We start from the raw sequence: 72,089 nt of genomic DNA on the forward strand, positions 1-72,089 counted from the left end.
CGAAAACATGCATGAGAAACCCAGAAGGTGGTACACCGTGTGATCGGGAAAGGTTTCTAAAACGCACCTCATTTCTCATCTCCTTCTGCTCGGGTTCGCCAATCCAGCCGCTTTACTAGCAATCTCCCTCCTTGGAGAATCAGCACCTGTAACCTCCCGTTCCGTACAGCTTGCAATTTGTCCTGAGGATGAACGGGAAGAGGGGGAGCCAATGAGAGACTAGCTCTAGGTGTTGGGACAGGCACAGGTCACTCTATTTTCCCATCAGGAAGAAGAATTAACCACAGGCTCAGCCTGCCGCCCGGAACCAGAATAGGGCCTGAGGCAATCCTGCGCTTTTGTGGCCAGCTCCCAAAAAAGCGAGTTTAAAAATGGAGCTCAGGGGCACTGCAATTCACAAACCTGCAGAGTTATAAATGATAACTCTCGTCCACAAATATATTGAGGGAAGGCAACGAAGAGGATCTGAAAGCAAGGCAGAATTGCAGGAAACAGATTTCAGGAGGTCGATTCGAATCGCCTTTAAAGCACATGAAAAGCGGCAAAACGTCGACAATGATGCCCTTGGCCAAAAAGGGCGTATGCGTTTTTTCCTGAATATATTCAGGAAAAAACGCATACGCCCTTTTTGCCCAACCAAGCAACCTGGAAAGGCAAATCAGCGCTACAAAGAAGTCTCGCTTCCCATCGGTCAAAAGGGCCATGCGGAAAAAAGTGTCAAAACCAGAAATGCAGGACAGGCCATGGAGAAATGGGAGCCTTGCTACGCTGATGGGCGGGATGTAAATTGCCAACAGCCACTCTGGAGAAGTGTACGGTGTGTCCTGAAACATCGAAAAAACACAGCTTAGAGCGCATAGGGCACTTCCACTCATGGGCGTATAAATTGGGAAAACTAAAAATCAGCAAGACACAGGCACCCCAAAGTTTAGGGCTGCTCTGTTGACAAGAACCTCCACTTCATGACACCTCAAATATCCCAGGAAAGAGAAAAATGGATAAAGAAGTGGTGGTCCTTATGTACAATGGAATATCACTCAGCCATGAAATCAATGTCATAAGGCTAGTAGCAGCATGATGAGTGGCTTTAGCTACGACGATTCTAAGTGAAATAAGTCACACAGAAAAAGACACTTATCATAAACTATCACTTATAGAGGGAATGTAAAAACCGCTACACTTGAACTGAATTACAAAACAGAACAGAGTCACACGTTTAGAAAACACACTATGGCTGCTTGACGGGAAAGGTGGGGTGGGGTGATGCATAAAACAAGGGTTTCAAATGAGCTCAGATACCGTTCCATAAACCCAATATGTAATAGAAAGACCTACTCCTTGCTCAGTGAACTGGACTCAACACCCCCTATTCACCGCACAAGAATATATCTGACTAGTAAGAATCTTAAAACCTATGTATTGCTATCTCTCTGGAAGTGAGTCAAGTGGGTGTAAAGCGGCAGAAACACAGCCGTGAAAAGCAGCTAAACCCCATTATAAAAATGAATTACTTTTAAAAACCCGTGAAACAAAGACAGTGAAAGAGAGAGAAATTCTTACAAAATTCGTTCAGGGGCTGTGATGCAACCTGGATTGACCATATCTAGACCCACAGCTGGATGAGACATAAGGGTGGACACTCTCGGGGCTGAGAGGTTTGGTGAGGTTGGGGGAGCAAACGCAGAGCCTTTAAAGTAATACTGCCTGTTACCCATCCCATGGGTCCCAAATCTCCAGGTTCAAGGGCATCTTCCTACCTCGAAAACATGCATGAGAAACCCAAAAGGTGGTACACCGTGTGATCGGGAAAGGTTTCTAAAACGCACCTCATTTCTCATCTCCTTGTGCTCGGGTTCGCCATTCCAGCCGCTTTACTAGCAATCTCCCTCCTTGGAGAATCAGCACCTGTAACCTCCCGTTCCGTACAGCTTGCAATTTGTCCTGAGGATGAACGGGAAGAGGGGGAGCCAATGAGAGACTAGCTGTAGGTGTTGGGACAGGCACAGGTCACTCTATTTTCCCATCAGGAAGAAGAATTAACCACAGGCTCAGCCTGCCGCCCGGAAGCAGAATAGGGCCTGAGGCAATCCTGCACTTTTGCGGCCAGCTCCCAAAAAAGCGAGTTGAAAAATGGAGCTCAGGGGCACTGCAATTCACAAACCTGCAGAGTTATAAATGATAACTCTCGTCCACAAATATATTGAGGGAAGGCAACGAAGAGGATTTGAAAGCAAGGCAGAATTGCAGGAAACTGATTTCAGGAGGTCGATTCGAATCGCCTTTAAAGCACATGAAAAGCGGCAAAACGTCGACAATGATGCCCTTGGCCAAAAAGGGCGTATGCGTTTTTTCCTGAATATATTCAGGAAAAAACGCATACGCCCTTTTTGGCCAACCAAGCAACCTGGAAAGGCAAATCAGCGCTACAAAGAAGTCTCGCTTCCCATCGGTCAAAAGGGCCATGCGGAAAAAAGTGTCAAAACCAGAAATGCAGGACAGGCCATGGAGAAATGGGAGCCTTGCTACGCTGATGGGCGGGATGTAAACTGCCAACAGCCACTCTGGAGAAGTGTACGGTGTGTCTTGACACATCGAAAAAACACAGCTTAGAGCGCATAGGGCACTTCCACCCATGGGCATATAAATTGGGAAAACTAAAAATCAGCAAAACACAGGCACCTCAAAGTTTAGGGCTGCTCTGTTGACAAGAACCTCCACTTCATGACACCTTAAATATCCCAGGAAAGAGAAAAATGGATAAAGAAGTGGTGGTCCTTATGTACAATGTAATATCACTCAGCCATGAAATCAATGTCATAAGGCTAGTAGCAGCATGATGAGTGGCTTTAGCTATGACGATTCTAAGTGAAATAAGTCACACAGAAAAAGACACTTATCATAAGCTATCACTTATAGAGGGAATGTAAAAACCGCTACACTTGGACTGAATTACAAAACAGAACAGAGTCACAAGTTTACAAAACACACTATGGCTGCTTAACGGGAAAGGTGGGGTGGGGTGATGCATAAAACAAGGGTTTCAAATGAGCTCAGATACCGTTCCATAAACCCAATATGTAATAGAAAGACCTACTCCTTGCTCAGTGAACTGGACTCAACACCCCCTATTCACCGCACAAGAATATATCTGACTAGTAAGAATCTTAAAACCTATGTATTGATATCTCTCTGGAAGTGAGTCAAGTGGGTGTAAAGCGGCAGAAACAAAGTGGTGAAAAGCGGTTAAACACCATTATAAAAATAAATTACTTTTAAAAACCCGTGAAACAAAGACAGTGAAAGAGAGAGAAATTCTTACAAAATTCGTTCAGGGGCTGTGATGCAACCTGGATTGACCATATCTAGACCCACAGCTGGATGAGACATAAGGGTGGACACTCTCGGGGCTGAGAGGTTTGGTGAGGTTGGGGGAGCAAACGCAGAGCCTTTAAAGTAATACTGCTTGTTACCCATCCCATGGGTCCCAAATCTCCAGGTTCAAGGGCATCTTCCTACCTCGAAAACATGCATGAGAAACCCAGAAGGTGGTACACCGTGTGATCGGGAAAGGTTTCTAAAACGCACCTCATTTCTCATCTCCTTGTGCTCGGGTTCGCCATTCCAGCCGCTTTACTAGCAATCTCCCTCCTTGGAGAATCAGCACCTGTAACCTCCCGTTCCGTACAGCTTGCAATTTGTCCTGAGGATGAACGGGAAGAGGGGGAGCCAATGAGAGACTAGCTCTAGGTGTTGGGACAGGCACAGGTCACTCTATTTTCCCATCAGGAAGAAGAATTAACCACAGGCTCAGCCTGCCGCCCGGAAGCAGAATAGGGCCTGAGGCAATCCTGCGCTTTTGCGGCCAGCTCCCAAAAAAGCGAGTTGAAAAATGGAGCTCAGGGGCACTGCAATTCACAAACCTGCAGAGTTATAAATGATAACTCTCGTCCACAAATATATTGAGGGAAGGCAACGAAGAGGATTTGAAAGCAAGGCAGAATTGCAGGAAACTGATTTCAGGAGGTCGATTCGAATCGCCTTTAAAGCACATGAAAAGCGGCAAAACGTCGACAATGATGCCCTTGGCCAAAAAGGGCGTATGCGTTTTTTCCTGAATATATTCAGGAAAAAACGCATACGCCCTTTTTGGCCAACCAAGCAACCTGGAAAGGCAAATCAGCGCTACAAAGAAGTCTCGCTTCCCATCGGTCAAAAGGGCCATGCGGAAAAAAATGTCAAAACCAGAAATGCAGGACAGGCCATGGAGAAATGGGAGCCTTGCTACGCTGATGGGCGGGATGTAAATTGCCAAAAGCCACTCTGGAGAAGTGTACGGTGTGTCCTGAAACATCGAAAAAACACAGCTTAGAGCGCATAGGGCACTTCCACTCATGGGCATATAAATTGGGAAAACTAAAAATCAGCAAGACACAGGCACCCCAAAGTTTAGGGCTGCTCTATTGACAAGAACCTCCACTTCGTGACACCTCAAATATCCCAGGAAAGAGAAAAATGGATAAAGAAGTGGTGGTCCTTATGTACAGTGGAATATCACTCAGCCATGAAATCAATGTCATAAGGCTAGTAGCAGCATGATGAGTGGCTTTAGCTATGACGATTCTAAGTGAAATAAGTCACACAGAAAAAGACACTTATCATAAGCTATCACTTATAGAGGGAATGTAAAAACCGCTACACTTGGACTGAATTACAAAACAGAACAGAGTCACACGTTTACAAAACACACTATGGCTGCTTAACGGGAAAGGTGGGGTGGGGTGATGCATAAAACAAGGGTTTCAAATGAGCTCAGATACCGTTCCATAAACCCAATATGTAATAGAAAGACCTACTCCTTGCTCAGTGAACTGGACTCAACACCCCCTATTCACCGCACAAGAATATATCTGACTAGTAAGAATCTTAAAACCTATGTATTGCTATCTCTCTGGAAGTGAGTCAAGTGGGTGTAAAGCGGCAGAAACACAGCCGTGAAAAGCAGCTAAACCCCATTATAAAATGAATTACTTTTAAAAACCCGTGAAACAAAGACAGTGAAAGAGAGAGAAATTCTTACAAAATTCGTTCAGGGTCTGTGATGCAACCTGGATTGACCATATCTAGACCCACAGCTGGATGAGACATAAGGGTGGACACTCTCGGGGCTGAGAGGTTTGGTGAGGTTGGGGGAGCAAACGCAGAGCCTTTAAAGTAATACTGCCTGTTACCCATCCCATGGGTCCCAAATCTCCAGGTTCAAGGGCATCTTCCTACCTCGAAAACATGCATGAGAAACCCAGAAGGTGGTACACCGTGTGATCGGGAAAGTTTTCTAAAACGCACCTCATTTCTCATCTCCTTGTGCTCGGGTTCGCCATTCCAGCCGCTTTACTAGCAATCTCCCTCCTTGGAGAATCAGCACCTGTAACCTCCCGTTCCGTACAGCTTGCAATTTGTCCTGAGGATGAACGGGAAGAGGGGGAGCCAATGAGAGACTAGCTGTAGGTGTTGGGACAGGCACAGGTCACTCTATTTTCCCATCAGGAAGAAGAATTAACCACAGGCTCAGCCTGCCGCCCGGAAGCAGAATAGGGCCTGAGGCAATCCTGCACTTTTGCGGCCAGCTCCCAAAAAAGCGAGTTGAAAAATGGAGCTCAGGGGCACTGCAATTCACAAACCTGCAGAGTTATAAATGATAACTCTCGTCCACAAATATATTGAGGGAAGGCAACGAAGAGGATCTGAAAGCAAGGCAGAATTGCAGGAAACAGATTTCAGGAGGTCGATTCGAATCGCCTTTAAAGCACATGAAAAGCGGCAAAACGTCGACAATGATGCCCTTGGCCAAAAAGGGCGTATGCGTTTTTTCCTGAATATATTCAGGAAAAAACGCATACGCCCTTTTTGCCCAACCAAGCAACCTGGAAAGGCAAATCAGCGCTACAAAGAAGTCTCGCTTCCCATCGGTCAAAAGGGCCATGCGGAAAAAAGTGTCAAAACCAGAAATGCAGGACAGGCCATGGAGAAATGGGAGCCTTGCTACGCTGATGGGCGGGATGCAAATTGCCAACAGCCACTCTGGAGAAGTGTACGGTGTGTCCTGAAACATCGAAAAAACACAGCTTAGAGCGCATAGGGCACTTCCACTCATGGGCATATAAATTGGGAAAACTAAAAATCAGCAAGACACAGGCACCCCAAAGTTTAGGGCTGCTCTATTGACAAGAATCTCCACTTCCTGACACCTCAAATATCCCAGGAAAGAGAAAAATGGATAAAGAATTGGTGGTCCTTATGTACAGTGGAATATCACTCAGCCATGAAATCAATGTCATAAGGCTAGTAGCAGCATGATGAGTGGCTTTAGCTATGACGATTCTAAGTGAAATAAGTCACACAGAAAAAGACACTTATCATAAGCTATCACTTATACAGGGAATGTAAAAACCTCTACACTTGGACTGAATTACAAAACAGAACAGAGTCACAAGTTTACAAAACACACTATGGCTGCTTAACGGGAAAGGTGGGGTGGGGTGATGCATAAAACAAGGGTTTCAAATGAGCTCAGATACCGTTCCATAAACCCAATATGTAATAGAAAGACCTACTCCTTGCTCAGTGAACTGGACTCAACACCCCCTATTCACCGCACAAGAATATATCTGACTAGTAAGAATCTTAAAACCTATGTATTGCTATCTCTCTGGAAGTGAGTCAAGTGGGTGTAAAGCGGCAGAAACACAGCCGTGAAAAGCAGCTAAACCCCATTATAAAAATGAATTACTTTTAAAAACCCGTGAAACAAAGACAGTGAAAGAGAGAGAAATTCTTACAAAATTCGTTCAGGGGCTGTGATGCAACCTGGATTGACCATATCTAGACCCACAGCTGGATGAGACATAAGGGTGGACACTCTCGGGGCTGAGAGGTTTGGTGAGGTTGGGGGAGCAAACGCAGAGCCTTTAAAGTAATACTGCCTGTTACCCATCCCATGGGTCCCAAATCTCCAGGTTCAAGGGCATCTTCCTACCTCGAAAACATGCATGAGAAACCCAGAAGGTGGTACACCGTGTGATCGGGAAAGGTTTCTAAAACGCACCTCATTTCTCATCTCCTTGTGCTCGGGTTCGCCAATCCAGCCGCTTTACTAGCAATCTCCCTCCTTGGAGAATCAGCACCTGTAACCTCCCGTTCCGTACAGCTTGCAATTTGTCCTGAGGATGAACGGGAAGAGGGGGAGCCAATGAGAGACTAGCTCTAGGTGTTGGGACAGGCACAGGTCACTCTATTTTCCCATCAGGAAGAAGAATTAACCACAGGCTCAGCCTGCCGCCCGGAACCAGAATAGGGCCTGAGGCAATCCTGCGCTTTTGTGGCCAGCTCCCAAAAAAGCGAGTTGAAAAATGGAGCTCAGGGGCACTGCAATTCACAAACCTGCAGAGTTATAAATGATAACTCTCGTCCACAAATATATTGAGGGAAGGCAACGAAGAGGATCTGAAAGCAAGGCAGAATTGCAGGAAACAGATTTCAGGAGGTCGATTCGAATCGCCTTTAAAGCACATGAAAAGCGGCAAAACGTCGACAATGATGCCCTTGGCCAAAAAGGGCGTATGCGTTTTTTCCTGAATATATTCAGGAAAAAACGCATACGCCCTTTTTGCCCAACCAAGCAACCTGGAAAGGCAAATCAGCGCTACAAAGAAGTCTCGCTTCCCATCGGTCAAAAGGGCCATGCGGAAAAAAGTGTCAAAACCAGAAATGCAGGACAGGCCATGGAGAAATGGGAGCCTTGCTACGCTGATGGGCGGGATGTAAATTGCCAACAGCCACTCTGGAGAAGTGTACGGTGTGTCCTGAAACATCGAAAAAACACAGCTTAGAGCGCATAGGGCACTTCCACTCATGGGCGTATAAATTGGGAAAACTAAAAATCAGCAAGACACAGGCACCCCAAAGTTTAGGGCTGCTCTGTTGACAAGAACCTCCACTTCATGACACCTCAAATATCCCAGGAAAGAGAAAAATGGATAAAGAAGTGGTGGTCCTTATGTACAATGGAATATCACTCAGCCATGAAATCAATGTCATAAGGCTAGTAGCAGCATGATGAGTGGCTTTAGCTACGACGATTCTAAGTGAAATAAGTCACACAGAAAAAGACACTTATCATAAACTATCACTTATAGAGGGAATGTAAAAACCGCTACACTTGAACTGAATTACAAAACAGAACAGAGTCACACGTTTAGAAAACACACTATGGCTGCTTGACGGGAAAGGTGGGGTGGGGTGATGCATAAAACAAGGGTTTCAAATGAGCTCAGATACCGTTCCATAAACCCAATATGTAATAGAAAGACCTACTCCTTGCTCAGTGAACTGGACTCAACACCCCCTATTCACCGCACAAGAATATATCTGACTAGTAAGAATCTTAAAACCTATGTATTGCTATCTCTCTGGAAGTGAGTCAAGTGGGTGTAAAGCGGCAGAAACACAGCCGTGAAAAGCAGCTAAACCCCATTATAAAAATGAATTACTTTTAAAAACCCGTGAAACAAAGACAGTGAAAGAGAGAGAAATTCTTACAAAATTCGTTCAGGGGCTGTGATGCAACCTGGATTGACCATATCTAGACCCACAGCTGGATGAGACATAAGGGTGGACACTCTCGGGGCTGAGAGGTTTGGTGAGGTTGGGGGAGCAAACGCAGAGCCTTTAAAGTAATACTGCCTGTTACCCATCCCATGGGTCCCAAATCTCCAGGTTCAAGGGCATCTTCCTACCTCGAAAACATGCATGAGAAACCCAGAAGGTGGTACACCGTGTGATCGGGAAAGGTTTCTAAAACGCACCTCATTTCTCATCTCCTTGTGCTCGGGTTCGCCATTCCAGCCGCTTTACTAGCAATCTCCCTCCTTGGAGAATCAGCACCTGTAACCTCCCGTTCCGTACAGCTTGCAATTTGTCCTGAGGATGAACGGGAAGAGGGGGAGCCAATGAGAGACTAGCTGTAGGTGTTGGGACAGGCACAGGTCACTCTATTTTCCCATCAGGAAGAAGAATTAACCACAGGCTCAGCCTGCCGCCCGGAAGCAGAATAGGGCCTGAGGCAATCCTGCACTTTTGCGGCCAGCTCCCAAAAAAGCGAGTTGAAAAATGGAGCTCAGGGGCACTGCAATTCACAAACCTGCAGAGTTATAAATGATAACTCTCGTCCACAAATATATTGAGGGAAGGCAACGAAGAGGATTTGAAAGCAAGGCAGAATTGCAGGAAACTGATTTCAGGAGGTCGATTCGAATCGCCTTTAAAGCACATGAAAAGCGGCAAAACGTCGACAATGATGCCCTTGGCCAAAAAGGGCGTATGCGTTTTTTCCTGAATATATTCAGGAAAAAACGCATACGCCCTTTTTGGCCAACCAAGCAACCTGGAAAGGCAAATCAGCGCTACAAAGAAGTCTCGCTTCCCATCGGTCAAAAGGGCCATGCGGAAAAAAGTGTCAAAACCAGAAATGCAGGACAGGCCATGGAGAAATGGGAGCCTTGCTACGCTGATGGGCGGGATGTAAACTGCCAACAGCCACTCTGGAGAAGTGTACGGTGTGTCTTGACACATCGAAAAAACACAGCTTAGAGCGCATAGGGCACTTCCACCCATGGGCATATAAATTGGGAAAACTAAAAATCAGCAAAACACAGGCACCTCAAAGTTTAGGGCTGCTCTGTTGACAAGAACCTCCACTTCATGACACCTTAAATATCCCAGGAAAGAGAAAAATGGATAAAGAAGTGGTGGTCCTTATGTACAATGTAATATCACTCAGCCATGAAATCAATGTCATAAGGCTAGTAGCAGCATGATGAGTGGCTTTAGCTATGACGATTCTAAGTGAAATAAGTCACACAGAAAAAGACACTTATCATAAGCTATCACTTATAGAGGGAATGTAAAAACCGCTACACTTGGACTGAATTACAAAACAGAACAGAGTCACAAGTTTACAAAACACACTATGGCTGCTTAACGGGAAAGGTGGGGTGGGGTGATGCATAAAACAAGGGTTTCAAATGAGCTCAGATACCGTTCCATAAACCCAATATGTAATAGAAAGACCTACTCCTTGCTCAGTGAACTGGACTCAACACCCCCTATTCACCGCACAAGAATATATCTGACTAGTAAGAATCTTAAAACCTATGTATTGATATCTCTCTGGAAGTGAGTCAAGTGGGTGTAAAGCGGCAGAAACAAAGTGGTGAAAAGCGGTTAAACACCATTATAAAAATAAATTACTTTTAAAAACCCGTGAAACAAAGACAGTGAAAGAGAGAGAAATTCTTACAAAATTCGTTCAGGGGCTGTGATGCAACCTGGATTGACCATATCTAGACCCACAGCTGGATGAGACATAAGGGTGGACACTCTCGGGGCTGAGAGGTTTGGTGAGGTTGGGGGAGCAAACGCAGAGCCTTTAAAGTAATACTGCTTGTTACCCATCCCATGGGTCCCAAATCTCCAGGTTCAAGGGCATCTTCCTACCTCGAAAACATGCATGAGAAACCCAGAAGGTGGTACACCGTGTGATCGGGAAAGGTTTCTAAAACGCACCTCATTTCTCATCTCCTTGTGCTCGGGTTCGCCATTCCAGCCGCTTTACTAGCAATCTCCCTCCTTGGAGAATCAGCACCTGTAACCTCCCGTTCCGTACAGCTTGCAATTTGTCCTGAGGATGAACGGGAAGAGGGGGAGCCAATGAGAGACTAGCTCTAGGTGTTGGGACAGGCACAGGTCACTCTATTTTCCCATCAGGAAGAAGAATTAACCACAGGCTCAGCCTGCCGCCCGGAAGCAGAATAGGGCCTGAGGCAATCCTGCGCTTTTGCGGCCAGCTCCCAAAAAAGCGAGTTGAAAAATGGAGCTCAGGGGCACTGCAATTCACAAACCTGCAGAGTTATAAATGATAACTCTCGTCCACAAATATATTGAGGGAAGGCAACGAAGAGGATTTGAAAGCAAGGCAGAATTGCAGGAAACTGATTTCAGGAGGTAGATTCGAATCGCCTTTAAAGCACATGAAAAGCGGCAAAACGTCGACAATGATGCCCTTGGCCAAAAAGGGCGTATGCGTTTTTTCCTGAATATATTCAGGAAAAAACGCATACGCCCTTTTTGGCCAACCAAGCAACCTGGAAAGGCAAATCAGCGCTACAAAGAAGTCTCGCTTCCCATCGGTCAAAAGGGCCATGCGGAAAAAAATGTCAAAACCAGAAATGCAGGACAGGCCATGGAGAAATGGGAGCCTTGCTACGCTGATGGGCGGGATGTAAATTGCCAAAAGCCACTCTGGAGAAGTGTACGGTGTGTCCTGAAACATCGAAAAAACACAGCTTAGAGCGCATAGGGCACTTCCACTCATGGGCATATAAATTGGGAAAACTAAAAATCAGCAAGACACAGGCACCCCAAAGTTTAGGGCTGCTCTATTGACAAGAACCTCCACTTCGTGACACCTCAAATATCCCAGGAAAGAGAAAAATGGATAAAGAAGTGGTGGTCCTTATGTACAGTGGAATATCACTCAGCCATGAAATCAAAGTCATAAGGCTAGTAGCAGCATGATGAGTGGCTTTAGCTATGACGATTCTAAGTGAAATAAGTCACACAGAAAAAGACACTTATCATAAGCTATCACTTATAGAGGGAATGTAAAAACCTCTACACTTGGACTGAATTACAAAACAGAACAGAGTCACACGTTTACAAAACACACTATGGCTGCTTAACGGGAAAGGTGGGGTGGGGTGATGCATAAAACAAGGGTTTCAAATGAGCTCAGATACCGTTCCATAAACCCAATATGTAATAGAAAGACCTACTCCTTGCTCAGTGAACTGGACTCAACACCCCCTATTCACCGCACAAGAATATATCTGACTAGTAAGAATCTTAAAACCTATGTATTGATATCTCTCTGGAAGTGAGTCAAGTGGGTGTAAAGCGGCAGAAACACAGCCGTGAAAAGCAGCTAAACCCCATTATAAAAATGAATTACTTTTAAAAACCCGTGAAACAAAGACAGTGAAAGAGAGAGAAATACTTACAAGATTCGTTCAGGGGCTGTGATGCAACCTGGATTGACCATATCTAGACCCACAGCTGGATGAGACATAAGGGTGGACACTCTCGGGGCTGAGAGGTTTGGTGAGGTTGGGGGAGCAAACGCAGAGCCTTTAAAGTAATACTGCTTGTTACCCATCCCATGGGTCCCAAATCTCCAGGTTCAAGGGCATCTTCCTACCTCGAAAACATGCATGAGAAACCCAGAAGGTGGTACACCGTGTGATCGGGAAAGGTTTCTAAAACGCACCTCATTTCTCATCTCCTTGTGCTCGGGTTCGCCATTCCAGCTGCTTTACTAGCAATCTCCCTCCTTGGAGAATCAGCACCTGTAACCTCCCGTTCCGTACAGCTTGCAATTTGTCCTGAGGATGAACGGGAAGAGGGGGAGCCAATGAGAGACTAGCTCTAGGTGTTGGGACAGGCACAGGTCACTCTATTTTCCCATCAGGAAGAAGAATTAACCACAGGCTCAGCCTGCCGCCCGGAAGCAGAATAGGGCCTGAGGCAATCCTGCGCTTTTGCGGCCAGCTCCCAAAAAAGCGAGTTGAAAAATGGAGCTCAGGGGCACTGCAATTCACAAACCTGCAGAGTTATAAATGATAACTCTCGTCCACAAATATATTGAGGGAAGGCAACGAAGAGGATCTGAAAGCAAGGCAGAATTGCAGGAAACAGATTTCAGGAGGTAGATTCGAATCGCATTTAAAGCACATGAAAAGCGGCAAAACGTCGACAATGATGCCCTTGGCCAAAAAGGGCGTATGCGTTTTTTCCTGAATATATTCAGGAAAAAACGCATACGCCCTTTTTGGCCAACCAAGCAACCTGGAAAGGCAAATCAGCGCTACAAAGAAGTCTCGCTTCCCATCGGTCAAAAGGGCCATGCGGAAAAAGTGTCAAAACCAGAAATGCAGGACAGGCCATGGAGAAATGGGAGCCTTGCTACGCTGATGGGCGGGATGTAAATTGCCAACAGCCACTCTGGAGAAGTGTACGGTGTGTCCTGAAACATCGCAAAAACACAGCTTACACCGCATAGGGCACTTCCACTCATGGGCGTATAAATTGGGAAAACTAAAAATCAGCAAGACACAGGCACCCCAAAGTTTAGGGCAGCTCTGTTGACAAGAACCTCCACTTCATGTCACCTCAAATATCCCAGGAAAGAGAAAAATGGATAAAGAAGTGGTGGTCCTTATGTACAGTGGAATATCACTCAGCCATGAAATCAATGTCATAAGGCTAGTAGCAGCATGATGAGTGGCTTTAGCTACGACGATTCTAAGTGAAATAAGTCACACAGAAAAAGACACTTATCATAAGCTATCACTTATAGAGGGAATGTAAAAACCGCTACACTTGAACTGAATTACAAAACAGAACAGAGTCACAAGTTTACAAAACACACTATGGCTGCTTAACGGGAAAGGTGGGGTGGGGTGATGCATAAAACAAGGGTTTCAAATGAGCTCAGATACCGTTCCATAAACCCAATATGTAATAGAAAGACCTATTCCTTGCTCAGTGAACTGGACTCAACACCCCCTATTCACCGCACAAGAATATATCTGACTAGTAAGAATCTTAAAACCTATGTATTGCTATCTCTCTGGAAGTGAGTCAAGTGGGTGTAAAGCGGCAGAAACACAGCCGTGAAAAGCAGCTAAACCCCATTATAAAAATGAATTACTTTTAAAAACCCGTGAAACAAAGACAGTGAAAGAGAGAGAAATTCTTACAAAACTCGTTCAGGGGCTGTGATGCAACCTGGATTGACCATATCTAGACCCACAGCTGGATGAGACATAAGGGTGGACACTCTCGGGGCTGAGAGGTTTGGTGAGGTTGGGGGAGCAAACGCAGAGCCTTTAAAGTAATACTGCCTGTTACCCATCCCATGGGTCCCAAATCTCCAGGTTCAAGGGCATCTTCCTACCTCGAAAACATGCATGAGAAACCCAGAAGGTGGTACACCGTGTGATCGGGAAAGTTTTCTAAAACGCACCTCATTTCTCATCTCCTTGTGCTCGGGTTCGCCATTCCAGCTGCTTTACTAGCAATCTCCCTCCTTGGAGAATCAGCACCTGTAACCTCCCGTTCCGTACAGCTTGCAATTTGTCCTGAGGATGAACGGGAAGAGGGGGAGCCAATGAGAGACTAGCTGTAGGTGTTGGGACAGGCACAGGTCACTCTATTTTCCCATCAGGAAGAAGAATTAACCACAGGCTCAGCCTGCCGCCCGGAACCAGAATAGGGCCTGAGGCAATCCTGCGCTTTTGTGGCCAGCTCCCAAAAAAGCGAGTTGAAAAATGGAGCTCAGGGGCACTGCAATTCACAAACCTGCAGAGTTATAAATGATAACTCTCGTCCACAAATATATTGAGGGAAGGCAACGAAGAGGATCTGAAAGCAAGGCAGAATTGCAGGAAACAGATTTCAGGAGGTCGATTCGAATCGCCTTTAAAGCACATGAAAAGCGGCAAAACGTCGACAATGATGCCCTTGGCCAAAAAGGGCGTATGCGTTTTTTCCTGAATATATTCAGGAAAAAACGCATACGCCCTTTTTGCCCAACCAAGCAACCTGGAAAGGCAAATCAGCGCTACAAAGAAGTCTCGCTTCCCATCGGTCAAAAGGGCCATGCGGAAAAAAGTGTCAAAACCAGAAATGCAGGACAGGCCATGGAGAAATGGGAGCCTTGCTACGCTTATGGGCGGGATGTAAATTGCCAACAGCCACTCTGGAGAAGTGTACGGTGTGTCCTGAAACATCGAAAAAACACAGCTTAGAGCGCATAGGGCACTTCCACTCATGGGCGTATAAATTGGGAAAACTAAAAATCAGCAAGACACAGGCACCCCAAAGTTTAGGGCTGCTCTGTTGACAAGAACCCCCACTTCATGACACCTCAAATATCCCAGGAAAGAGAAAAATGGATAAAGAAGTGGTGGTCCTTATGTACAATGGAATATCACTCAGCCATGAAATCAATGTCATAAGGCTAGTAGCAGCATGATGAGTGGCTTTAGCTACGACGATTCTAAGTGAAATAAGTCACACAGAAAAAGACACTTATCATAAGCTATCACTTATAGAGGGAATGTAAAAACCGCTACACTTGAACTGAATTACAAAACAGAACAGAGTCACACGTTTAGAAAACACACTATGGCTGCTTAACGGGAAAGGTGGGGTGGGGTGATGCATAAAACAAGGGTTTCAAATGAGCTCAGATACCGTTCCATAAACCCAATATGTAATAGAAAGACCTACTCCTTGCTCAGTGAACTGGACTCAACACCCCCTATTCACCGCACAAGAATATATCTGACTAGTAAGAATCTTAAAACCTATGTATTGCTATCTCTCTGGAAGTGAGTCAAGTGGGTGTAAAGCGGCAGAAACACAGCCGTGAAAAGCAGCTAAACCCCATTATAAAAATGAATTACTTTTAAAAACCCGTGAAACAAAGACAGTGAAAGAGAGAGAAATTCTTACAAAATTCGTTCAGGGGCTGTGATGCAACCTGGATTGACCATATCTAGACCCACAGCTGGATGAGACATAAGGGTGGACACTCTCGGGGCTGAGAGGTTTGGTGAGGTTGGGGGAGCAAACGCAGAGCCTTTAAAGTAATACTGCCTGTTACCCATCCCATGGGTCCCAAATCTCCAGGTTCAAGGGCATCTTCCTACCTCGAAAACATGCATGAGAAACCCAGAAGGTGGTACACCGTGTGATCGGGAAAGGTTTCTAAAACGCACCTCATTTCTCATCTCCTTGTGCTCGGGTTCGCCATTCCAGCCGCTTTATTAGCAATCTCCCTCCTTGGAGAATCAGCACCTGTAACCTCCCGTTCCGTACAGCTTGCAATTTGTCCTGAGGATGAACGGGAAGAGGGGGAGCCAATGAGAGACTAGCTGTAGGTGTTGGGACAGGCACAGGTCACTCTATTTTCCCATCAGGAAGAAGAATTAACCACAGGCTCAGCCTGCCGCCCGGAAGCAGAATAGGGCCTGAGGCAATCCTGCACTTTTGCGGCCAGCTCCCAAAAAAGCGAGTTGCAAAATGGAGCTCAGGGGCACTGCAATTCACAAACCTGCAGAGTTATAAATGATAACTCTCGTCCACAAATATATTGAGGGAAGGCAACGAAGAGGATTTGAAAGCAAGGCAGAATTGCAGGAAACTGATTTCAGGAGGTCGATTCGAATCGCCTTTAAAGCACATGAAAAGCGGCAAAACGTCGACAATGATGCCCTTGGCCAAAAAGGGCGTATGCGTTTTTTCCTGAATATATTCAGGAAAAAACGCATACGCCCTTTTTGGCCAACCAAGCAACCTGGAAAGGCAAATCAGCGCTACAAAGAAGTCTCGCTTCCCATCGGTCAAAAGGGCCATGCGGAAAAATGTGTCAAAACCAGAAATGCAGGACAGGCCATGGAGAAATGGGAGCCTTGCTACGCTGATGGGCGGGATGTAAATTGCCAACAGCCACTCTGGAGAAGTGTACGGTGTGTCCTGAAACATCGAAAAAACACAGCTTAGAGCGCATACGGCACTTCCACCCATGGGCATATAAATTGGGAAAACTAAAAATCAGCAAGACACAGGCACCTCAAAGTTTAGGGCTGCTCTGTTGACAAGAACCTCCACTTCATGACACCTTAAATATCCCAGGAAAGAGAAAAATGGATAAAGAAGTGGTGGTCCTTATGTACAATGTAATATCACTCAGCCATGAAATCAATGTCATAAGGCTAGTAGCAGCATGATGAGAGGCTTTAGCTATGACGATTCTAAGTGAAATAAGTCACACAGAAAAAGACACTTATCATAAGCTATCACTTATAGAGGGAATGTAAAAACCGCTACACTTGGACTGAATTACAAAACAGAACAGAGTCACACGTTTACAAAACACACTATGGCTGCTTAACGGGAAAGGTGGGGTGGGGTGATGCATAAAACAAGGGTTTCAAATGAGCTCAGATACCGTTCCATAAACCCAATATGTAATAGAAAGACCTACTCCTTGCTCAGTGAACTGGACTCAACACCCCCTATTCACCGCACAAGAATATATCTGACTAGTAAGAATCTTAAAACCTATGTATTGATATCTCTCTGGAAGTGAGTCAAGTGGGTGTAAAGCGGCAGAAACACAGTGGTGAAAAGCGGTTAAACCCCATTATAAAAATAAATTACTTTTAAAAACCCGTGAAACAAAGACAGTGAAAGAGAGAGAAATTCTTACAAAATTCGTTCAGGGGCTGTGATGCAACCTGGATTGACCATATCTAGACCCACAGCTGGATGAGACATAAGGGTGGACACTCTCGGGGCTGAGAGGTTTGGTGAGGTTGGGGGAGCAAACGCAGAGCCTTTAAAGTAATACTGCTTGTTACCCATCTCATGGGTCCCAAATCTCCAGGTTCAAGGGCATCTTCCTACCTCGAAAACATGCATGAGAAACCCAGAAGGTGGTACACCGTGTGATCGGGAAAGGTTTCTAAAACGCACCTCATTTCTCATCTCCTTGTGCTCGGGTTCGACATTCCAGCCGCTTTACTAGCAATCTCCCTCCTTGGAGAATCAGCACCTGTAACCTCCCGTTCCGTACAGCTTGCAATTTGTCCTGAGGATGAACGGGAAGAGGGGGAGCCAATGAGAGACTAGCTCTAGGTGTTGGGACAGGCACAGGTCACTCTATTTTCCCATCAGGAAGAAGAATTAACCACAGGCTCAGCCTGCCGCCCGGAACCAGAATAGGGCCTGAGGCAATCCTGCGCTTTTGCGGCCAGCTCCCAAAAAAGCGAGTTGAAAAATGGAGCTCAGGGGCACTGCAATTCACAAACCTGCAGAGTTATAAATGATAACTCTCGTCCACAAATATATTGAGGGAAGGCAACGAAGAGGATTTGAAAGCAAGGCAGAATTGCAGGAAACTGATTTCAGGAGGTAGATTCGAATCGCCTTTAAAGCACATGAAAAGCGGCAAAACGTCGACAATGATGCCCTTGGCCAAAAAGGGCGTATGCGTTTTTTCCTGAATATATTCAGGAAAAAACGCATACGCCCTTTTTGGCCAACCAAGCAACCTGGAAAGGCAAATCAGCGCTACAAAGAAGTCTCGCTTCCCATCGGTCAAAAGGGCCATGCGGAAAAAAATGTCAAAACCAGAAATGCAGGACAGGCCATGGAGAAATGGGAGCCTTGCTACGCTGATGGGCGGGATGTAAATTGCCAACAGCCACTCTGGAGAAGTGTACGGTGTGTCCTGAAACATCGAAAAAACACAGCTTAGAGCGCATAGGGCACTTCCACTCATGGGCATATAAATTGGGAAAACTAAAAATCAGCAAGACACAGGCACCCCAAAGTTTAGGGCTGCTCTATTGACAAGAACCTCCACTTCGTGACACCTCAAATATCCCAGGAAAGAGAAAAATGGATAAAGAAGTGGTGGTCCTTATGTACAGTGGAATATCACTCAGCCATGAAATCAATGTCATAAGGCTAGTAGCAGCATGATGAGTGGCTTTAGCTATGACGATTCTAAGTGAAATAAGTCACACAGAAAAAGACACTTATCATAAGCTATCACTTATAGAGGGAATGTAAAAACCTCTACACTTGGACTGAATTACAAAACAGAACAGAGTCACAAGTTTACAAAACACACTATGGCTGCTTAACGGGAAAGGTGGGGTGGGGTGATGCATAAAACAAGGGTTTCAAATGAGCTCAGATACCGTTCCATAAACCCAATATGTAATAGAAAGACCTACTCCTTGCTCAGTGAACTGGACTCAACACCCCCTATTCACCGCACAAGAATATATCTGACTAGTAAGAATCTTAAAACCTATGTATTGATATCTCTCTGGAAGTGAGTCAAGTTGGTGTAAAGCCGCAGAAACACAGCCGTGAAAAGCAGCTAAACCCCATTATAAAAATGAATTACTTTTAAAAACCCGTGAAACAAAGACAGTGAAAGAGAGAGAAATTCTTACAAAATTCGTTCAGGGGCTGTGATGCAACCTGGATTGACCATATCTAGACCCACAGCTGGATGAGACATAAGGGTGGACACTCTCGGGGCTGAGAGGTTTGGTGAGGTTGGGGGAGCAAACGCAGAGCCTTTAAAGTAATACTGCCTGTTACCCATCCCATGGGTCCCAAATCTCCAGGTTCAAGGGCATCTTCCTACCTCGAAAACATGCATGAGAAACCCAGAAGGTGGTACACCGTGTGATCGGGAAAGTTTTCTAAAACGCACCTCATTTCTCATCTCCTTGTGCTCGGGTTCGCCATTCCAGCTGCTTTACTAGCAATCTCCCTCCTTGGAGAATCAGCACCTGTAACCTCCCGTTCCGTACAGCTTGCAATTTGTCCTGAGGATGAACGGGAAGAGGGGGAGCCAATGAGAGACTAGCTCTAGGTGTTGGGACAGGCACAGGTCACTCTATTTTCCCATCAGGAAGAAGAATTAACCACAGGCTCAGACTGCCGCCCGGAAGCAGAATAGGGCCTGAGGCAATCCTGCGCTTTTGTGGCCAGCTCCCAAAAAAGCGAGTTGAAAAATGGAGCTCAGGGGCACTGCAATTCACAAACCTGCAGAGTTATAAATGATAACTCTCGTCCACAAATATATTGAGGGAAGGCAACGAAGAGGATCTGAAAGCAAGGCAGAATTGCAGGAAACAGATTTCAGGAGGTCGATTCGAATCGCCTTTAAAGCACATGAAAAGCGGCAAAACGTCGACAATGATGCCCTTGGCCAAAAAGGGCGTATGCGTTTTTTCCTGAATATATTCAGGAAAAAACGCATACGCCCTTTTTGGCCAACCAAGCAACCTGGAAAGGCAAATCAGCGCTACAAAGAAGTCTCGCTTCCCATCGGTCAAAAGGGCCATGCGGAAAAATGTGTCAAAACCAGAAATGCAGGACAGGCCATGGAGAAATGGGAGCCTTGCTACGCTGATGGGCGGGATGTAAATTGCCAACAGCCACTCTGGAGAAGTGTACGGTGTGTCCTGAAACATCGAAAAAACACAGCTTAGAGCGCATACGGCACTTCCACCCATGGGCATATAAATTGGGAAAACTAAAAATCAGCAAGACACAGGCACCTCAAAGTTTAGGGCTGCTCTGTTGACAAGAACCTCCACTTCATGACACCTTAAATATCCCAGGAAAGAGAAAAATGGATAAAGAAGTGGTGGTCCTTATGTACAATGTAATATCACTCAGCCATGAAATCAATGTCATAAGGCTAGTAGCAGCATGATGAGAGGCTTTAGCTATGACGATTCTAAGTGAAATAAGTCACACAGAAAAAGACACTTATCATAAGCTATCACTTATAGAGGGAATGTAAAAACCGCTACACTTGGACTGAATTACAAAACAGAACAGAGTCACACGTTTACAAAACACACTATGGCTGCTTAACGGGAAAGGTGGGGTGGGGTGATGCATAAAACAAGGGTTTCAAATGAGCTCAGATACCGTTCCATAAACCCAATATGTAATAGAAAGACCTACTCCTTGCTCAGTGAACTGGACTCAACACCCCCTATTCACCGCACAAGAATATATCTGACTAGTAAGAATCTTAAAACCTATGTATTGATATCTCTCTGGAAGTGAGTCAAGTGGGTGTAAAGCGGCAGAAACACAGTGGTGAAAAGCGGTTAAACCCCATTATAAAAATAAATTACTTTTAAAAACCCGTGAAACAAAGACAGTGAAAGAGAGAGAAATTCTTACAAAATTCGTTCAGGGGCTGTGATGCAACCTGGATTGACCATATCTAGACCCACAGCTGGATGAGACATAAGGGTGGACACTCTCGGGGCTGAGAGGTTTGGTGAGGTTGGGGGAGCAAACGCAGAGCCTTTAAAGTAATACTGCTTGTTACCCATCTCATGGGTCCCAAATCTCCAGGTTCAAGGGCATCTTCCTACCTCGAAAACATGCATGAGAAACCCAGAAGGTGGTACACCGTGTGATCGGGAAAGGTTTCTAAAACGCACCTCATTTCTCATCTCCTTGTGCTCGGGTTCGACATTCCAGCCGCTTTACTAGCAATCTCCCTCCTTGGAGAATCAGCACCTTTAACCTCCCGTTCCGTACAGCTTGCAATTTGTCCTGAGGATGAACGGGAAGAGGGGGAGCCAATGAGAGACTAGCTCTAGGTGTTGGGACAGGCACAGGTCACTCTATTTTCCCATCAGGAAGAAGAATTAACCACAGGCTCAGCCTGCCGCCCGGAACCAGAATAGGGCCTGAGGCAATCCTGCGCTTTTGCGGCCAGCTCCCAAAAAAGCGAGTTGAAAAATGGAGCTCAGGGGCACTGCAATTCACAAACCTGCAGAGTTATAAATGATAACTCTCGTCCACAAATATATTGAGGGAAGGCAACGAAGAGGATTTGAAAGCAAGGCAGAATTGCAGGAAACTGATTTCAGGAGGTAGATTCGAATCGCCTTTAAAGCACATGAAAAGCGGCAAAACGTCGACAATGATGCCCTTGGCCAAAAAGGGCGTATGCGTTTTTTCCTGAATATATTCAGGAAAAAACGCATACGCCCTTTTTGGCCAACCAAGCAACCTGGAAAGGCAAATCAGCGCTACAAAGAAGTCTCGCTTCCCATCGGTCAAAAGGGCCATGCGGAAAAAAATGTCAAAACCAGAAATGCAGGACAGGCCATGGAGAAATGGGAGCCTTGCTACGCTGATGGGCGGGATGTAAATTGCCAACAGCCACTCTGGAGAAGTGTACGGTGTGTCCTGAAACATCGAAAAAACACAGCTTAGAGCGCATAGGGCACTTCCACTCATGGGCATATAAATTGGGAAAACTAAAAATCAGCAAGACACAGGCACCCCAAAGTTTAGGGCTGCTCTATTGACAAGAACCTCCACTTCGTGACACCTCAAATATCCCAGGAAAGAGAAAAATGGATAAAGAAGTGGTGGTCCTTATGTACAGTGGAATATCACTCAGCCATGAAATCAATGTCATAAGGCTAGTAGCAGCATGATGAGTGGCTTTAGCTATGACGATTCTAAGTGAAATAAGTCACACAGAAAAAGACACTTATCATAAGCTATCACTTATAGAGGGAATGTAAAAACCTCTACACTTGGACTGAATTACAAAACAGAACAGAGTCACAAGTTTACAAAACACACTATGGCTGCTTAACGGGAAAGGTGGGGTGGGGTGATGCATAAAACAAGGGTTTCAAATGAGCTCAGATACCGTTCCATAAACCCAATATGTAATAGAAAGACCTACTCCTTGCTCAGTGAACTGGACTCAACACCCCCTATTCACCGCACAAGAATATATCTGACTAGTAAGAATCTTAAAACCTATGTATTGATATCTCTCTGGAAGTGAGTCAAGTTGGTGTAAAGCCGCAGAAACACAGCCGTGAAAAGCAGCTAAACCCCATTATAAAAATGAATTACTTTTAAAAACCCGTGAAACAAAGACAGTGAAAGAGAGAGAAATTCTTACAAAATTCGTTCAGGGGCTGTGATGCAACCTGGATTGACCATATCTAGACCCACAGCTGGATGAGACATAAGGGTGGACACTCTCGGGGCTGAGAGGTTTGGTGAGGTTGGGGGAGCAAACGCAGAGCCTTTAAAGTAATACTGCCTGTTACCCATCCCATGGGTCCCAAATCTCCAGGTTCAAGGGCATCTTCCTACCTCGAAAACATGCATGAGAAACCCAGAAGGTGGTACACCGTGTGATCGGGAAAGTTTTCTAAAACGCACCTCATTTCTCATCTCCTTGTGCTCGGGTTCGCCATTCCAGCTGCTTTACTAGCAATCTCCCTCCTTGGAGAATCAGCACCTGTAACCTCCCGTTCCGTACAGCTTGCAATTTGTCCTGAGGATGAACGGGAAGAGGGGGAGCCAATGAGAGACTAGCTCTAGGTGTTGGGACAGGCACAGGTCACTCTATTTTCCCATCAGGAAGAAGAATTAACCACAGGCTCAGACTGCCGCCCGGAAGCAGAATAGGGCCTGAGGCAATCCTGCGCTTTTGTGGCCAGCTCCCAAAAAAGCGAGTTGAAAAATGGAGCTCAGGGGCACTGCAATTCACAAACCTGCAGAGTTATAAATGATAACTCTCGTCCACAAATATATTGAGGGAAGGCAACGAAGAGGATCTGAAAGCAAGGCAGAATTGCAGGAAACAGATTTCAGGAGGTCGATTCGAATCGCCTTTAAAGCACATGAAAAGCGGCAAAACGTCGACAATGATGCCCTTGGCCAAAAAGGGCGTATGCGTTTTTTCCTGAATATATTCAGGAAAAAACGCATACGCCCTTTTTGGCCAACCAAGCAACCTGGAAAGGCAAATCAGCGGTACAAAGAAGTCTCGCTTCCCATCGGTCAAAAGGGCCATGCGGAAAAAAGTGTCAAAACCAGAAATGCAGGACAGGCCATGGAGAAATGGGAGCCTTGCTACGCTGATGGGCGGGATGTAAATTGCCAACAGCCACTCTGGAGAAGTGTACGGTGTGTCCTGAAACATCGAAAAAACACAGCTTAGAGCGCATAGGGCACTTCCACTCAGGGGCGTATAAATTGGGAAAACTAAAAATCAGCAAGACACAGGCACCCCAAAGTTTAGGGCAGCTCTGTTGACAAGAACCTCCACTTCATGTCACCTCAAATATCCCAGGAAAGAGAAAAATGGATAAAGAAGTGCTGGTCCTTATGTACAATGTAATATCACTCAGCCATGAAATCAATGTCATAAGGCTAGTAGCAGCATGATGAGTGGCTTTAGCTATGACGATTCTAAGTGAAATAAGTCACACAGAAAAAGACACTTATCATAAGCTATCACTTATAGAGGGAATGTAAAAACCGCTACACTTGGACTGAATTACAAAACAGAACAGAGTCACACGTTTACAAAACACACTATGGCTGCTTAACGGGAAAGGTGGGGTGGGGTGATGCATAAAACAAGGGTTTCAAATGAGCTCAGATACCGTTCCATAAACCCAATATGTAATAGAAAGACCTACTCCTTGCTCAGTGAACTGGACTCAACACCCCCTATTCACCGCACAAGAATATATCTGACTAGTAAGAATCTTAAAACCTATGTATTGATATCTCTCTGGAAGTGAGTCAAGTGGGTGTAAAGCGGCAGAAACACAGCCGTGAAAAGCAGCTAAACCCCATTATAAAAATGAATTACTTTTAAAAACCCGTGAAACAAAGACAGTGAAAGAGAGAGAAATACTTACAAAATTCGTTCAGGGGCTGTGATGCAACCTGGATTGACCATATCTAGACCCACAGCTGGATGAGACATAAGGGTGGACACTCTCGGGGCTGAGAGGTTTGGTGAGGTTGGGGGAGCAAACGCAGAGCCTTTAAAGTAATACTGCCTGTTACCCATCCCATGGGTCCCAAATCTCCAGGTTCAAGGGCATCTTCCTACCTCGAAAACATGCATGAGAAACCCAGAAGGTGGTACACCGTGTGATCGGGAAAGTTTTCTAAAACGCACCTCATTTCTCATCTCCTTGTGCTCGGGTTCGCCATTCCAGCTGCTTTACTAGCAATCTCCCTCCTTGGAGAATCAGCACCTGTAACCTCCCGTTCCGTACAGCTTGCAATTTGTCCTGAGGATGAACGGGAAGAGGGGGAGCCAATGAGAGACTAGCTCTAGGTGTTGGGACAGGCACAGGTCACTCTATTTTCCCATCAGGAAGAAGAATTAACCACAGGCTCAGCCTGCCGCCCGGAAGCAGAATAGGGCCTGAGGCAATCCTGCGCTTTTGCGGCCAGCTCCCAAAAAAGCGAGTTGAAAAATGGAGCTCAGGGGCACTGCAATTCACAAACCTGCAGAGTTATAAATGATAACTCTCGTCCACAAATATATTGAGGGAAGGCAACGAAGAGGATCTGAAAGCAAGGCAGAATTGCAGGAAACAGATTTCAGGAGGTCGATTCGAATCGCATTTAAAGCACATGAAAAGCGGCAAAACGTCGACAATGATGCCCTTGGCCAAAAAGGGCGTATGCGTTTTTTCCTGAATATATTCAGGAAAAAACGCATACGCCCTTTTTGCCCAACCAAGCAACCTGGAAAGGCAAATCAGCGCTACAAAGAAGTCTCGCTTCCCATCGGTCAAAAGGGCCATGCGGAAAAAGTGTCAAAACCAGAAATGCAGGACAGGCCATGGAGAAATGGGAGCCTTGCTACGCTGATGGGCGGGATGTAAATTGCCAACAGCCACTATGGAGAAGTGTACGGTGTGTCCTGAAACATCGCAAAAACACAGCTTACACCGCATAGGGCACTTCCACTCATGGGCGTATAAATTGGGAAAACTAAAAATCAGCAAGACACAGGCACCCCAAAGTTTAGGGCAGCTCTGTTGACAAGAACCTCCACTTCATGTCACCTCAAATATCCCAGGAAAGAGAAAAATGGATAAAGAAGTGGTGGTCCTTATGTACAATGTAATATCACTCAGCCATGAAATCAATGTCATAAGGCTAGTAGCAGCATGATGAGTGGCTTTAGCTATGACGATTCTAAGTGAAATAAGTCACACAGAAAAAGACACTTATCATAAGCTATCACTTATAGAGGGAATGTAAAAACCGCTACACTTAGACTGAATTACAAAACAGAACAGAGTCACACGTTTACAAAACACACTATGGCTGCTTAACGGGAAAGGTGGGGTGGGGTGATGCATAAAACAAGGGTTTCAAATGAGCTCAGATACCGTTCCATAAACCCAATATGTAATAGAAAGACCTACTCCTTGCTCAGTGAACTGGACTCAACACCCCCTATTCACCGCACAAGAATATATCTGACTAGTAAGAATCTTAAAACCTATGTATTGATATCTCTCTGGAAGTGAGTCAAGTGGGTGTAAAGCGGCAGAAACACAGTGGTGAAAAGCGGTTAAACCCCATTATAAAAATAAATTACTTTTAAAAACCCGTGAAACAAAGACAGTGAAAGAGAGAGAAATTCTTACAAAATTCGTTCAGGGGCTGTGATGCAACCTGGATTGAACATATCTAGACCCACAGCTGGATGAGACATAAGGGTGGACACTCTCGGGGCTGAGAGGTTTGGTGAGGTTGGGGGAGCAAACGCAGAGCCTTTAAAGTAATACTGCTTGTTACCCATCCCATGGGTCCCAAATCTCCAGGTTCAAGGGCATCTTCCTACCTCGAAAACATGCATGAGAAACCCAGAAGGTGGTACACCGTGTGATCGGGAAAGGTTTCTAAAACGCACCTCATTTCTCATCTCCTTGTGCTCGGGTTCGCCATTCCAGCCGCTTTACTAGCAATCTCCCTCCTTGGAGAATCAGCACCTTTAACCTCCCGTTCCGTACAGCTTGCAATTTGTCCTGAGGATGAACGGGAAGAGGGGGAGCCAATGAGAGACTAGCTCTAGGTGTTGGGACAGGCACAGGTCACTCTATTTTCCCATCAGGAAGAAGAATTAACCACAGGCTCAGCCTGCCGCCCGGAAGCAGAATAGGGCCTGAGGCAATCCTGCGCTTTTGCGGCCAGCTCCCAAAAAAGCGAGTTGAAAAATGGAGCTCAGGGGCACTGCAATTCACAAACCTGCAGAGTTATAAATGATAACTCTCGTCCACAAATATATTGAGGGAAGGCAACGAAGAGGATTTGAAAGCAAGGCAGAATTGCAGGAAACTGATTTCAGGAGGTCGATTCGAATCGCCTTTAAAGCACATGAAAAGCGGCAAAACGTCGACAATGATGCCCTTGGCCAAAAAGGGCGTATGCGTTTTTTCCTGAATATATTCAGGAAAAAACGCATACGCCCTTTTTGGCCAACCAAGCAACCTGGAAAGGCAAATCAGCGCTACAAAGAAGTCTCGCTTCCCATCGGTCAAAAGGGCCATGCGGAAAAAAATGTCAAAACCAGAAATGCAGGACAGGCCATGGAGAAATGGGAGCCTTGCTACGCTGATGGGCGGGATGCAAATTGCCAACAGCCACTCTGGAGAAGTGTACGGTGTGTCCTGAAACATCGAAAAAACACAGCTTAGAGCGCATAGGGCACTTCCACTCATGGGCATATAAATTGGGAAAACTAAAAATCAGCAAGACACAGGCACCCCAAAGTTTAGGGCTGCTCTATTGACAAGAATCTCCACTTCCTGACACCTCAAATATCCCAGGAAAGAGAAAAATGGATAAAGAAGTGGTGGTCCTTATGTACAGTGGAATATCACTCAGCCATGAAATCAATGTCATAAGGCTAGTAGCAGCATGATGAGTGGCTTTAGCTATGACGATTCTAAGTGAAATAAGTCACACAGAAAAAGACACTTATCATAAGCTATCACTTATAGAGGGAATGTAAAAACCGCTACACTTGGACTGAATTACAAAACAGAACAGAGTCACACGTTTACAAAACACACTATGGCTGCTTAACGGGAAAGGTGGGGTGGGGTGATGCATAAAACAAGGGTTTCAAATGAGCTCAGATACCGTTCCATAAACCCAATATGTAATAGAAAGACCTACTCCTTGCTCAGTGAACTGGACTCAACACCCCCTATTCACCGCACAAGAATATATCTGACTAGTAAGAATCTTAAAACCTATGTATTGCTATCTCTCTGGAAGTGAGTCAAGTGGGTGTAAAGCGGCAGAAACACAGCCGTGAAAAGCAGCTAAACCCCATTATAAAAATGAATTACTTTTAAAAACCCGTGAAACAAAGACAGTGAAAGAGAGAGAAATTCTTACAAAATTCGTTCAGGGGCTGTGATGCAACCTGGATTGACCATATCTAGACCCACAGCTGGATGAGACATAAGGGTGGACACTCTCGGGGCTGAGAGGTTTGGTGAGGTTGGGGGAGCAAACGCAGAGCCTTTAAAGTAATACTGCCTGTTACCCATCCCATGGGTCCCAAATCTCCAGGTTCAAGGGCATCTTCCTACCTCGAAAACATGCATGAGAAACCCAGAAGGTGGTACACCGTGTGATCGGGAAAGGTTTCTAAAACGCACCTCATTTCTCATCTCCTTGTGCTCGGGTTCGCCAATCCAGCCGCTTTACTAGCAATCTCCCTCCTTGGAGAATCAGCACCTGTAACCTCCCATTCCGTACAGCTTGCAATTTGTCCTGAGGATGAACGGGAAGAGGGGGAGCCAATGAGAGACTAGCTCTAGGTGTTGGGACAGGCACAGGTCACTCTATTTTCCCATCAGGAAGAAGAATTAACCACAGGCTCAGCCTGCCGCCCGGAACCAGAATAGGGCCTGAGGCAATCCTGCGCTTTTGTGGCCAGCTCCCAAAAAAGCGAGTTGAAAAATGGAGCTCAGGGGCACTGCAATTCACAAACCTGCAGAGTTATAAATGATAACTCTCGTCCACAAATATATTGAGGGAAGGCAACGAAGAGGATCTGAAAGCAAGGCAGAATTGCAGGAAACAGATTTCAGGAGGTCGATTCGAATCGCCTTTAAAGCACATGAAAAGCGGCAAAACGTCGACAATGATGCCCTTGGCCAAAAAGGGCGTATGCGTTTTTTCCTGAATATATTCAGGAAAAAACGCATACGCCCTTTTTGGCCAACCAAGCAACCTGGAAAGGCAAATCAGCGCTACAAAGAAGTCTCGCTTCCCATCGGTCAAAAGGGCCATGCGGAAAAAAGTGTCAAAACCAGAAATGCAGGACAGGCCATGGAGAAATGGGAGCCTTGCTACGCTGATGGGCGGGATGTAAATTGCCAACAGCCACTCTGGAGAAGTGTACGGTGTGTCCTGAAACATCGAAAAAACACAGCTTAGAGCGCATAGGGCACTTCCACTCATGGGCGTATAAATTGGGAAAACTAAAAATCAGCAAGACACAGGCACCCCAAAGTTTAGGGCTGCTCTGTTGACAAGAACCTCCACTTCATGACACCTCAAATATCCCAGGAAAGAGAAAAATGGATAAAGAAGTGGTGGTCCTTATGTACAATGGAATATCACTCAGCCATGAAATCAATGTCATAAGGCTAGTAGCAGCATGATGAGTGGCTTTAGCTACGACGATTCTAAGTGAAATAAGTCACACAGAAAAAGACACTTATCATAAGCTATCACTTATAGAGGGAATGTAAAAACCGCTACACTTGAACTGAATTACAAAACAGAACAGAGTCACACGTTTAGAAAACACACTATGGCTGCTTAACGGGAAAGGTGGGGTGGGGTGATGCATAAAACAAGGGTTTCAAATGAGCTCAGATACCGTTCCATAAACCCAATATGTAATAGAAAGACCTACTCCTTGCTCAGTGAACTGGACTCAACACCCCCTATTCACCGCACAAGAATATATCTGACTAGTAAGAATCTTAAAACCTATGTATTGCTATCTCTCTGGAAGTGAGTCAAGTGGGTGTAAAGCGGCAGAAACACAGCCGTGAAAAGCAGCTAAACCCCATTATAAAAATGAATTACTTTTAAAAACCCGTGAAACAAAGACAGTGAAAGAGAGAGAAATTCTTACAAAATTCGTTCAGGGGCTGTGATGCAACCTGGATTGACCATATCTAGACCCACAGCTGGATGAGACATAAGGGTGGACACTCTCGGGGCTGAGAGGTTTGGTGAGGTTGGGGGAGCAAACGCAGAGCCTTTAAAGTAATACTGCCTGTTACCCATCCCATGGGTCCCAAATCTCCAGGTTCAAGGGCATCTTCCTACCTCGAAAACATGCATGAGAAACCCAGAAGGTGGTACACCGTGTGATCGGGAAAGGTTTCTAAAACGCACCTCATTTCTCATCTCCTTGTGCTCGGGTTCGCCATTCCAGCCGCTTTACTAGCAATCTCCCTCCTTGGAGAATCAGCACCTGTAACCTCCCGTTCCGTACAGCTTGCAATTTGTCCTGAGGATGAACGGGAAGAGGGGGAGCCAATGAGAGACTAGCTGTAGGTGTTGGGACAGGCACAGGTCACTCTATTTTCCCATCAGGAAGAAGAATTAACCACAGGCTCAGCCTGCCGCCCGGAAGCAGAATAGGGCCTGAGGCAATCCTGCACTTTTGCGGCCAGCTCCCAAAAAAGCGAGTTGAAAAATGGAGCTCAGGGGCACTGCAATTCACAAACCTGCAGAGTTATAAATGATAACTCTCGTCCACAAATATATTGAGGGAAGGCAACGAAGAGGATTTGAAAGCAAGGCAGAATTGCAGGAAACTGATTTCAGGAGGTCGATTCGAATCGCCTTTAAAGCACATGAAAAGCGGCAAAACGTCGACAATGATGCCCTTGGCCAAAAAGGGCGTATGCGTTTTTTCCTGAATATATTCAGGAAAAAACGCATACGCCCTTTTTGGCCAACCAAGCAACCTGGAAAGGCAAATCAGCGCTACAAAGAAGTCTCGCTTCCCATCGGTCAAAAGGGCCATGCGGAAAAAAGTGTCAAAACCAGAAATGCAGGACAGGCCATGGAGAAATGGGAGCCTTGCTACGCTGATGGGCGGGATGTAAACTGCCAACAGCCACTCTGGAGAAGTGTACGGTGTGTCTTGACACATCGAAAAAACACAGCTTAGAGCGCATAGGGCACTTCCACCCATGGGCATATAAATTGGGAAAACTAAAAATCAGCAAAACACAGGCACCTCAAAGTTTAGGGCTGCTCTGTTGACAAGAACCTCCACTTCATGACACCTTAAATATCCCAGGAAAGAGAAAAATGGATAAAGAAGTGGTGGTCCTTATGTACAATGTAATATCACTCAGCCATGAAATCAATGTCATAAGGCTAGTAGCAGCATGATGAGTGGCTTTAGCTATGACGATTCTAAGTGAAATAAGTCACACAGAAAAAGACACTTATCATAAGCTATCACTTATAGAGGGAATGTAAAAACCGCTACACTTGGACTGAATTACAAAACAGAACAGAGTCACAAGTTTACAAAACACACTATGGCTGCTTAACGGGAAAGGTGGGGTGGGGTGATGCATAAAACAAGGGTTTCAAATGAGCTCAGATACCGTTCCATAAACCCAATATGTAATAGAAAGACCTACTCCTTGCTCAGTGAACTGGACTCAACACCCCCTATTCACCGCACAAGAATATATCTGACTAGTAAGAATCTTAAAACCTATGTATTGATATCTCTCTGGAAGTGAGTCAAGTGGGTGTAAAGCGGCAGAAACAAAGTGGTGAAAAGCGGTTAAACCCCATTATAAAAATAAATTACTTTTAAAAACCCGTGAAACAAAGACAGTGAAAGAGAGAGAAATTCTTACAAAATTCGTTCAGGGGCTGTGATGCAACCTGGATTGACCATATCTAGACCCACAGCTGGATGAGACATAAGGGTGGACACTCTCGGGGCTGAGAGGTTTGGTGAGGTTGGGGGAGCAAACGCAGAGCCTTTAAAGTAATACTGCTTGTTACCCATCCCATGGGTCCCAAATCTCCAGGTTCAAGGGCATCTTCCTACCTCGAAAACATGCATGAGAAACCCAGAAGGTGGTACACCGTGTGATCGGGAAAGGTTTCTAAAACGCACCTCATTTCTCATCTCCTTGTGCTCGGGTTCGCCATTCCAGCCGCTTTACTAGCAATCTCCCTCCTTGGAGAATCAGCACCTGTAACCTCCCGTTCCGTACAGCTTGCAATTTGTCCTGAGGATGAACGGGAAGAGGGGGAGCCAATGAGAGACTAGCTCTAGGTGTTGGGACAGGCACAGGTCACTCTATTTTCCCATCAGGAAGAAGAATTAACCACAGGCTCAGCCTGCCGCCCGGAACCAGAATAGGGCCTGAGGCCATCCTGCGCTTTTGCGGCCAGCTCCCAAAAAAGCGAGTTGAAAAATGGAGCTCAGGGGCACTGCAATTCACAAACCTGCAGAGTTATAAATGATAACTCTCGTCCACAAATATATTGAGGGAAGGCAACGAAGAGGATTTGAAAGCAAGGCAGAATTGCAGGAAACTGATTTCAGGAGGTAGATTCGAATCGCCTTTAAAGCACATGAAAAGCGGCAAAACGTCGACAATGATGCCCTTGGCCAAAAAGGGCGTATGCGTTTTTTCCTGAATATATTCAGGAAAAAACGCATACGCCCTTTTTGGCCAACCAAGCAACCTGGAAAGGCAAATCAGCGCTACAAAGAAGTCTCGCTTCCCATCGGTCAAAAGGGCCATGCGGAAAAAAATGTCAAAACCAGAAATGCAGGACAGGCCATGGAGAAATGGGAGCCTTGCTACGCTGATGGGCGGGATGTAAATTGCCAACAGCCACTCTGGAGAAGTGAACGGTGTGTCCTGAAACATCGAAAAAACACAGCTTAGAGCGCATAGGGCACTTCCACTCATGGGCATATAAATTGGGAAAACTAAAAATCAGCAAGACACAGGCACCCCAAAGTTTAGGGCTGCTCTATTGACAAGAACCTCCACTTCGTGACACCTCAAATATCCCAGGAAAGAGAAAAATGGATAAAGAAGTGGTGGTCCTTATGTACAGTGGAATATCACTCAGCCATGAAATCAATGTCATAAGGCTAGTAGCAGCATGATGAGTGGCTTTAGCTATGACGATTCTAAGTGAAATAAGTCACACAGAAAAAGACACTTATCATAAGCTATCACTTATAGAGGGAATGTAAAAACCTCTACACTTGGACTGAATTACAAAACAGAACAGAGTCACACGTTTACAAAACACACTATGGCTGCTTAACGGGAAAGGTGGGGTGGGGTGATGCATAAAACAAGGGTTTCAAATGAGCTCAGATACCGTTCCATAAACCCAATATGTAATAGAAAGACCTACTCCTTGCTCAGTGAACTGGACTCAACACCCCCTATTCACCGCACAAGAATATATCTGACTAGTAAGAATCTTAAAACCTATGTATTGATATCTCTCTGGAAGTGAGTCAAGTGGGTGTAAAGCGGCAGAAACACAGCCGTGAAAAGCAGCTAAACCCCATTATAAAAATAAATTACTTTTAAAAACCCGTGAAACAAAGACAGTGAAAGAGAGAGAAATTCTTACAAAATTCGTTCAGGGGCTGTGATGCAACCTGGATTGACCATATCTAGACCCACAGCTGGATGAGACATAAGGGTGGACACTCTCGGGGCTGAGAAGTTTGGTGAGGTTGGGGGAGCAAACGCAGAGCCTTTAAAGTAATACTGCCTGTTACCCATCCCATGGGTCCCAAATCTCCAGGTTCAAGGGCATCTTCCTACCTCGAAAACATGCATGAGAAACCCAGAAGGTGGTACACCGTGTGATCGGGAAAGGTTTCTAAAACGCACCTCATTTCTCATCTCCTTGTGCTCGGGTTCGCCATTCCAGCTGCTTTACTAGCAATCTCCCTCCTTGGAGACTCAGCACCTGTAACCTCCCGTTCCGTACAGCTTGCAATTTGTCCTGAGGATGAACGGGAAGAGGGGGAGCCAATGAGAGACTAGCTCTAGGTGTTGGGACAGGCACAGGTCACTCTATTTTCCCATCAGGAAGAAGAATTAACCACAGGCTCAGACTGCCGCCCGGAAGCAGAATAGGGCCTGAGGCAATCTTGCGCTTTTGTGGCCAGCTCCCAAAAAAGCGAGTTGAAAAATGGAGCTCAGGGGCACTGCAATTCACAAACCTGCAGAGTTATAAATGATAACTCTCGTCCACAAATATATTGAGGGAAGGCAACGAAGAGGATCTGAAAGCAAGGCAGAATTGCAGGAAACAGATTTCAGGAGGTCGATTCGAATCGCCTTTAAAGCACATGAAAAGCGGCAAAACGTCGACAATGATGCCCTTGGCCAAAAAGGGCGTATGCGTTTTTTCCTGAATATATTCAGGAAAAAACGCATACGCCCTTTTTGCCCAACCAAGCAACCTGGAAAGGCAAATCAGCGCTACAAAGAAGTCTCGCTTCCCATCGGTCAAAAGGGCCATGCCGAAAAAAGTGTCAAAACCAGAAATGCAGGACAGGCCATGGAGAAATGGGAGCCTTGCTACGCTGATGGGCGGGATGTAAATTGCCAACAGCCACTCTGGAGAAGTGTACGGTGTGTCCTGAAACATCGAAAAAACACAGCTTAGAGCGCATAGGGCACTTCCACTCAGGGGCGTATAAATTGGGAAAACTAAAAATCAGCAAGACACAGGCACCACAAAGTTTAGGGCTGCTCTGTTGACAAGAACCGCCACTTCCTGACACCTTAAATATCCCAGGAAAGAGAAAAATGGATAAAGAAGTGGTGGTCCTTATGTACAATGGAATATCACGCAGCCATGAAATCAATGTCATAAGGCTAGTAGCAGCATGATGAGTGGCTTTAGCTACGACGATTCTAAGTGAAATAAGTCACACAGAAAAAGACACTTATCATAAGCTATCACTTATAGAGGGAATGTAAAAACCTCTACACTTGGACTGAATTACAAAACAGAACAGAGTCACACGTTTACAAAACACACTATGGCTGCTTAACGGGAAAGGTGGGGTGGGGTGATGCATAAAACAAGGGTTTCAAATGAGCTCAGATACCGTTCCATAAACCCAATATGTAATAGAAAGACCTACTCCTTGCTCAGTGAACTGGACTCAACACCCCCTATTCACCGCACAAGAATATATCTGACTAGTAAGAATCTTAAAACCTATGTATTGATATCTCTCTGGAAGTGAGTCAAGTGGGTGTAAAGCGGCAGAAACACAGCCGTGAAAAGCAGCTAAACCCCATTATAAAAATGAATTACTTTTAAAAACCCGTGAAACAAAGACAGTGAAAGAGAGAGAAATACTTACAAAATTCGTTCAGGGGCTGTGATGCAACCTGGATTGACCATATCTAGACCCACAGCTGGATGAGACATAAGGGTGGACACTCTCGGGGCTGAGAGGTTTGGTGAGGTTGGGGGAGCAAACGCAGAGCCTTTAAAGTAATACTGCTTGTTACCCATCCCATGGGTCCCAAATCTCCAGGTTCAAAGGCATCTTCCTACCTCGAAAACATGCATGAGAAACCCAGAAGGTGGTACACCGTGTGATCGGGAAAGGTTTCTAAAACGCACCTCATTTCTCATCTCCTTGTGCTCGGGTTCGCCATTCCAGCTGCTTTACTAGCAATCTCCCTCCTTGGAGAATCAGCACCTGTAACCTCCCGTTCCGTACAGCTTGCAATTTGTCCTGAGGATGAACGGGAAGAGGGGGAGCCAATGAGAGACTAGCTCTAGGTGTTGGGACAGGCACAGGTCACTCTATTTTCCCATCAGGAAGAAGAATTAACCACAGGCTCAGCCTGCCGCCCGGAACCAGAATAGGGCCTGAGGCAATCCTGCGCTTTTGCGGCCAGCTCCCAAAAAAGCGAGTTGAAAAATGGAGCTCAGGGGCACTGCAATTCACAAACCTGCAGAGTTATAAATGATAACTCTCGTCCACAAATATATTGAGGGAAGGCAACGAAGAGGATCTGAAAGCAAGGCAGAATTGCAGGAAACAGATTTCAGGAGGTCGATTCGAATCGCCTTTAAAGCACATGAAAAGCGGCAAAACGTCGACAATGATGCCCTTGGCCAAAAAGGGCGTATGCGTTTTTTCCTGAATATATTCAGGAAAAAACGCATACGCCCTTTTTGGCCAACCAAGCAACCTGGAAAGGCAAATCAGCGCTACAAAGAAGTCTCGCTTCCCATCGGTCAAAAGGGCCATGCGGAAAAAGTGTCAAAACCAGAAATGCAGGACAGGCCATGGAGAAATGGGAGCCTTGCTACGCTGATGGGCGGGATGTAAATTGCCAACAGCCACTCTGGAGAAGTGTACGGTGTGTCCTGAAACATCGCAAAAACACAGCTTACACCGCATAGGGCACTTCCACTCATGGGCGTATAAATTGGGAAAACTAAAAATCAGCAAGACACAGGCACCCCAAAGTTTAGGGCAGCTCTGTTGACAAGAACCTCCACTTCATGTCACCTCAAATATCCCAGGAAAGAGAAAAATGGATAAAGAAGTGGTGGTCCTTATGTACAGTGGAATATCACTCAGCCATGAAATCAATGTCATAAGGCTAGTAGCAGCATGATGAGTGGCTTTAGCTACGACGATTCTAAGTGAAATAAGTCACACAGAAAAAGACACTTATCATAAGCTATCACTTATAGAGGGAATGTAAAAACCGCTACACTTGAACTGAATTACAAAACAGAACAGAGTCACAAGTTTACAAAACACACTATGGCTGCTTAACGGGAAAGGTGGGGTGGGGTGATGCATAAAACAAGGGTTTCAAATGAGCTCAGATACCGTTCCATAAACCCAATATGTAATAGAAAGACCTACTCCTTGCTCAGTGAACTGGACTCAACACCCCCTATTCACCGCACAAGAATATATCTGACTAGTAAGAATCTTAAAACCTATGTATTGCTATCTCTCTGGAAGTGAGTCAAGTGGGTGTAAAGCGGCAGAAACACAGCCGTGAAAAGCAGCTCAACCCCATTATAAAAATGAATTACTTTTAAAAACCCGTGAAACAAAGACAGTGAAAGAGAGAGAAATTCTTACAAAATTCGTTCAGGGGCTGTGATGCAACCTGGATTGACCATATCTAGACCCACAGCTGGATGAGACATAAGGGTGGACACTCTCGGAGCTGAGAGGTTTGGTGAGGTTGGGGGAGCAAACGCAGAGCCTTTAAAGTAATACTGCCTGTTACCCATCCCATGGGTCCCAAATCTCCAGGTTCAAAGGCATCTTCCTACCTCGAAAACATGCATGAGAAACCCAGAAGGTGGTACACCGTGTGATCGGGAAAGTTTTCTAAAACGCACCTCATTTCTCATCTCCTTGTGCTCGGGTTCGCCATTCCAGCTGCTTTACTAGCAATCTCCCTCCTTGGAGAATCAGCACCTGTAACCTCCCGTTCCGTACAGCTTGCAATTTGTCCTGAGGATGAACGGGAAGAGGGGGAGCCAATGAGAGACTAGCTCTAGGTGTTGGGACAGGCACAGGTCACTCTATTTTCCCATCAGGAAGAAGAATTAACCACAGGCTCAGCCTGCCGCCCGGAACCAGAATAGGGCCTGAGGCAATCCTGCGCTTTTGTGGCCAGCTCCCAAAAAAGCGAGTTGAAAAATGGAGCTCAGGGGCACTGCAATTCACAAACCTGCAGAGTTATAAATGATAACTCTCGTCCACAAATATATTGAGGGAAGGCAACGAAGAGGATCTGAAAGCAAGGCAGAATTGCAGGAAACAGATTTCAGGAGGTCGATTCGAATCGCCTTTAAAGCACATGAAAAGCGGCAAAACGTCGACAATGATGCCCTTGGCCAAAAAGGGCGTATGCGTTTTTTCCTGAATATATTCAGGAAAAAACGCATACGCCCTTTTTGGCCAACCAAGCAACCTGGAAAGGCAAATCAGCGCTACAAAGAAGTCTCGCTTCCCATCGGTCAAAAGGGCCATGCGGAAAAAAGTGTCAAAACCAGAAATGCAGGACAGGCCATGGAGAAATGGGAGCCTTGCTACGCTGATGGGCGGGATGTAAATTGCCAACAGCCACTCTGGAGAAGTGTACGGTGTGTCCTGAAACATCGAAAAAACACAGCTTAGAGCGCATAGGGCACTTCCACTCATGGGCGTATAAATTGGGAAAACTAAAAATCAGCAAGACACAGGCACCCCAAAGTTTAGGGCTGCTCTGTTGACAAGAACCTCCACTTCATGACACCTCAAATATCCCAGGAAAGAGAAAAATGGATAAAGAAGTGGTGGTCCTTATGTACAATGGAATATCACTCAGCCATGAAATCAATGTCATAAGGCTAGTAGCAGCATGATGAGTGGCTTTAGCTACGACGATTCTAAGTGAAATAAGTCACACAGAAAAAGACACTTATCATAAGCTATCACTTATAGAGGGAATGTAAAAACCGCTACACTTGAACTGAATTACAAAACAGAACAGAGTCACACGTTTAGAAAACACACTATGGCTGCTTAACGGGAAAGGTGGGGTGGGGTGATGCATAAAACAAGGGTTTCAAATGAGCTCAGATACCGTTCCATAAACCCAATATGTAATAGAAAGACCTACTCCTTGCTCAGTGAACTGGACTCAACACCCCCTATTCACCGCACAAGAATATATCTGACTAGTAAGAATCTTAAAACCTATGTATTGCTATCTCTCTGGAAGTGAGTCAAGTGGGTGTAAAGCGGCAGAAACACAGCCGTGAAAAGCAGCTAAACCCCATTATAAAAATGAATTACTTTTAAAAACCCGTGAAACAAAGACAGTGAAAGAGAGAGAAATTCTTACAAAATTCGTTCAGGGGCTGTGATGCAACCTGGATTGACCATATCTAGACCCACAGCTGGATGAGACATAAGGGTGGACACTCTCGGGGCTGAGAGGTTTGGTGAGGTTGGGGGAGCAAACGCAGAGCCTTTAAAGTAATACTGCCTGTTACCCATCCCATGGGTCCCAAATCTCCAGGTTCAAGGGCATCTTCCTACCTCGAAAACATGCATGAGAAACCCAGAAGGTGGTACACCGTGTGATCGGGAAAGGTTTCTAAAACGCACCTCATTTCTCATCTCCTTGTGCTCGGGTTCGCCATTCCAGCCGCTTTACTAGCAATCTCCCTCCTTGGAGAATCAGCACCTGTAACCTCCCGTTCCGTACAGCTTGCAATTTGTCCTGAGGATGAACGGGAAGAGGGGGAGCCAATGAGAGACTAGCTGTAGGTGTTGGGACAGGCACAGGTCACTCTATTTTCCCATCAGGAAGAAGAATTAACCACAGGCTCAGCCTGCCGCCCGGAACCAGAATAGGGCCTGAGGCAATCCTGCGCTTTTGCGGCCAGCTCCCAAAAAAGCGAGTTGAAAAATGGAGCTCAGGGGCACTGCAATTCACAAACCTGCAGAGTTATAAATGATAACTCTCGTCCACAAATATATTGAGGGAAGGCAACGAAGAGGATTTGAAAGCAAGGCAGAATTGCAGGAAACTGATTTCAGGAGGTCGATTCGAATCGCCTTTAAAGCACATGAAAAGCGGCAAAACGTCGACAATGATGCCCTTGGCCAAAAAGGGCGTATGCGTTTTTTCCTGAATATATTCAGGAAAAAACGCATACGCCCTTTTTGGCCAACCAAGCAACCTGGAAAGGCAAATCAGCGCTACAAAGAAGTCTCGCTTCCCATCGGTCAAAAGGGCCATGCGGAAAAAAGTGTCAAAACCAGAAATGCAGGACAGGCCATGGAGAAATGGGAGCCTTGCTACGCTGATGGGCGGGATGTAAATTGCCAACAGCCACTCTGGAGAAGTGTACGGTGTGTCCTGAAACATCGAAAAAACACAGCTTAGAGCGCATAGGGCACTTCCACCCATGGGCATATAAATTGGGAAAACTAAAAATCAGCAAGACACAGGCACCTCAAAGTTTAGGGCTGCTCTGTTGACAAGAACCTCCACTTCATGACACCTTAAATATCCCAGGAAAGAGAAAAATGGATAAAGAAGTGGTGGTCCTTATGTACAATGTAATATCACTCAGCCATGAAATCAATGTCATAAGGCTAGTAGCAGCATGATGAGAGGCTTTAGCTATGACGATTCTAAGTGAAATAAGTCACACAGAAAAAGACACTTATCATAAGCTATCACTTATAGAGGGAATGTAAAAACCGCTACACTTGGACTGAATTACAAAACAGAACAGAGTCACAAGTTTACAAAACACACTATGGCTGCTTAACGGGAAAGGTGGGGTGGGGTGATGCATAAAACAAGGGTTTCAAATGAGCTCAGATACCGTTCCATAAACCCAATATGTAATAGAAAGACCTACTCCTTGCTCAGTGAACTGGACTCAACACCCCCTATTCACCGCACAAGAATATATCTGACTAGTAAGAATCTTAAAACCTATGTATTGATATCTCTCTGGAAGTGAGTCAAGTGGGTGTAAAGCGGCAGAAACACAGTGGTGAAAAGCGGTTAAACCCCATTATAAAAATAAATTACTTTTAAAAACCCGTGAAACAAAGACAGTGAAAGAGAGAGAAATTCTTACAAAATTCGTTCAGGGGCTGTGATGCAACCTGGATTGACCATATCTAGACCCACAGCTGGATGAGACATAAGGGTGGACACTCTCGGGGCTGAGAGGTTTGGTGAGGTTGGGGGAGCAAACGCAGAGCCTTTAAAGTAATACTGCTTGTTACCCATCCCATGGGTCCCAAATCTCCAGGTTCAAGGGCATCTTCCTACCTCGAAAACATGCATGAGAAACCCAGAAGGTGGTACACCGTGTGATCGGGAAAGGTTTCTAAAACGCACCTCATTTCTCATCTCCTTGTGCTCGGGTTCGACATTCCAGCCGCTTTACTAGCAATCTCCCTCCTTGGAGAATCAGCACCTTTAACCTCCCGTTCCGTACAGCTTGCAATTTGTCCTGAGGATGAACGGGAAGAGGGGGAGCCAATGAGAGACTAGCTCTAGGTGTTGGGACAGGCACAGGTCACTCTATTTTCCCATCAGGAAGAAGAATTAACCACAGGCTCAGCCTGCCGCCCGGAACCAGAATAGGGCCTGAGGCAATCCTGCGCTTTTGCGGCCAGCTCCCAAAAAAGCGAGTTGAAAAATGGAGCTCAGGGGCACTGCAATTCACAAACCTGCAGAGTTATAAATGATAACTCTCGTCCACAAATATATTGAGGGAAGGCAACGAAGAGGATTTGAAAGCAAGGCAGAATTGCAGGAAACTGATTTCAGGAGGTAGATTCGAATCGCCTTTAAAGCACATGAAAAGCGGCAAAACGTCGACAATGATGCCCTTGGCCAAAAAGGGCGTATGCGTTTTTTCCTGAATATATTCAGGAAAAAACGCATACGCCCTTTTTGGCCAACCAAGCAACCTGGAAAGGCAAATCAGCGCTACAAAGAAGTCTCGCTTCCCATCGGTCAAAAGGGCCATGCGGAAAAAGTGTCAAAACCAGAAATGCAGGACAGGCCATGGAGAAATGGGAGCCTTGCTACGCTGATGGGCGGGATGTAAATTGCCAACAGCCACTCTGGAGAAGTGTACGGTGTGTCCTGAAACATCGCAAAAACACAGCTTACACCGCATAGGGCACTTCCACTCATGGGCGTATAAATTGGGAAAACTAAAAATCAGCAAGACACAGGCACCCCAAAGTTTAGGGCAGCTCTGTTGACAAGAACCTCCACTTCATGTCACCTCAAATATCCCAGGAAAGAGAAAAATGGATAAAGAAGTGGTGGTCCTTATGTACAGTGGAATATCACTCAGCCATGAAATCAATGTCATAAGGCTAGTAGCAGCATGATGAGTGGCTTTAGCTACGACGATTCTAAGTGAAATAAGTCACACAGAAAAAGACACTTATCATAAGCTATCACTTATAGAGGGAATGTAAAAACCGCTACACTTGAACTGAATTACAAAACAGAACAGAGTCACAAGTTTACAAAACACACTATGGCTGCTTAACGGGAAAGGTGGGGTGGGGTGATGCATAAAACAAGGGTTTCAAATGAGCTCAGATACCGTTCCATAAACCCAATATGTAATAGAAAGACCTACTCCTTGCTCAGTGAACTGGACTCAACACCCCCTATTCACCGCACAAGAATATATCTGACTAGTAAGAATCTTAAAACCTATGTATTGATATCTCTCTGGAAGTGAGTCAAGTGGGTGTAAAGCGGCAGAAACACAGCCGTGAAAAGCAGCTCAACCCCATTATAAAAATGAATTACTTTTAAAAACCCGTGAAACAAAGACAGTGAAAGAGAGAGAAATTCTTACAAAATTCGTTCAGGGGCTGTGGTGCAACCTGGATTGACCATATCTAGACCCACAGCTGGATGAGACATAAGGGTGGACACTCTCGGGGCTGAGAGGTTTGGTGAGGTTGGGGGAGCAAACGCAGAGCCTTTAAAGTAATACTGCCTGTTACCCATCCCATGGGTCCCAAATCTCCAGGTTCAAGGGCATCTTCCTACCTCGAAAACATGCATGAGAAACCCAGAAGGTGGTACACCGTGTGATCGGGAAAGTTTTCTAAAACGCACCTCATTTCTCATCTCCTTGTGCTCGGGTTCGCCATTCCAGCTGCTTTACTAGCAATCTCCCTCCTTGGAGAATCAGCACCTGTAACCTCCCGTTCCGTACAGCTTGCAATTTGTCCTGAGGATGAACGGGAAGAGGGGGAGCCAATGAGAGACTAGCTCTAGGTGTTGGGACAGGCACAGGTCACTCTATTTTCCCATCAGGAAGAAGAATTAACCACAGGCTCAGACTGCCGCCCGGAACCAGAATAGGGCCTGAGGCAATCCTGCGCTTTTGTGGCCAGCTCCCAAAAAAGCGAGTTGAAAAATGGAGCTCAGGGGCACTGCAATTCACAAACCTGCAGAGTTATAAATGATAACTCTCGTCCACAAATATATTGAGGGAAGGCAACGAAGAGGATCTGAAAGCAAGGCAGAATTGCAGGAAACAGATTTCAGGAGGTCGATTCGAATCGCCTTTAAAGCACATGAAAAGCGGCAAAACGTCGACAATGATGCCCTTGGCCAAAAAGGGCGTATGCGTTTTTTCCTGAATATATTCAGGAAAAAACGCATACGCCCTTTTTGGCCAACCAAGCAACCTGGAAAGGCAAATCAGCGCTACAAAGAAGTCTCGCTTCCCATCGGTCAAAAGGGCCATGCGGAAAAAAGTGTCAAAACCAGAAATGCAGGACAGGCCATGGAGAAATGGGAGCCTTGCTACGCTGATGGGCGGGATGTAAATTGCCAACAGCCACTCTGGAGAAGTGTACGGTGTGTCCTGAAACATCGAAAAAACACAGCTTAGAGCGCATAGGGCACTTCCACTCATGGGCGTATAAATTGGGAAAACTAAAAATCAGCAAGACACAGGCACCCCAAAGTTTAGGGCTGCTCTGTTGACAAGAACCTCCTCTTCATGACACCTCAAATATCCCAGGAAAGAGAAAAATGGATAAAGAAGTGGTGGTCCTTATGTACAATGGAATATCACTCAGCCATGAAATCAATGTCATAAGGCTAGTAGCAGCATGATGAGTGGCTTTAGCTACGACGATTCTAAGTGAAATAAGTCACACAGAAAAAGACACTTATCATAAGCTATCACTTATAGAGGGAATGTAAAAACCGCTACACTTGAACTGAATTACAAAACAGAACAGAGTCACACGTTTAGAAAACACACTATGGCTGCTTAACGGGAAAGGTGGGGTGGGGTGATGCATAAAACAAGGGTTTCAAATGAGCTCAGATACCGTTCCATAAACCCAATATGTAATAGAAAGACCTACTCCTTGCTCAGTGAACTGGACTCAACACCCCCTATTCACCGCACAAGAATATATCTGACTAGTAAGAATCTTAAAACCTATGTATTGCTATCTCTCTGGAAGTGAGTCAAGTGGGTGTAAAGCGGCAGAAACACAGCCGTGAAAAGCAGCTAAACCCCATTATAAAAATGAATTACTTTTAAAAACCCGTGAAACAAAGACAGTGAAAGAGAGAGAAATTCTTACAAAATTCGTTCAGGGGCTGTGATGCAACCTGGATTGACCATATCTAGACCCACAGCTGGATGAGACATAAGGGTGGACACTCTCGGGGCTGAGAGGTTTGGTGAGGTTGGGGGAGCAAACGCAGAGCCTTTAAAGTAATACTGCCTGTTACCCATCCCATGGGTCCCAAATCTCCAGGTTCAAGGGCATCTTCCTACCTCGAAAACATGCATGAGAAACCCAGAAGGTGGTACACCGTGTGATCGGGAAAGGTTTCTAAAACGCACCTCATTTCTCATCTCCTTGTGCTCGGGTTCGCCATTCCAGCTGCTTTACTAGCAATCTCCCTCCTTGGAGAATCAGCACCTGTAACCTCCCGTTCCGTACAGCTTGCAATTTGTCCTGAGGATGAACGGGAAGAGGGGGAGCCAATGAGAGACTAGCTCTAGGTGTTGGGACAGGCACAGGTCACTCTATTTTCCCATCAGGAAGAAGAATTAACCACAGGCTCAGCCTGCCGCCCGGAAGCAGAATAGGGCCTGAGGCAATCCTGCACTTTTGCGGCCAGCTCCCAAAAAAGCGAGTTGAAAAATGGAGCTCAGGGGCACTGCAATTCACAAACCTGCAGAGTTATAAATGATAACTCTCGTCCACAAATATATTGAGGGAAGGCAACGAAGAGGATTTGAAAGCAAGGCAGAATTGCAGGAAACTGATTTCAGGAGGTCGATTCGAATCGCCTTTAAAGCACATGAAAAGCGGCAAAACGTCGACAATGATGCCCTTGGCCAAAAAGGGCGTATGCGTTTTTTCCTGAATATATTCAGGAAAAAACGCATACGCCCTTTTTGGCCAACCAAGCAACCTGGAAAGGCAAATCAGCGCTACAAAGAAGTCTCGCTTCCCATCGGTCAAAAGGGCCATGCGGAAAAAAGTGTCAAAACCAGAAATGCAGGACAGGCCATGGAGAAATGGGAGCCTTGCTACGCTGATGGGCGGGATGTAAATTGCCAACAGCCACTCTGGAGAAGTGTACGGTGTGTCCTGAAACATCGAAAAAACACAGCTTAGAGCGCATAGGGCACTTCCACCCATGGGCATATAAATTGGGAAAACTAAAAATCAGCAAGACACAGGCACCTCAAAGTTTAGGGCTGCTCTGTTGACAAGAACCTCCACTTCATGACACCTTAAATATCCCAGGAAAGAGAAAAATGGATAAAGAAGTGGTGGTCCTTATGTACAATGTAATATCACTCAGCCATGAAATCAATGTCATAAGGCTAGTAGCAGCATGATGAGAGGCTTTAGCTATGACGATTCTAAGTGAAATAAGTCACACAGAAAAAGACACTTATCATAAGCTATCACTTATAGAGGGAATGTAAAAACCGCTACACTTGGACTGAATTACAAAACAGAACAGAGTCACAAGTTTACAAAACACACTATGGCTGCTTAACGGGAAAGGTGGGGTGGGGTGATGCATAAAACAAGGGTTTCAAATGAGCTCAGATACCGTTCCATAAACCCAATATGTAATAGAAAGACCTACTCCTTGCTCAGTGAACTGGACTCAACACCCCCTATTCACCGCACAAGAATATATCTGACTAGTAAGAATCTTAAAACCTATGTATTGATATCTCTCTGGAAGTGAGTCAAGTGGGTGTAAAGCGGCAGAAACACAGTGGTGAAAAGCGGTTAAACCCCATTATAAAAATAAATTACTTTTAAAAACCCGTGAAACAAAGACAGTGAAAGAGAGAGAAATTCTTACAAAATTCGTTCAGGGGCTGTGATGCAACCTGGATTGACCATATCTAGACCCACAGCTGGATGAGACATAAGGGTGGACACTCTCGGGGCTGAGAGGTTTGGTGAGGTTGGGGGAGCAAACGCAGAGCCTTTAAAGTAATACTGCCTGTTACCCATCCCATGGGTCCCAAATCTCCAGGTTCAAGGGCATCTTCCTACCTCGAAAACATGCATGAGAAACCCAGAAGGTGGTACACCGTGTGATCGGGAAAGGTTTCTAAAACGCACCTCATTTCTCATCTCCTTGTGCTCGGGTTCGCCATTCCAGCTGCTTTACTAGCAATCTCCCTCCTTGGAGAATCAGCACCTGTAACCTCCCGTTCCGTACAGCTTGCAATTTGTCCTGAGGATGAACGGGAAGAGGGGGAGCCAATGAGAGACTAGCTCTAGGTGTTGGGACAGGCACAGGTCACTCTATTTTCCCATCAGGAAGAAGAATTAACCACAGGCTCAGACTGCCGCCCGGAAGCAGAATAGGGCCTGAGGCAATCCTGCGCTTTTGCGGCCAGCTCCCAAAAAAGCGAGTTGAAAAATGGAGCTCAGGGGCACTGCAATTCACAAACCTGCAGAGTTATAAATGATAACTCTCGTCCACAAATATATTGAGGGAAGGCAACGAAGAGGATTTGAAAGCAAGGCAGAATTGCAGGAAACAGATTTCAGGAGGTAGATTCGAATCGCCTTTAAAGCACATGAAAAGCGGCAAAACGTCGACAATGATGCCCTTGGCCAAAAAGGGCGTATGCGTTTTTTCCTGAATATATTCAGGAAAAAACGCATACGCCCTTTTTGCCCAACCAAGCAACCTGGAAAGGCAAATCAGCGCTACAAAGAAGTCTCGCTTCCCATCGGTCAAAAGGGCCATGCGGAAAAAAATGTCAAAACCAGAAATGCAGGACAGGCCATGGAGAAATGGGAGCCTTGCTACGCTGATGGGCGGGATGTAAATTGCCAACAGCCACTCTGGAGAAGTGTACGGTGTGTCCTGAAACATCGAAAAAACACAGCTTAGAGCGCATAGGGCACTTCCACTCATGGGCATATAAATAGGGAAAACTAAAAATCAGCAAGACACAGGCACCCCAACGTTTAGGGCTGCTCTATTGACAAGAACCTCCACTTCGTGACACCTCAAATATCCCAGGAAAGAGAAAAATGGATAAAGAAGTGGTGGTCCTTATGTACAGTGGAATATCACTCAGCCATGAAATCAGTGTCATAAGGCTAGTAGCAGCATGATGAGTGGCTTTAGCTATGACGATTCTAAGTGAAATAAGTCACACAGAAAAAGACACTTATCATAAGCTATCACTTATAGAGGGAATGTAAAAACCTCTACACTTGGACTGAATTACAAAACAGAACAGAGTCACAAGTTTACAAAACACACTATGGCTGCTTAACGGGAAAGGTGGGGTGGGGTGATGCATAAAACAAGGGTTTCAAATGAGCTCAGATACCGTTCCATAAACCCAATATGTAATAGAAAGACCTACTCCTTGCTCAGTGAACTGGACTCAACACCCCCTATTCACCGCACAAGAATATATCTGACTAGTAAGAATCTTAAAACCTATGTATTGATATCTCTCTGGAAGTGAGTCAAGTTGGTGTAAAGCAGCAGAAACACAGCCGTGAAAAGCAGCTAAACCCCATTATAAAAATGAATTACTTTTAAAAACCCGTGAAACAAAGACAGTGAAAGAGAGAGAAATTCTTACAAAATTCGTTCAGGGGCTGTGATGCAACCTGGATTGACCATATCTAGACCCACAGCTGGATGAGACATAAGGGTGGACACTCTCGGGGCTGAGAAGTTTGGTGAGGTTGGGGGAGCAAACGCAGAGCCTTTAAAGTAATACTGCCTGTTACCCATCCCATGGGTCCCAAATCTCCAGGTTCAAGGGCATCTTCCTACCTCGAAAACATGCATGAGAAACCCAGAAGGTGGTACACCGTGTGATCGGGAAAGTTTTCTAAAACGCACCTCATTTCTCATCTCCTTGTGCTCGGGTTCGCCATTCCAGCTGCTTTACTAGCAATCTCCCTCCTTGGAGAATCAGCACCTGTAACCTCCCGTTCCGTACAGCTTGCAATTTGTCCTGAGGATGAACGGGAAGAGGGGGAGCCAATGAGAGACTAGCTCTAGGTGTTGGGACAGGCACAGGTCACTCTATTTTCCCATCAGGAAGAAGAATTAACCACAGGCTCAGACTGCCGCCCGGAAGCAGAATAGGGCCTGAGGCAATTCTGCGCTTTTGTGGCCAGCTCCCAAAAAAGCGAGTTGAAAAATGGAGCTCAGGGGCACTGCAATTCACAAACCTGCAGAGTTATAAATGATAACTCTCGTCCACAAATATATTGAGGGAAGGCAACGAAGAGGATCTGAAAGCAAGGCAGAATTGCAGGAAACAGATTTCAGGAGGTCGATTCGAATCGCCTTTAAAGCACATGAAAAGCGGCAAAACGTCGACAATGATGCCCTTGGCCAAAAAGGGCGTATGCGTTTTTTCCTGAATATATTCAGGAAAAAACGCATACGCCCTTTTTGGCCAACCAAGCAACCTGGAAAGGCAAATCAGCGCTACAAAGAAGTCTCGCTTCCCATCGGTCAAAAGGGCCATGCGGAAAAAAGTGTCAAAACCAGAAATGCAGGACAGGCCATGGAGAAATGGGAGCCTTGCTACGCTGATGGGCGGGATGTAAATTGCCAACAGCCACTCTGGAGAAGTGTACGGTGTGTCCTGAAACATCGAAAAAACACAGCTTAGAGCGCATAGGGCACTTCCACTCATGGGCGTATAAATTGGGAAAACTAAAAATCAGCAAGACACAGGCACCCCAAAGTTTAGGGCAGCTCTGTTGACAAGAACCTCCACTTCATGTCACCTCAAATATCCCAGGAAAGAGAAAAATGGATAAAGAAGTGGTGGTCCTTATGTACAGTGGAATATCACTCAGCCATGAAATCAATGTCATAAGGCTAGTAGCAGCATGATGAGTGGCTTTAGCTACGACGATTCTAAGTGAAATAAGTCACACAGAAAAAGACACTTATCATAAGCTATCACTTATAGAGGGAATGTAAAAACCGCTACACTTGGACTGAATTACAAAACAGAACAGAGTCACAAGTTTACAAAACACACTATGGCTGCTTAACGGGAAAGGTGGGGTGGGGTGATGCATAAAACAAGGGTTTCAAATGAGCTCAGATACCGTTCCATAAACCCAATATGTAATAGAAAGACCTACTCCTTGCTCAGTGAACTGGACTCAACACCCCCTATTCACCGCACAAGAATATATCTGACTAGTAAGAATCTTAAAACCTATGTATTGCTATCTCTCTGGAAGTGAGTCAAGTGGGTGTAAAGCGGCAGAAACACAGCCGTGAAAAGCAACTAAACCCCATTATAAAAATGAATTACTTTTAAAAACCCGTGAAACAAAGACAGTGAAAGAGAGAGAAATTCTTACAAAATTCGTTCAGGGGCTGTGATGCAACCTGGATTGACCATATCTAGACCCACAGCTGGATGAGACATAAGGGTGGACACTCTCGGGGCTGAGAGGTTTGGTGAGGTTGGGGGAGCAAACGCAGAGCCTTTAAAGTAATACTGCCTGTTACCCATCCCATGGGTCCCAAATCTCCAGGTTCAAGGGCATCTTCCTACCTCGAAAACATGCATGAGAAACCCAGAAGGTGGTACACCGTGTGATCGGGAAAGGTTTCTAAAACGCACCTCATTTCTCATCTCCTTGTGCTCGGGTTCGCCATTCCAGCCGCTTTACTAGCAATCTCCCTCCTTGGAGAATCAGCACCTGTAACCTCCCGTTCCGTACAGCTTGCAATTTGTCCTGAGGATGAACGGGAAGAGGGGGAGCCAATGAGAGACTAGCTGTAGGTGTTGGGACAGGCACAGGTCACTCTATTTTCCCATCAGGAAGAAGAATTAACCACAGGCTCAGCCTGCCGCCCGGAAGCAGAATAGGGCCTGAGGCAATCCTGCACTTTTGCGGCCAGCTCCCAAAAAAGCGAGTTGAAAAATGGAGCTCAGGGGCACTGCAATTCACAAACCTGCAGAGTTATAAATGATAACTCTCGTCCACAAATATATTGAGGGAAGGCAACGAAGAGGATTTGAAAGCAAGGCAGAATTGCAGGAAACTGATTTCAGGAGGTCGATTCGAATCGCCTTTAAAGCACATGAAAAGCGGCAAAACGTCGACAATGATGCCCTTGGCCAAAAAGGGCGTATGCGTTTTTTCCTGAATATATTCAGGAAAAAACGCATACGCCCTTTTTGGCCAACCAAGCAACCTGGAAAGGCAAATCAGCGCTACAAAGAAGTCTCGCTTCCCATCGGTCAAAAGGGCCATGCGGAAAAAAGTGTCAAAACCAGAAATGCAGGACAGGCCATGGAGAAATGGGAGCCTTGCTACGCTGATGGGCGGGATGTAAATTGCCAACAGCCACTCTGGAGAAGTGTACGGTGTGTCCTGAAACATCGAAAAAACACAGCTTAGAGCGCGTAGGGCACTTCCACTCATGGGCATATAAATTGGGAAAACTAAAAATCAGCAAGACACAGGCACCTCAAAGTTTAGGGCTGCTCTGTTGACAAGAACCTCCACTTCATGACACCTTAATTATCCCAGGAAAGAGAAAAATGGATAAAGAAGTGGTGGTCCTTATGTACAATGTAATATCACTCAGCCATTAAATCAATGTCATAAGGCTAGTAGCAGCATGATGAGTGGCTTTAGCTATGACGATTCTAAGTGAAATAAGTCACACAGAAAAAGACACTTATCATAAGCTATCACTTATAGAGGGAATGTAAAAACCGCTACACTTGGACTGAATTACAAAACAGAACAGAGTCACACGTTTACAAAACACACTATGGCTGCTTAACGGGAAAGGTGGGGTGGGGTGATGCATAAAACAAGGGTTTCAAATGAGCTCAGATACCGTTCCATAAACCCAATATGTAATAGAAAGACCTACTCCTTGCTCAGTGAACTGGACTCAACACCCCCTATTCACCGCACAAGAATATATCTGACTAGTAAGAATCTTAAAACCTATGTATTGTTATCTCTCTGGAAGTGAGTCAAGTGGGTGTAAAGCGGCAGAAACACAGTGGTGAAAAGCGGTTAAACCCCATTATAAAAATAAATTACTTTTAAAAACCCGTGAAACAAAGACAGTGAAAGAGAGAGAAATTCTTACAAAATTCGTTCAGGGGCTGTGATGCAACCTGGATTGAACATATCTAGACCCACAGCTGGATGAGACATAAGGGTGGACACTCTCGGGGCTGAGAGGTTTGGTGAGGTTGGGGGAGCAAACGCAGAGCCTTTAAAGTAATACTGCTTGTTACCCATCGCATGGGTCCCAAATCTCCAGGTTCAAGGGCATCTTCCTACCTCGAAAACATGCATGAGAAACCCAGAAGGTGGTACACCGTGTGATCGGGAAAGGTTTCTAAAACGCACCTCATTTCTCATCTCCTTGTGCTCGGGTTCGCCATTCCAGCCGCTTTACTAGCAATCTCCCTCCTTGGAGAATCAGCACCTTTAACCTCCCGTTCCGTACAGCTTGCAATTTGTCCTGAGGTTGAACGGGAAGAGGGGGAGCCAATGAGAGACTAGCTCTAGGTGTTGGGACAGGCACAGGTCACTCTATTTTCCCATCAGGAAGAAGAATTAACCACAGGCTCAGCCTGCCGCCCGGAAGCAGAATAGGGCCTGAGGCAATCCTGCGCTTTTGCGGCCAGCTCCCAAAAAAGCGAGTTGAAAAATGGAGCTCAGGGGCACTGCAATTCACAAACCTGCAGAGTTATAAATGATAACTCTCGTCCACAAATATATTGAGGGAAGGCAACGAAGAGGATTTGAAAGCAAGGCAGAATTGCAGGAAACTGATTTCAGGAGGTAGATTCGAATCGCCTTTAAAGCACATGAAAAGCGGCAAAACGTCGACAATGATGCCCTTGGCCAAAAAGGGCGTATGCGTTTTTTCCTGAATATATTCAGGCCAACCAAGCAACCTGGAAAGGCAAATCAGCGCTACAAAGAAGTCTCGCTTCCCATCGGTCAAAAGGGCCATGCGGAAAAAAGTGTCAAAACCAGAAATGCAGGACAGGCCATGGAGAAATGGGAGCCTTGCTACGCTGATGGGCGGGATGTAAATTGCCAACAGCCACTCTGGAGAAGTGTACGGTGTGTCCTCAAACATCGAAAAAACACAGCTTAGAGCGCATAGGGCACTTCCACCCATGGGCATATAAATTGGGAAAACTAAAAATCAGCAAGACACAGGCACCTCAAAGTTTAGGGCTGCTCTGTTGACAAGAACCTCCACTTCGTGACACCTCAAATATCCCAGGAAAGAGAAAAATGGATAAAGAAGTGGTGGTCCTTATGTACAATGGAATATCACTCAGCCATGAAATCAATGTCATAAGGCTAGTAGCAGCATGATGAGTGGCTTTAGCTATGACGATTCTAAGTGAAATAAGTCACACAGAAAAAGACACTTATCATAAGCTATCACTTATAGAGGGAATGTAAAAACCGCTACACTTGGACTGAATTACAAAACAGAACAGAGTCACACGTTTACAAAACACACTATGGCTGCTTAACGGGAAAGGTGGGGTGGGGTGATGCATAAAACAAGGGTTTCAAATGAGCTCAGATACCGTTCCATAAACCCAATATGTAATAGAAAGACCTACTCCTTGCTCAGTGAACTGGACTCAACACCCCCTATTCACCGCACAAGAATATATCTGACTAGTAAGAATCTTAAAACCTATGTATTGCTATCTCTCTGGAAGTGAGTCAAGTGGGTGTAAAGCGGCAGAAACACAGCCGTGAAAAGCAGCTAAACCCCATTATAAAAATGAATTACTTTTAAAAACCCGTGAAACAAAGACAGTGAAAGAGAGAGAAATTCTTACAAAATTCGTTCAGGGGCTGTGATGCAACCTGGATTGACCATATCTAGACCCACAGCTGGATGAGACATAAGGGTGGACACTCTCGGGGCTGAGAGGTTTGGTGAGGTTGGGGGAGCAAACGCAGAGCCTTTAAAGTAATACTGCCTGTTACCCATCCCATGGGTCCCAAATCTCCAGGTTCAAGGGCATCTTCCTACCTCGAAAACATGCATGAGAAACCCAGAAGGTGGTACACCGTGTGATCGGGAAAGGTTTCTAAAACGCACCTCATTTCTCATCTCCTTGTGCTCGGGTTCGCCATTCCAGCTGCTTTACTAGCAATCTCCCTCCTTGGAGAATCAGCACCTGTAACCTCCCGTTCCGTACAGCTTGCAATTTGTCCTGAGGATGAACGGGAAGAGGGGGAGCCAATGAGAGACTAGCTCTAGGTGTTGGGACAGGCACAGGTCACTCTATTTTCCCATCAGGAAGAAGAATTAACCACAGGCTCAGCCTGCCGCCCGGAAGCAGAATAGGGCCTGAGGCAATCCTGCGCTTTTGTGGCCAGCTCCCAAAAAAGCGAGTTGAAAAATGGAGCTCAGGGGCACTGCAATTCACAAACCTGCAGAGTTATAAATGATAACTCTCGTCCACAAATATATTGAGGGAAGGCAACGAAGAGGATCTGAAAGCAAGGCAGAATTGCAGGAAACAGATTTCAGGAGGTCGATTCGAATCGCCTTTAAAGCACATGAAAAGCGGCAAAACGTCGACAATGATGCCCTTGGCCAAAAAGCGCGTATGCGTTTTTTCCTGAATATATTCAGGAAAAAACGCATACGCCCTTTTTGGCCAACCAAGCAACCTGGAAAGGCAAATCAGCGCTACAAAGAAGTCTCGCTTCCCATCGGTCAAAAGGGCCATGCCGAAAAAAGTGTCAAAACCAGAAATGCAGGACAGGCCATGGAGAAATGGGAGCCTTGCTACGCTGATGGGCGGGATGTAAATTGCCAACAGCCACTCTGGAGAAGTGTACGGTGTGTCCTGAAACATCGAAAAAACACAGCTTAGAGCGCATAGGGCACTTCCACTCATGGGCGTATAAATTGGGAAAACTAAAAATCAGCAAGACACAGGCACCACAAAGTTTAGGGCTGCTCTGTTGACAAGAACCGCCACTTCCTGACACCTTAAATATCCCAGGAAAGAGAAAAATGGATAAAGAAGTGGTGGTCCTTATGTACAATGGAATATCACTCAGCCATGAAATCAATGTCATAAGGCTAGTAGCAGCATGATGAGTGGCTTTAGCTACGACGATTCTAAGTGAAATAAGTCACACAGAAAAAGACACTTATCATAAGCTATCACTTATAGAGGGAATGTAAAAACCGCTACACTTGAACTGAATTACAAAACAGAACAGAGTCACACGTTTAGAAAACACACTATGGCTGCTTAACGGGAAAGGTGGGGTGGGGTGATGCATAAAACAAGGGTTTCAAATGAGCTCAGATACCGTTCCATAAACCCAATATGTAATAGAAAGACCTACTCCTTGCTCAGTGAACTGGACTCAACACCCCCTATTCACCGCACAAGAATATATCTGACTAGTAAGAATCTTAAAACCTATGTATTGCTATCTCTCTGGAAGTGAGTCAAGTGGGTGTAAAGCGGCAGAAACACAGCCGTGAAAAGCAGCTAAACCCCATTATAAAAATGAATTACTTTTAAAAACCCGTGAAACAAAGACAGTGAAAGAGAGAGAAATTCTTACAAAATTCGTTCAGGGGCTGTGATGCAACCTGGATTGACCATATCTAGACCCACAGCTGGATGAGACATAAGGGTGGACACTCTCGGGGCTGAGAGGTTTGGTGAGGTTGGGGGAGCAAACGCAGAGCCTTTAAAGTAATACTGCCTGTTACCCATCCCATGGGTCCCAAATCTCCAGGTTCAAGGGCATCTTCCTACCTCGAAAACATGCATGAGAAACCCAGAAGGTGGTACACCGTGTGATCGGGAAAGGTTTCTAAAACGCACCTCATTTCTCATCTCCTTGTGCTCGGGTTCGCCATTCCAGCCGCTTTACTAGCAATCTCCCTCCTTGGAGAATCAGCACCTGTAACCTCCCGTTCCGTACAGCTTGCAATTTGTCCTGAGGATGAACGGGAAGAGGGGGAGCCAATGAGAGACTAGCTCTAGGTGTTGGGACAGGCTCAGGTCACTCTATTTTCCCATCAGGAAGAAGAATTAACCACAGGCTCAGCCTGCCGCCCGGAAGCAGAATAGGGCCTGAGGCAATCCTGCGCTTTTGCGGCCAGCTCCCAAAAAAGCGAGTTGAAAAATGGAGCTCAGGGGCGCTGCAATTCACAAACCTGCAGAGTTATAAATGATAACTCTCGTCCACAAATATATTGAGGGAAGGCAACGAAGAGGATTTGAAAGCAAGGCAGAATTTCAGGAAACAGATTTCAGGAGGTCGATTCGAATCGCCTTTAAAGCACATGAAAAGCGGCAAAACGTCGACAATGATGCCCTTGGCCAAAAAGGGCGTATGCGTTTTTTCCTGAATATATTCAGGAAAAAACGCATACGCCCTTTTTGGCCAACCAAGCAACCTGGAAAGGCAAATCAGCGCTACAAAGAAGTCTCGCTTCCCATCGGTCAAAAGGGCCATGCGGAAGAAAGTGTCAAAACCAGAAATGCAGGACAGGCCATGGAGAAATGGGAGCCTTGCTACGCTGATGGGCGGGATGTAAATTGCCAACAGCCACTCTGGAGAAGTGTACGGTGTGTCCTGAAACATCGAAAAAACACAGCTTAGAGCGCATAGGGCACTTCCACTCATGGGCGTATAAATTGGGAAAACTAAAAATCAGCAAGACACAGGCACCACAAAGTTTAGGGCTGCTCTGTTGACAAGAACCGCCACTTCCTGACACCTTAAATATCCCAGGAAAGAGAAAAATGGATAAAGAAGTGGTGGTCCTTATGTACAATGGAATATCACTCAGCCATGAAATCAATGTCATAAGGCTAGTAGCAGCATGATGAGTGGCTTTAGCTACGACGATTCTAAGTGAAATAAGTCACACAGAAAAAGACACTTATCATAAGCTATCACTTATAGAGGGAATGTAAAAACCGCTACACTTGAACTGAATTACAAAACAGAACAGAGTCACACGTTTAGAAAACACACTATGGCTGCTTAACGGGAAAGGTGGGGTGGGGTGATGCATAAAACAAGGGTTTCAAATGAGCTCAGATACCGTTCCATAAACCCAATATGTAATAGAAAGACCTACTCCTTGCTCAGTGAACTGGACTCAACACCCCCTATTCACCGCACAAGAATATATCTGACTAGTAAGAATCTTAAAACCTATGTATTGCTATCTCTCTGGAAGTGAGTCAAGTGGGTGTAAAGCGGCAGAAACACAGCCGTGAAAAGCAGCTAAACCCCATTATAAAAATGAATTACTTTTAAAAACCCGTGAAACAAAGACAGTGAAAGAGAGAGAAATTCTTACAAAATTCGTTCAGGGGCTGTGATGCAACCTGGATTGACCATATCTAGACCCACAGCTGGATGAGACATAAGGGTGGACACTCTCGGGGCTGAGAGGTTTGGTGAGGTTGGGGGAGCAAACGCAGAGCCTTTAAAGTAATACTGCCTGTTACCCATCCCATGGGTCCCAAATCTCCAGGTTCAAGGGCATCTTCCTACCTCGAAAACATGCATGAGAAACCCAGAAGGTGGTACACCGTGTGATCGGGAAAGGTTTCTAAAACGCACCTCATTTCTCATCTCCTTGTGCTCGGGTTCGCCATTCCAGCTGCTTTACTAGCAATCTCCCTCCTTGGAGAATCAGCACCTGTAACCTCCCGTTCCGTACAGCTTGCAATTTGTCCTGAGGATGAACGGGAAGAGGGGGAGCCAATGAGAGACTAGCTCTAGGTGTTGGGACAGGCTCAGGTCACTCTATTTTCCCATCAGGAAGAAGAATTAACCACAGGCTCAGCCTGCCGCCCGGAAGCAGAATAGGGCCTGAGGCAATCCTGCACTTTTGAGGCCAGCTCCCAAAAAAGCGAGTTGAAAAATGGAGCTCAGGGGCACTGCAATTCACAAACCTGCAGAGTTATAAATGATAACTCTCGTCCACAAATATATTGAGGGAAGGCAACGAAGAGGATTTGAAAGCAAGGCAGAATTGCAGGAAACTGATTTCAGGAGGTCGATTCGAATCGCCTTTAAAGCACATGAAAAGCGGCAAAACGTCGACAATGATGCCCTTGGCCAAAAAGGGCGTATGCGTTTTTTCCTGAATATATTCAGGAAAAAACGCATACGCCCTTTTTGGCCAACCAAGCAACCTGGAAAGGCAAATCAGCGCTACAAAGAAGTCTCGCTTCCCATCGGTCAAAAGGGCCATGCGGAAAAAAGTGTCAAAACCAGAAATGCAGGACAGGCCATGGAGAAATGGGAGCCTTGCTACGCTGATGGGCGGGATGTAAATTGCCAACAGCCACTCTGGAGAAGTGTACGGTGTGTCCTGAAACATCGAAAAAACACAGCTTAGAGCGCATAGGGCACTTCCACCCATGGGCATATAAATTGGGAAAACTAAAAATCAGCAAGACACAGGCACCTCAAAGTTTAGGGCTGCTCTGTTGACAAGAACCTCCACTTCATGACACCTTAAATATCCCAGGAAAGAGAAAAATGGATAAAGAAGTGGTGGTCCTTATGTACAATGTAATATCACTCAGCCATGAAATCAATGTCATAAGGCTAGTAGCAGCATGATGAGAGGCTTTAGCTATGACGATTCTAAGTGAAATAAGTCACACAGAAAAAGACACTTATCATAAGCTATCACTTATAGAGGGAATGTAAAAACCGCTACACTTGGACTGAATTACAAAACAGAACAGAGTCACAAGTTTACAAAACACACTATGGCTGCTTAACGGGAAAGGTGGGGTGGGGTGATGCATAAAACAAGGGTTTCAAATGAGCTCAGATACCGTTCCATAAACCCAATATGTAATAGAAAGACCTACTCCTTGCTCAGTGAACTGGACTCAACACCCCCTATTCACCGCACAAGAATATATCTGACTAGTAAGAATCTTAAAACCTATGTATTGATATCTCTCTGGAAGTGAGTCAAGTGGGTGTAAAGCGGCAGAAACACAGTGGTGAAAAGCGGTTAAACCCCATTATAAAAATAAATTACTTTTAAAAACCCGTGAAACAAAGACAGTGAAAGAGAGAGAAATTCTTACAAAATTCGTTCAGGGGCTGTGATGCAACCTGGATTGACCATATCTAGACCCACAGCTGGATGAGACATAAGGGTGGACACTCTCGGGGCTGAGAGGTTTGGTGAGGTTGGGGGAGCAAACGCAGAGCCTTTAAAGTAATACTGCCTGTTACCCATCCCATGGGTCCCAAATCTCCAGGTTCAAGGGCATCTTCCTACCTCGAAAACATGCATGAGAAACCCAGAAGGTGGTACACCGTGTGATCGGGAAAGGTTTCTAAAACACACCTCATTTCTCATCTCCTTGTGCTCGGGTTCGCCATTCCAGCTGCTTTACTAGCAATCTCCCTCCTTGGAGAATCAGCACCTGTAACCTCCCGTTCCGTACAGCTTGCAATTTGTCCTGAGGATGAACGGGAAGAGGGGGAGCCAATGAGAGACTAGCTCTAGGTGTTGGGACAGGCACAGGTCACTCTATTTTCCCATCAGGAAGAAGAATTAACCACAGGCTCAGACTGCCGCCCGGAAGCAGAATAGGGCCTGAGGCAATCCTGCGCTTTTGCGGCCAGCTCCCAAAAAAGCGAGTTGAAAAATGGAGCTCAGGGGCACTGCAATTCACAAACCTGCAGAGTTATAAATGATAACTCTCGTCCACAAATATATTGAGGGAAGGCAACGAAGAGGATTTGAAAGCAAGGCAGAATTGCAGGAAACAGATTTCAGGAGGTAGATTCGAATCGCCTTTAAAGCACATGAAAAGCGGCAAAACGTCGACAATGATGCCCTTGGCCAAAAAGGGCGTATGCGTTTTTTCCTGAATATATTCAGGAAAAAACGCATACGCCCTTTTTGCCCAACCAAGCAACCTGGAAAGGCAAATCAGCGCTACAAAGAAGTCTCGCTTCCCATCGGTCAAAAGGGCCATGCGGAAAAAAATGTCAAAACCAGAAATGCAGGACAGGCCATGGAGAAATGGGAGCCTTGCTACACTGATGGGCGGGATGTAAATTGCCAACAGCCACTCTGGAGAAGTGTACGGTGTGTCCTGAAACATCGAAAAAACACAGCTTAGAGCGCATAGGGCACTTCCACTCATGGGCATATAAATAGGGAAAACTAAAAATCAGCAAGACACAGGCACCCCAACGTTTAGGGCTGCTCTATTGACAAGAACCTCCACTTCGTGACACCTCAAATATCCCAGGAAAGAGAAAAATGGATAAAGAAGTGGTGGTCCTTATGTACAGTGGAATATCACTCAGCCATGAAATCAGTGTCATAAGGCTAGTAGCAGCATGATGAGTGGCTTTAGCTATGACGATTCTAAGTGAAATAAGTCACACAGAAAAAGACACTTATCATAAGCTATCACTTATAGAGGGAATGTAAAAACCTCTACACTTGGACTGAATTACAAAACAGAACAGAGTCACAAGTTTACAAAACACACTATGGCTGCTTAACGGGAAAGGTGGGGTGGGGTGATGCATAAAACAAGGGTTTCAAATGAGCTCAGATACCGTTCCATAAACCCAATATGTAATAGAAAGACCTACTCCTTGCTCAGTGAACTGGACTCAACACCCCCTATTCACCGCACAAGAATATATCTGACTAGTAAGAATCTTAAAACCTATGTATTGATATCTCTCTGGAAGTGAGTCAAGTTGGTGTAAAGCAGCAGAAACACAGCCGTGAAAAGCAGCTAAACCCCATTATAAAAATGAATTACTTTTAAAAACCCGTGAAACAAAGACAGTGAAAGAGAGAGAAATTCTTACAAAATTCGTTCAGGGGCTGTGATGCAACCTGGATTGACCATATCTAGACCCACAGCTGGATGAGACATAAGGGTGGACACTCTCGGGGCTGAGAAGTTTGGTGAGGTTGGGGGAGCAAACGCAGAGCCTTTAAAGTAATACTGCCTGTTACCCATCCCATGGGTCCCAAATCTCCAGGTTCAAGGGCATCTTCCTACCTCGAAAACATGCATGAGAAACCCAGAAGGTGGTACACCGTGTGATCGGGAAAGTTTTCTAAAACGCACCTCATTTCTCATCTCCTTGTGCTCGGGTTCGCCATTCCAGCTGCTTTACTAGCAATCTCCCTCCTTGGAGAATCAGCACCTGTAACCTCCCGTTCCGTACAGCTTGCAATTTGTCCTGAGGATGAACGGGAAGAGGGGGAGCCAATGAGAGACTAGCTCTAGGTGTTGGGACAGGCACAGGTCACTCTATTTTCCCATCAGGAAGAAGAATTAACCACAGGCTCAGACTGCCGCCCGGAAGCAGAATAGGGCCTGAGGCAATTCTGCGCTTTTGTGGCCAGCTCCCAAAAAAGCGAGTTGAAAAATGGAGCTCAGGGGCACTGCAATTCACAAACCTGCAGAGTTATAAATGATAACTCTCGTCCACAAATATATTGAGGGAAGGCAACGAAGAGGATCTGAAAGCAAGGCAGAATTGCAGGAAACAGATTTCAGGAGGTCGATTCGAATCGCCTTTAAAGCACATGAAAAGCGGCAAAACGTCGACAATGATGCCCTTGGCCAAAAAGGGCGTATGCGTTTTTTCCTGAATATATTCAGGAAAAAACGCATACGCCCTTTTTGGCCAACCAAGCAACCTGGAAAGGCAAATCAGCGCTACAAAGAAGTCTCGCTTCCCATCGGTCAAAAGGGCCATGCGGAAAAAAGTGTCAAAACCAGAAATGCAGGACAGGCCATGGAGAAATGGGAGCCTTGCTACGCTGATGGGCGGGATGTAAATTGCCAACAGCCACTCTGGAGAAGTGTACGGTGTGTCCTGAAACATCGAAAAAACACAGCTTAGAGCGCATAGGGCACTTCCACTCATGGGCGTATAAATTGGGAAAACTAAAAATCAGCAAGACACAGGCACCCCAAAGTTTAGGGCAGCTCTGTTGACAAGAACCTCCACTTCATGTCACCTCAAATATCCCAGGAAAGAGAAAAATGGATAAAGAAGTGGTGGTCCTTATGTACAGTGGAATATCACTCAGCCATGAAATCAATGTCATAAGGCTAGTAGCAGCATGATGAGTGGCTTTAGCTACGACGATTCTAAGTGAAATAAGTCACACAGAAAAAGACACTTATCATAAGCTATCACTTATAGAGGGAATGTAAAAACCGCTACACTTGGACTGAATTACAAAACAGAACAGAGTCACAAGTTTACAAAACACACTATGGCTGCTTAACGGGAAAGGTGGGGTGGGGTGATGCATAAAACAAGGGTTTCAAATGAGCTCAGATACCGTTCCATAAACCCAATATGTAATAGAAAGACCTACTCCTTGCTCAGTGAACTGGACTCAACACCCCCTATTCACCGCACAAGAATATATCTGACTAGTAAGAATCTTAAAACCTATGTATTGCTATCTCTCTGGAAGTGAGTCAAGTGGGTGTAAAGCGGCAGAAACACAGCCGTGAAAAGCAACTAAACCCCATTATAAAAATGAATTACTTTTAAAAACCCGTGAAACAAAGACAGTGAAAGAGAGAGAAATTCTTACAAAATTCGTTCAGGGGCTGTGATGCAACCTGGATTGACCATATCTAGACCCACAGCTGGATGAGACATAAGGGTGGACACTCTCGGGGCTGAGAGGTTTGGTGAGGTTGGGGGAGCAAACGCAGAGCCTTTAAAGTAATACTGCCTGTTACCCATCCCATGGGTCCCAAATCTCCAGGTTCAAGGGCATCTTCCTACCTCGAAAACATGCATGAGAAACCCAGAAGGTGGTACACCGTGTGATCGGGAAAGGTTTCTAAAACGCACCTCATTTCTCATCTCCTTGTGCTCGGGTTCGCCATTCCAGCCGCTTTACTAGCAATCTCCCTCCTTGGAGAATCAGCACCTGTAACCTCCCGTTCCGTACAGCTTGCAATTTGTCCTGAGGATGAACGGGAAGAGGGGGAGCCAATGAGAGACTAGCTGTAGGTGTTGGGACAGGCACAGGTCACTCTATTTTCCCATCAGGAAGAAGAATTAACCACAGGCTCAGCCTGCCGCCCGGAAGCAGAATAGGGCCTGAGGCAATCCTGCACTTTTGCGGCCAGCTCCCAAAAAAGCGAGTTGAAAAATGGAGCTCAGGGGCACTGCAATTCACAAACCTGCAGAGTTATAAATGATAACTCTCGTCCACAAATATATTGAGGGAAGGCAACGAAGAGGATTTGAAAGCAAGGCAGAATTGCAGGAAACTGATTTCAGGAGGTCGATTCGAATCGCCTTTAAAGCACATGAAAAGCGGCAAAACGTCGACAATGATGCCCTTGGCCAAAAAGGGCGTATGCGTTTTTTCCTGAATATATTCAGGAAAAAACGCATACGCCCTTTTTGGCCAACCAAGCAACCTGGAAAGGCAAATCAGCGCTACAAAGAAGTCTCGCTTCCCATCGGTCAAAAGGGCCATGCGGAAAAAAGTGTCAAAACCAGAAATGCAGGACAGGCCATGGAGAAATGGGAGCCTTGCTACGCTGATGGGCGGGATGTAAATTGCCAACAGCCACTCTGGAGAAGTGTACGGTGTGTCCTGAAACATCGAAAAAACACAGCTTAGAGCGCGTAGGGCACTTCCACTCATGGGCATATAAATTGGGAAAACTAAAAATCAGCAAGACACAGGCACCTCAAAGTTTAGGGCTGCTCTGTTGACAAGAACCTCCACTTCATGACACCTTAATTATCCCAGGAAAGAGAAAAATGGATAAAGAAGTGGTGGTCCTTATGTACAATGTAATATCACTCAGCCATTAAATCAATGTCATAAGGCTAGTAGCAGCATGATGAGTGGCTTTAGCTATGACGATTCTAAGTGAAATAAGTCACACAGAAAAAGACACTTATCATAAGCTATCACTTATAGAGGGAATGTAAAAACCGCTACACTTGGACTGAATTACAAAACAGAACAGAGTCACACGTTTACAAAACACACTATGGCTGCTTAACGGGAAAGGTGGGGTGGGGTGATGCATAAAACAAGGGTTTCAAATGAGCTCAGATACCGTTCCATAAACCCAATATGTAATAGAAAGACCTACTCCTTGCTCAGTGAACTGGACTCAACACCCCCTATTCACCGCACAAGAATATATCTGACTAGTAAGAATCTTAAAACCTATGTATTGTTATCTCTCTGGAAGTGAGTCAAGTGGGTGTAAAGCGGCAGAAACACAGTGGTGAAAAGCGGTTAAACCCCATTATAAAAATAAATTACTTTTAAAAACCCGTGAAACAAAGACAGTGAAAGAGAGAGAAATTCTTACAAAATTCGTTCAGGGGCTGTGATGCAACCTGGATTGAACATATCTAGACCCACAGCTGGATGAGACATAAGGGTGGACACTCTCGGGGCTGAGAGGTTTGGTGAGGTTGGGGGAGCAAACGCAGAGCCTTTAAAGTAATACTGCTTGTTACCCATCGCATGGGTCCCAAATCTCCAGGTTCAAGGGCATCTTCCTACCTCGAAAACATGCATGAGAAACCCAGAAGGTGGTACACCGTGTGATCGGGAAAGGTTTCTAAAACGCACCTCATTTCTCATCTCCTTGTGCTCGGGTTCGCCATTCCAGCCGCTTTACTAGCAATCTCCCTCCTTGGAGAATCAGCACCTTTAACCTCCCGTTCCGTACAGCTTGCAATTTGTCCTGAGGTTGAACGGGAAGAGGGGGAGCCAATGAGAGACTAGCTCTAGGTGTTGGGACAGGCACAGGTCACTCTATTTTCCCATCAGGAAGAAGAATTAACCACAGGCTCAGCCTGCCGCCCGGAAGCAGAATAGGGCCTGAGGCAATCCTGCGCTTTTGCGGCCAGCTCCCAAAAAAGCGAGTTGAAAAATGGAGCTCAGGGGCACTGCAATTCACAAACCTGCAGAGTTATAAATGATAACTCTCGTCCACAAATATATTGAGGGAAGGCAACGAAGAGGATTTGAAAGCAAGGCAGAATTGCAGGAAACTGATTTCAGGAGGTAGATTCGAATCGCCTTTAAAGCACATGAAAAGCGGCAAAACGTCGACAATGATGCCCTTGGCCAAAAAGGGCGTATGCGTTTTTTCCTGAATATATTCAGGCCAACCAAGCAACCTGGAAAGGCAAATCAGCGCTACAAAGAAGTCTCGCTTCCCATCGGTCAAAAGGGCCATGCGGAAAAAAGTGTCAAAACCAGAAATGCAGGACAGGCCATGGAGAAATGGGAGCCTTGCTACGCTGATGGGCGGGATGTAAATTGCCAACAGCCACTCTGGAGAAGTGTACGGTGTGTCCTCAAACATCGAAAAAACACAGCTTAGAGCGCATAGGGCACTTCCACCCATGGGCATATAAATTGGGAAAACTAAAAATCAGCAAGACACAGGCACCTCAAAGTTTAGGGCTGCTCTGTTGACAAGAACCTCCACTTCGTGACACCTCAAATATCCCAGGAAAGAGAAAAATGGATAAAGAAGTGGTGGTCCTTATGTACAATGGAATATCACTCAGCCATGAAATCAATGTCATAAGGCTAGTAGCAGCATGATGAGTGGCTTTAGCTATGACGATTCTAAGTGAAATAAGTCACACAGAAAAAGACACTTATCATAAGCTATCACTTATAGAGGGAATGTAAAAACCGCTACACTTGGACTGAATTACAAAACAGAACAGAGTCACACGTTTACAAAACACACTATGGCTGCTTAACGGGAAAGGTGGGGTGGGGTGATGCATAAAACAAGGGTTTCAAATGAGCTCAGATACCGTTCCATAAACCCAATATGTAATAGAAAGACCTACTCCTTGCTCAGTGAACTGGACTCAACACCCCCTATTCACCGCACAAGAATATATCTGACTAGTAAGAATCTTAAAACCTATGTATTGCTATCTCTCTGGAAGTGAGTCAAGTGGGTGTAAAGCGGCAGAAACACAGCCGTGAAAAGCAGCTAAACCCCATTATAAAAATGAATTACTTTTAAAAACCCGTGAAACAAAGACAGTGAAAGAGAGAGAAATTCTTACAAAATTCGTTCAGGGGCTGTGATGCAACCTGGATTGACCATATCTAGACCCACAGCTGGATGAGACATAAGGGTGGACACTCTCGGGGCTGAGAGGTTTGGTGAGGTTGGGGGAGCAAACGCAGAGCCTTTAAAGTAATACTGCCTGTTACCCATCCCATGGGTCCCAAATCTCCAGGTTCAAGGGCATCTTCCTACCTCGAAAACATGCATGAGAAACCCAGAAGGTGGTACACCGTGTGATCGGGAAAGGTTTCTAAAACGCACCTCATTTCTCATCTCCTTGTGCTCGGGTTCGCCATTCCAGCTGCTTTACTAGCAATCTCCCTCCTTGGAGAATCAGCACCTGTAACCTCCCGTTCCGTACAGCTTGCAATTTGTCCTGAGGATGAACGGGAAGAGGGGGAGCCAATGAGAGACTAGCTCTAGGTGTTGGGACAGGCACAGGTCACTCTATTTTCCCATCAGGAAGAAGAATTAACCACAGGCTCAGCCTGCCGCCCGGAAGCAGAATAGGGCCTGAGGCAATCCTGCGCTTTTGTGGCCAGCTCCCAAAAAAGCGAGTTGAAAAATGGAGCTCAGGGGCACTGCAATTCACAAACCTGCAGAGTTATAAATGATAACTCTCGTCCACAAATATATTGAGGGAAGGCAACGAAGAGGATCTGAAAGCAAGGCAGAATTGCAGGAAACAGATTTCAGGAGGTCGATTCGAATCGCCTTTAAAGCACATGAAAAGCGGCAAAACGTCGACAATGATGCCCTTGGCCAAAAAGCGCGTATGCGTTTTTTCCTGAATATATTCAGGAAAAAACGCATACGCCCTTTTTGGCCAACCAAGCAACCTGGAAAGGCAAATCAGCGCTACAAAGAAGTCTCGCTTCCCATCGGTCAAAAGGGCCATGCCGAAAAAAGTGTCAAAACCAGAAATGCAGGACAGGCCATGGAGAAATGGGAGCCTTGCTACGCTGATGGGCGGGATGTAAATTGCCAACAGCCACTCTGGAGAAGTGTACGGTGTGTCCTGAAACATCGAAAAAACACAGCTTAGAGCGCATAGGGCACTTCCACTCATGGGCGTATAAATTGGGAAAACTAAAAATCAGCAAGACACAGGCACCACAAAGTTTAGGGCTGCTCTGTTGACAAGAACCGCCACTTCCTGACACCTTAAATATCCCAGGAAAGAGAAAAATGGATAAAGAAGTGGTGGTCCTTATGTACAATGGAATATCACTCAGCCATGAAATCAATGTCATAAGGCTAGTAGCAGCATGATGAGTGGCTTTAGCTACGACGATTCTAAGTGAAATAAGTCACACAGAAAAAGACACTTATCATAAGCTATCACTTATAGAGGGAATGTAAAAACCGCTACACTTGAACTGAATTACAAAACAGAACAGAGTCACACGTTTAGAAAACACACTATGGCTGCTTAACGGGAAAGGTGGGGTGGGGTGATGCATAAAACAAGGGTTTCAAATGAGCTCAGATACCGTTCCATAAACCCAATATGTAATAGAAAGACCTACTCCTTGCTCAGTGAACTGGACTCAACACCCCCTATTCACCGCACAAGAATATATCTGACTAGTAAGAATCTTAAAACCTATGTATTGCTATCTCTCTGGAAGTGAGTCAAGTGGGTGTAAAGCGGCAGAAACACAGCCGTGAAAAGCAGCTAAACCCCATTATAAAAATGAATTACTTTTAAAAACCCGTGAAACAAAGACAGTGAAAGAGAGAGAAATTCTTACAAAATTCGTTCAGGGGCTGTGATGCAACCTGGATTGACCATATCTAGACCCACAGCTGGATGAGACATAAGGGTGGACACTCTCGGGGCTGAGAGGTTTGGTGAGGTTGGGGGAGCAAACGCAGAGCCTTTAAAGTAATACTGCCTGTTACCCATCCCATGGGTCCCAAATCTCCAGGTTCAAGGGCATCTTCCTACCTCGAAAACATGCATGAGAAACCCAGAAGGTGGTACACCGTGTGATCGGGAAAGGTTTCTAAAACGCACCTCATTTCTCATCTCCTTGTGCTCGGGTTCGCCATTCCAGCCGCTTTACTAGCAATCTCCCTCCTTGGAGAATCAGCACCTGTAACCTCCCGTTCCGTACAGCTTGCAATTTGTCCTGAGGATGAACGGGAAGAGGGGGAGCCAATGAGAGACTAGCTCTAGGTGTTGGGACAGGCTCAGGTCACTCTATTTTCCCATCAGGAAGAAGAATTAACCACAGGCTCAGCCTGCCGCCCGGAAGCAGAATAGGGCCTGAGGCAATCCTGCGCTTTTGCGGCCAGCTCCCAAAAAAGCGAGTTGAAAAATGGAGCTCAGGGGCGCTGCAATTCACAAACCTGCAGAGTTATAAATGATAACTCTCGTCCACAAATATATTGAGGGAAGGCAACGAAGAGGATTTGAAAGCAAGGCAGAATTTCAGGAAACAGATTTCAGGAGGTCGATTCGAATCGCCTTTAAAGCACATGAAAAGCGGCAAAACGTCGACAATGATGCCCTTGGCCAAAAAGGGCGTATGCGTTTTTTCCTGAATATATTCAGGAAAAAACGCATACGCCCTTTTTGGCCAACCAAGCAACCTGGAAAGGCAAATCAGCGCTACAAAGAAGTCTCGCTTCCCATCGGTCAAAAGGGCCATGCGGAAGAAAGTGTCAAAACCAGAAATGCAGTACAGGCCATTGCGAAAAGGGTGCCCTGTTATGCTGATGGGAGGTATGTAATTTGCCAAGGGCCACTCCGGAGAAGTGTGTGTTTTTTCCTCAAACATTTGAAAAACAGAGCTACAGAGCATAATGCACTTCCACTCATGTTCGTATATCGTGAGAAAACCAAAAATCGACAGGACACAGGCACCCCAAATTTTAAGGCTTCTCTGTTTACAAGAACCTCGACTTCGGTACACCTTAAATATCCCAGGAAAGAGAAAAATGGATAAAGAAGTTGTGGTACTTATGTACAATGGAATATCTCTCAGCCATGAAATCAATGTCATAAGGCTAGTAGCAGCATAATGAGTCGATTTAGGTATGACGATTCTAAGTGAAATAAGTCACACAGAAAAAGACACTTATCATAAGCTATCACTTATAGAGGGAATGTAAAAATCGCTACACATGAACTGAATTACAAAACAGAACAGAGTCACACGTTTAAAAAACACAGTTATATCTGCTAAAGGAGAAAGGTGGGGTGGGGTGATGCATAAATCAGGAGGTTGAAATTTGCACAGATACTGTTCCATAAACAAAATAAGTGATCGACAGGACCTACTGTATAGCTCACAGAACTGGGCTCAGCACACTGTTGTCACTGGAAAAGAATATACAAGGCTATTTAGAATCTGTAAAAGAGTTTATTGATGTCTCTCTTTAAGTGAGTCAACTGAATAGATGTAGAGCAGCAAGAAACACAGTATTGAAAATTAGCTATACCCCATTATAAAATTAAATACCAAGAACAAAAAAAAAGACAGTGAGAGAGAGAGAAATTCTTACAAAATTTGTTCAGGGGCTGTGATGCAACCTGGACTGACCACATCTAGACACACAGCTGGATGGGACCTAAGGCTCTACACTCTTCAGTCTGAGAGGCTTGGTGAGCATGGGACAGCAAATTCAGCCCTTTTACAGTAATACTGCCTGGCCCCCATTCCATGGTTCCCATATCTCCAGGTGCAGGGGACCCTTCCTACAGCTAAAACATGCATGGCACATCCAGAGGATGGTACACCTTCTGATCGGGAAGAGTTTGGAAAAGTCACCTCATCTCCACGTCTCCTGGTATTCGGGTCCCCCCTCCAACTCCTTTCCTTAGAGTCTCCCCACTTTGGGAAGGCAGCACACTCAACAGCCAGTTTTGCACAGCTTGGAATTTTCCGGGTGAAGAAGGGGAATGGGGGGATGGAATGAGACACAAGCCCTAGATGTTTGGACAGGCATATGCCACTCTAGTTTCCCAATCTGGAAGAAGAATTTCCCTATCCTTCAGGTGCCCCAGTAACCGGAATGGGTCTGTAGAAATCCTGCCCCTTTGTGGCTGCTTCCCTAAACAACAAGGTGAAAACCGGTGCTCAGGGGCACTGCAATTCACAGACATGCAGGGTTGTAATTGACACCTCTAATGGCGTCATTTTTTCAGCCAAGTATTCCTAAAGGACTTGTAAGCAAGGCAGAATTGCAGGAAAGGGATTTCAAGAGGTAGTTTGCTCTCGCCATTAAAGCACATGCAAAGCTGCTGAACATCGCCAATGATGCAGTTGGCCAAAAAGGTCGTATGCGTTATTCCTTAATATATTCAGGAAAAACCCTTACTCGCTTTTTGGCCAACAAAACAGGCAGGCAATGCAAATCAGTACTACAAAGAGGTATCACTTCGCACCAGTCAGAATGGCCAACCTCACAAAGTGTAAAACCTGAAATGCAGGACAGGGCGAGGAGAAAAGGGAACCCTGACAAGCTGATGGTGGGAATGTAAATTGCTAACAGCCACTCTGAAGAAGTGGATGGTGATTCCTTAAAAATCTAAAATCAGAGCTTCAGAGCATATGGCGCTTCCACTCCTGGGCCTGTATCTTGGAAAAAACATACACTGACAGAACCCAGGCACTCCAACCTTTATGCAGCCCTGTTTACAAGAGCCTCTACTTGGAAGCTACCTAAAAGTCCTTGGAAGGAAAACTGGATAAAGAAATTATGGTGCATATGTACCAGGGAATATTACTCAGCCATGAAATGAATGAAATAAGGCCATTTGCAGCCACTTGGAAGGACCTTTATACATTCATACTAAGTGTTATAAATCAGACAATGATAACTATCATATGATATTACTTATTGGTGGAATCTAAAAATTGATACAAAGGTACTATCCTACAACACAGAAACAGAGTCCCAGACTTAGAACACAAACTTATGGTTACCAAACTGGAAAGGTGTGTTGGAGGCATAAATCATGAGGTTGGAGTTAGTATATACATATTTACAGAGAGAAAACTTGTAATCAACATGGACCTGCTGTAGAGCACTTGGAACTCTTCTCAACACACTTTAGTAACCTCAATGGGAAAATAATTCTAAAAAGAATATATAGTCATCTCTGTATAAATGAATCATGTTGGTGTATATCAAAAACAAACACAACATGGTAAATCAACTATACTCCATTATAAATTTAAAATTAAATTACAGAAAAGAAAAATGATCACTAAATTTGTTTAGTAGCAGTGAACGTGCTAGTGTCACATCCCTGGACACAGACCCAATTTGGTCCCAAGGCTGGACGGTTGTGGGCCTGAGGACCTAGGGAGTATATGCCAGCTAATTCCCCCCCCGCCTTGAACATGTAATACCTGGTCCCCTCTGCATGGGATCACAATCTCCAGATCGAAGTGTGCCCTCATACTACTAAACCAACCCTCTGACACCCAAAGGATGCTGGACTCTCTGCGCTGGATGACATTTGGAAAATCACCTGCTCTCAACATATCCTGGTGTTTGGGTTCCGACCTCCAGACTTCTTCATTAGGGTCATCCCACTCTGCAAGACAGCACCCTCAACAGGTGATTTTGCAGGGGTTTGTATTTGTTTGGGGGATGAAGGGTAAGGGGGAAGAAGGAATGGGACAGAAGCCCTTACATGTTTGGTCAGGCACATTCCACTCTAATTTAAAACACAGGAAAAGGACTTTCCCTACATCTAAGGTTCTGTCAGTAACCAGACAGGGACAGTAGAAATCCTGCCACCTTCTGTTTCCCATAACAACAACTCTAAAAACTGGACCTTATAGGCACTTCATATTCACAATGCCTGGGGAGCTGTAAATGACAACAGCCCTCAAAAAATGTCTTGGGGTAGGTAATCGGAATAGACTTCAAAACAAGGCAACCTTTCAATAACCCTTTTTCAAGGGGTAAATTTTACTCACACTGTTCAAAAAAAAAAGCACATATGAAGATGCTCACCATTGCTTTATGTTAGACAAATGCAAATCAGATGTACAAAGAACTATCACCTGGAACCACTCAGAATAGCCATCATCACAATGTCTACAAACACGAAATGCTTCAGATGGTGTGAGAAAAAGAGAAACCTACTACTTATTATTATTATTTTTAATCTGCGTTGGGTCTTCATTGCTGCACGTTGCTTTTCTCTAGCTGCAGCAAGCGGGGGCTACTCATCGTTGTAGTATGAAGCCTTCTCTTTGCGGTGGCTTCTCTTGTTGTGGAGCACAGGCCCTAGGTACACAGGCTTCAGTAGTTGTGGCTCGTGGGCTCTAGATCACAGACTCAGTAGTTGTGGTGCACAGGCTTACTTTCTCTGTGGCATGTGAGATCTTCCCGGGCCAGGGCTCGAACCTGTGTCCCCTGAACTGGCAGGCAGATTCTTAACCATTGCGCCACCAATACTGTGCTATCAGTGGCAACGCCAATTGGTAACAGCCACTATGGAGCACAGAATGGAGGTTACCAGAGTAAGGGGAGGCGGGAGGGATAAATTGGAAATTGGGATTGACATATACACACCACTATATATAAAAGAGATAACAAATAAGGGCTTACTGTATAGCACAGGGAACTCTACCCAATACTCTGTAATGACCTGTATGGGAAAGGAATACAAAAAGGATTGGATATATGTATAACTGCTTCACTCTGCTGTGCAGCAGAAAGTAACACAACATTGTAATCAACTATACTCCAAAAAAATTGAAATTGAAGTGTAATGAAATAAAATAAAATAAAATAGAGCTACCAGATGATCCAGCAAGTTCACTCCTGTGTGCATATCTGGAGGAAAGCATAAATCGAAAAGACACATCTTCCCCAATGTTCACTGCAACACTCTTTACAATAGCGAAGACAAGGAAGCAACCAAAATGTCCATCAACATATGAATATAGGTAAAGAATATGTGATACATATATATAATGGAATATGACTCAGCCATAAAATAGAAGAAAATAATGCCAATTGCAGTAACATGGATGGACCTAGAGATGACTGTACTAAGTGAAGTCAGACAGAGTAAGACAAATATTGTATGATATCACTTCTAGGTGGAAGGTAAAAATTGATACAAATGAACTAACTTACAAAACAGACGCAGGCTCACAGACTTGGAAAACAAACTTATGGTTACCAAAGGGGAAAGGTGGGGGGTAGGGATAAATCAGGAACTTGGGGTAAACATACGAATACTACTATATATAACATAGATAAGCAACAAGGACCTA

This window comes from Balaenoptera borealis (assembly GCF_965194805.1).
Source record: "Balaenoptera borealis genome assembly, contig: HAP1_SCAFFOLD_586, whole genome shotgun sequence".
Taxonomy (NCBI): domain Eukaryota; kingdom Metazoa; phylum Chordata; class Mammalia; order Artiodactyla; family Balaenopteridae; genus Balaenoptera; species Balaenoptera borealis.